We start from the raw sequence: 72,089 nt of genomic DNA on the forward strand, positions 1-72,089 counted from the left end.
GTATGAGCACATAGGATGTCTTATGACCAAAACCCATCATATATACCCTTAAGGGTATATTCATTATTGTTAAGTGTATTGTAAATGAATCTTGAAGATGGTTTTCATTTGCAATTGAAATGTACAATGTTATTAATTGATATGTGAAGGGTAGTACACTAAACATATTAATTCATTACCAAAAAGTGCATACACACCATTACATTCAAAATTATAAATTTCTTAACACAACCATGATGCAAAGTTTTCAAAAGACCTACAACACTAGCATTACATGCAAAGTTTTCAAGTTCTTAACACATCTTTAAACAAGTACACATAACTTAAGTTTCTAAATACCTACAACACCAACATCCTAATAACCACTAAAAATAATTTTCAGCCCCCTCCAACTTCACCACTACCTCCCTGCCCTTTACATGTTCTGGAATTCTGCCCTTTGTTATGACACTTTGAACAAGTGACTGCTAAATATTTCTTGCTCAATCTACCAGCTTGGCTGTTTGGCTCATCAACACCCCTCCTTCTCTTCTTCTTAGGCCTCCCAACCTATACATATTGATATACTATAGTTAAAATTGAATTAATTCCATGTTTACATGTATACTATATATTTGGTGTACTTTAAATACAAACATGTGTCTTATGTTTTGGTGAAAGTAAAGTGAATGGGCAGTCACTTTTAGGCCACATTGTACGTCCATTCAATGGATCAATTTTGTTGAAATACATGGCTTTCCATGTTGATAACCTATAGCAAGGATGGACCATTCATCAACATGTGGGGCATTTTCACCATTTTCAATTTTGTCCCATATAGCACAAACAACATGTCTACATGGGAAAATTGTAATCTCCCAAAACCTACAACTGCAACTTTGATCATTCAAGTTTACCACATATTGGTCTTGCCATGTGCTTGCCACTTGGTACTTTCCTGCCCCATTGTATTAAGCCACATACTTTGATGCATCAGTCTTAATCTTTTCAAACAGTGTAGTTGCAGTAGGGGTTAGAAGTCCTTTACACTTATCTATTTCTTTTTGCACCACACATAACCTCTTCATGAGATACTCTCTAATATACTCTAAGCAAGTGATAATAGGTTTATCCCTACCTTCATCTAGCTTAGAATTGAATACCTCACAAAGGTTATTCAACAAACAATCAGTATGTGCCCTTCTTGAATAATAGATATTAAGATAAGACAATTACAGATATAGTAAACACACAACAGGGAAGATTAACATTTCTCAATAAAATTCTAGAAACTTACCACTAAAGTGAGATTTAGCCCAAGTGTTTGCTGGGATCTTAGACGCCCAAGCATGAGCCTCTGCATTGATCTTCTTCAACTCATCCATTGCTCTGTTAAAATGATTGACTGTTGTTTCTCTACCACATTCCCAAAGCTGGTCACTTAAGTTTTTTCCTTTCCACTATTTCTTCATGTTTTCCTGGATATGCCTCAAACAGAACTTGTGTTCTGCACTAGGGAATACCTTCTCCATTACTAGTATTATTCCCTAAACAAAAGTCAATGTATGCAACATCAGTTAACCAAATGTATTTAGAAAAGGTAATAAAAAAAAAAGTTAGGTGATACACACCTTTTGTCTATCTGAAAATGAAGGTAAAGTTTGAATTTGGTCCCAGATCCAGATCTTCTCCTAACAGTTCCAAAAACCGGGTCCAACTACTTGTTGATTCTGTCTCTACCACTGCATATGCTACAGGGTATATGCCATTGTTTGAGTCCAACCCTACAACAGTTAACACTTGCCCAGGGTAAGGGCCCTTCATGAAAGTACCATCCAGACCTAGAAAATCTCTTAAACCAGATTTGAATCCTAACTTCAATGCACCTAAACAGACGTATATTCTTCTAAAAGTTCTTGTGGTAATAGACAGGGAGGATTCTAGATACACATCAATCCGAACTGTTGTACCAGGATTAGTGTTGAGTAGCTCCAACACATAATCCCTCAAAAATCCATACTGTACTTGGTAGTCCCCACTAATGATACGCTCAGCCATTGACTTTGCCCTAGCAACCTTTTGCAATAACATTCCTACCTCCAGTTTCTTGCACAACTCTTCGTGTAAAGCTTTCATTGGAATTTTAGGGTTACTCTGTATTTGTTGAACAATTAATTTTGCTACCTATCTGGAAGTGCAAGCTTTAACCACCCTTGTTTGCAAACATTTATGCTTATCCTGTACTGTTTTCACCAACCAATCCTGATTTTCATTAGCCCTAGATATTTGGACTGCCCATGGACATGTACCTTTATTGTCAATTACATCTTTACCCTTGCACTTTGCCCTACTTCTAGTTGAGGGCCCACCACCATCAACTCCTGTAGAAGGCTTACTTACAACACCTTTACATTTCACCCTAATCCGGATTTTGTCATTTTTGGCTAGGTATAAAGACCTCGTTGTTGCTACAACATGTAAGTTCATGTAGTTTGATAGCTTATTTTATTTCCTTATTTTTATTAGTTTATTTTAGATTTTTAGATCTTTTTATCATTAATGCATTGTATTTTATTTATTTTTCTTTAGTATGGATCGTACCGGGTGCTTGTTATGTTGCATAAGATATTTTGTAGGTTTTTCGGTACTTGTTGCGGTTGCGGGTTGATTGGAGACGAGATTAGTAGGCTCCCGAGGCATTATTGGGCTTGGCGGAATCAAAGAGGAAGAATTGGGCTTTGAAAGTTATTGACTTGGATTATTTGGGCTTGTGAAGATGGATCATAAAATTCAAATTTTGGGCTTGGAGCATCCATTTGGTGGCTAAATGATGATTGGTGCATTTCAAATTACATGGACAAGGAGGGGGGGGGGGACCAAAGGAATCTTTGGTAGTGGAAGGGTGGAGTGGCTTGGTGGACCAATAGCATTACAGCAACATTTGCGCGGGTGGAATTTCCGTCGCGCGGGTACCCACGCAACTGCCCAGTTTGGGCATTTTGGTCATTTGGCTTGCCATAACCCTTGGGGATCAGATCTAGAGGCTGATTCACGATTTTCCACCATTGGAGACCTGCAAGAGGCGATTTTGGGAGCTAGAAACCATTTCCTTTCATCTTTCCAAATCTTAGGTAGTTTCTTTATGCAATTAGATTATTGTTCTTGTTACTTTGTTGCCATGAGTGGCTAATACTCTTATCTTGTTGACTTTGGCTGAAAACCAATGAATCTTTATGGGTTTTGAAGGATTTATGTTGATTATCAATTTATTCCATGTTTATGATTCTAGTTTGCAATTCTTATGCTTATTTGATACTTTGATCATGAGCTTAGTATTTGATTGAGCAATAGTTGATTTATTTCATTGATTTTGCATTGGATCATTGAATTTATCTAGAACAAAGGCTTTATGATGGTAAAAACCATCTCTAGCTTATGAATCATATCTCCTTTATGGATGTGTAAGCATTTGACATCCTCTAGGAATTGGGGATTCCTTCATTCTTAAGGCTAACTGATTTCTTGGGATTAATTGCTTCAATTGACCCTTGATCTTAATTAAGAAGGTGTGTTGTGGGCTTCCCCAACCTCCATACTACCTATGAGGAATCTTGGCATATCATGCTTCATGATTGCTATAACCAATTTGGGATGAAGGATAAGCTTTGTATTAGATCCTAATGATAAACACACAAATGTTCATTGTGTTGAATTGCCTTAGTTAACCAATTATTCACAATCTTTGAGCATCTCATCAACTTGCTTAATTGCAAGGTGTTTAGTTATTCAAGTATTTTAGTTTTCAAGTAATCAAACACCCCCGTTTTATTTTAATTGTAGTTAGTTAGTTTAATTTCACTAGTTCTATTGAATTGCATTGGTGATTGAATACAACAATTTCCCCGAGGATCGATACCCCTTTTTACCATTATATTACGTTTATTTAGCAATCAAAGGGTGTAATTTTCTTGGTGGGTTTGACATCCCGATCAAGTTTTGGCGTCGTTGCTGGGGAAATTGGTTTTTTGTTATTTGATTGTTTATGCCTAGGTCTACAAGAACCGGTGAACTACTCTACAATCCGGAAATTGAAAGAGAAGCAAAAAGGTTGAAAAAGTTAACCAAACAAGCAAAGCAGCAACAACTAGTTCAAGCTTCTTCCTCTTCTCCACTAATCAACATAGAAGATCAAGTTCATACTTCAAGTGATACCGACACCGAACCGAGTTCTCCAATTGTTGGTCATTCCTTTGAAGACATTCCGTTTGAAAACCACATAGCCATGAATCACACTCCACCTCATAATCCTAACCCAAACCCAATCAATCAAGATGCCAATACCCCACCCCATCAACCAAGACAACAACCACAAGAACCTCTCATTGATATGCCACCTTGGAATCAAGCCCCTCCTCAAAACCAACCCAATTATCAACCACCACCACAAATACAAAACCAAGACTTCCACCAAAACATCCAACCTCAAAACAATGCTTTTCAAGTTCAACAAGTACATTACCTAAATCAACCTAATTACCAACCCCCTCCAATGTACCAAAACCTAATGTACCCACAACAACAACCTCCTTACAACCAATACCCTAACTACCAACCTTATCCACCACCAATCTACAATCCCCAACAATACCCATATCCACCTTACCAACAACCACCCAATTACTTGCAACAATATCCCAATAACCCCAATCCACCCAATCCTCCTCAAGAGTTGACACTTAGACAAATGATGGAAACGGATGTTACTCATACACCTCTTGCTATCGTTTATCCCGCAAACCGCCGAGGGATTGAATTGAAGTCAAGTTTCATCCATCAACTTACCAAGTTCCATGGGTTGGATAGAGAAGATCCTCAAAAGCATTTGAAGTCCTTTCATATGATATGTGTTAGCATGTTGCCCGAAAATGTGACATTGGATGATTTCAAGTTAACCGCATTCCCGCTCACCTTGGAAGACAAAGCTAGAGAGTGGTTATTCAACTTACCACCGGTATCTATTCACACATGGGAAGAGTTACTCAAGGCCTTCAATAGCAAATTCTATCCCACCTCCCGGATATCAAGCCAACGAAGTGACATTTTGGGGATTCGTCAAGGGGAAAATGAAACATTTCATGATTTTTGGGAGCACTTCAATAATTTGTGTACAAGTTGTCCTCAACACAATATACCCGAACAACTACTTCTTTAACAATTTTATGAGGGTATGAATGAAAAAGATCGGAGGATGATTGATGCTTCAAGTGGTGGTGACATCTTCAACAAAACCCCTCACGAGATCCGATTACTTTTTGGTACCATTTCTCAAAATCAAAGGAATTTTGGGACTCGAAATGACATGAAGAGAAATTCTACACAAGTGGTTGGTGAAGTTAGCAACACTCAACATTTGGAATCAAAGCTCTTGGATTTGACTAATGTGTTAAGTCAAATGGTGGTGGGAAGTGGTCAACAATTGATGGTATGTGGTATTTGTGCAATGACGGGTCATTATACGGATAAGTGTCCCACACTTGGAAGTGAACCGGAAGATGTGAATGCAATGGGCGGATATCAAAGTCAACCAAGACCCATGGGATTTCAAAATAACTTCAACCCAAATTGGAGGAATACCCAAAACAACCCTTATCCACCAAAGCAAAATCCACCAAATCTTTTGATAAAACCCCAACATCCACAATACCAATCCCAAAAACCTCCATATCCACAAAATTCTTATAACCCTCCAAATTACCAACACCCTCCACAACAAGGTCAATCAAGTGGTAACCCTCAAATGAGCCTTCAAGAACTTGTTACTTCTCTTGCTCAAAGTCAAACCCAATTTCAACAAGAAACCAAGAATACTTTCTCCAACATTCAAGCACAAATTGGAGACTTGGCAACCGCTCTCAACAAGATAGAACAAAGGGGAAAACTTCCATCTCAAACCGAGAAGAACCCCAATGTGAATGCCATCACCTTGCGAAGTGGGAAAACACTTGGAGAAAGTTAACCTAAAAGAATTTCAAGAGAAGAAGAAGATGAAGTGATCATAGTGGAACCTCCAAAAGTTGTGATTCCTCCAAAATAACCGGTTGTGCCAAATGTTGATCAACCCGATCCTTCCAACAAATCCATCAAACCATTGGTCATACCACCACCATTTCCATCCCGTTTGGCTTCCTCAAAGAAACAAGAAGAAGAGCAAGCGTTTCTTGAGACTTTCCGCAAAGTTCAACTCAACATTTCACTATTGGATGCCATTAAGCAAATCCCACGTTACGCCAAATTTCTTAAGGATTTGTGCACCAACAAGAGAAAATTCAAGACAAATGAGAAGATTCAAGTAAATACAAATGTATCCGTGGTCATCCAAAAGAAGCTTCCACCCAAATGCAAAGACCCGGGAATGTTTGCTATACCTTGTACCATTGGTGATTTACATGTTGAAAGTGCCATGCTAGATCTTGGAGCCTCAATCAACGTCATGCCATACTCGGTTTTTCAATCTCTCAATGTTGGACCTTTGGAAGAAACCGGAGTCATTATTCAATTAGCGGACAAGTCAAGTGTATTTCCAAGAGGCATGTTGGAGGATGTACTCGTTCAAGTTAATCAACTAGTATTTCCCGCGGATTTCTATGTCATTGATCTTGAAGAAAAGACTCCTTCCAAGTCATCTATGATTCTCCTTGGAAGACCCTTCATGAATACCGCTCACACGATTATTGATGTCCACAATGGGAAAATCACCATGGAGTTTGATGGCGAGACCATTCACTTCAACATCTTCGAAGCAATGAGATATCCTAGCAATATATCTCCATTGTATCGAGTTGATGTGATTGAGCCAATCACCCAACAATTATTCGAGTTATCAAATGAAGATCTTTTGAAGATGGTGCTTAACATGAGTCTTGAAGGTGAAAGTTTGAAGAATACATTGGATATGTATACATTGGATTCCGAAGTCGAAAATATTGTGAAGGTTTTAGAAATTACTAATTCCACAAAGAAGGATGTTTCTCAAGTTGCATTATATCATTCTCCAATCAAGATGCCACCTTCCATAATCCAACCACCCACACTTGAGTTGAAAGCTTTACCTATCCATTTGAAATATGCTTATCTAGGTCAAGATGGGACTTTACCGGTGATTATCTCTTCTCAATTGAAAGACTTTGAAGAAAACCAATTGATTGAAGTCTTGAAAGAGCATAAAGAAGCCATGGGGTGGACCATAGCGGATATCAAAGGGATAAGTCCTAATGTATGCACTCACAAGATACTCATGGAAGATGATTGCAAACCTAGGAGGGAAGCCCAACGGCGATTAAACCCTCCCATGATGGAAGTTGTCAAGAAGGAGATAATCAAGCTACTTGATGCAGATATGATTTATCCAATTTCCGACTCCAAATGGGTTAGTCCGGTGCAAGTGGTTCCCAAGAAAACGGGAATCACGGTTGTAGAGAATAACAAAGGTGTAATGGTACCCACTCGAGTTCAAAATGGATGGAGGGTGTGCGTTGATTATAGAAAGTTGAATTCAAGCACGCGGAAAGATCACTTCCCTCTTCCTTTCATTGATCAAATGCTCGAGCGATTGGCGGGGAAATCGCATTATTGTTGCCTTGATGGATACTCGGGTTTTCACCAAATACCCGTTGCCCCCGATGATCAAGATAAAACAACTTTTACATGCCCCTTTGGCACATTTGCTTACAAGCGGATGCCATTTGGATTATGCAATGCTCCCGCCACATTCCAAAGATGCATGGTGAGTATCTTCTCCGAGTATGTTGAAAGTATAATCGAAGTGTTTATGGATGATTTCACCGTGTATGGAAATTCGTTTGATGAATGTTTGGGTAACCTTAAGAAGATTTTGAAAAGGTGCATAGAGAAAAAGTTGGTGTTAAACTTTGAGAAATGTCACTTCATGGTTAATCAAGGAATCATTTTGGGACACATCGTCTCCAAAAAGGGCATTGAAGTTGATAAAGCCAAAATTGATGTCATCCAAACCCTACCTTACCCAACATGTGTTAGAGAAGTGAGATCTTTCTTGGGTCATGCGGGATTCTATAGAAGATTCATCAAATATTTCTCCAAGATTACGCGACCAATGTGCCTTCTTCTTCAAAAAGATATCGACTTTGACTTCAATGTTGCATGCCAAGAAGCCTTTGACAAACTTAAAGACTTGCTCACTTCCGCACCAATAATCCAACCTCCAAATTGGGAGCTTCCATTTGAAATAATGTGTGACGCAAGCAATTTTGCTATTGGAGCGGTCTTAGGTCAAAAAGAGGGCAAAGCATCACATGTCATCTACTATGCTTCTAAAACATTGGATAATGCTCAAGCCAACTATTCCACCACTGAGAAGGAACTTCTAGCCATTGTATTCGCCTGGGAAAAATTCCGGCAATACCTTCTTGGGACAAAAGTAATTGTATATTCCGACCATGCCGCATTAAAGTATCTCATGACCAAGAAAGATGCCAAACCACGGTTGATTCGTTGGATTCTTCTTTTACAAGAATTCGATCTTGAGATAAAGGATAAAAGTGGTGCCGAAAACCTAGTTGCGGATCACTTAAGTCGGTTGAATGTTGGCGATTCTTCTTCTCCTATCCTTGATGAATTCCCGGATGAGCACCTCTTCCATATCTCAAATTCCATTCCATGGTATGCGGATATTGTCAATTACTTGGTTACTAAAGAAATTCCTCACGCCTTTACCAAGCACCAAAATGCCAAGTTGAAGAGTGATTCTAAATACTATGTATGGGACGACCCTTATCTTTGGAAACATTGTCCGGATCAACTAATACGGAGGTGTGTTCATCAAAATGAGGTCGAGTCAATTTTGAAATTTTGCCATGAATATGCATGCGGGGGACATTTTGGTCAAAACAAAACCATGCGAAAGGTGCTCGAATGCGGACTCTATTGGCCAACAATGTCAAGAGATACCTATCTATTTTGCAAGAGTTGTGATAGATGTCAAAGAACGGGTACCGTATCCATGAGGCATGAGATGATTCAAAGTCCTATCCTTATTTGTGAAATCTTTGATGTTTGGGGAATAGACTTCATGGGTCCCTTCCCTGTTTCGTTTGGTTATACTTATATACTCTTGGCAGTTGATTACGTTTCAAAGTGGGTTGAAGCAAAGGCTACACGACATGATGATTCAAAAACTGTTATTGACTTCTTGAAGTCAAACATTTTCGCAAGATATGGTATACCGAGAGCCTTGGTGAGTGATAGAGGCACTCATTTTTGCAATAAAATGATGGAAGCAATGAATAAGATATATGGTGTCACACACCGGATATCAACCGCTTATCATCCACAAACAAATGGCCAAGCCGAAGTGTCAAACAGAGAAGTCAAACAAATTCTTGAAAAGACCGCAACACTACCCGAAAAGATTGGAGCTTAAAGTTAGAAAATGCTTTATGGGCGTATCGGACCGCCTACAAAACTCCAATTGGTATGTCTCCATTCCGCCTTGTCTATGGAAAATCTTGTCATTTACCGGTGGAATTGGAACACAAGGCATATTGGGCGGTTAAAAAGTGCAATTTCAATCTTGAAGAAAGTGGAAAGCACCGAAAAATGCAACTTCAAGAAATCGAGGAGTTGAGAAACGAGTCTTACGAAAACGCATGCATCTACAAAGATAAGATGAAAGCGTTTCATGACAAGCACATCACTCGAAAACACTTTATTCCGGGTCAAAAAGTTCTTCTTTATCATTCACGCTTAAAACTATTCCCGGGAAAGTTGCGATCTCGATGGCACGGACCTTTTATTGTCATAAAAGTGTTTGATCAAGGTGCGGTTGAAATTAAGAGTTTGGAAACAAATCAAATATTCAAAGTGAATGGGCACCGCTTGAAACCATTTTATGAAGGCTTTGATACGGGAGAATTCGACAACATAACATTGGAAATACCAAATTACGGAAGTTGATGGAAGCGGGACTATGTCTTGGCAAAGACGTTAAATAAATGCAATGTAAATAAATAATGTCCGCTTGAAGTTTTGGGTGTTTCTAAACTTGAAGTTGGCCTAAAAATAAGCATAAAGAAGTCTTCCAGTGATTTTGGTGAAGTTTGAAAAATTCCAAAAATTTGACTTTCGCGCGGGTGCCCGCGCAGACTTTGCGCGACCGACCCCAGCCGCGCAGGTTCCGAGTTCCAAATTACCCCAACATGGGATGTATTCTGACATGTGCGCGCGGCTGCCCCCCCCACCCGCGTAAAGTTTGCAAGGGTACCCGCGCAAATATGTCATTTCATAAGAAAATTTCGAGCCATTTCATATGCGTCCTTTGCGCGACCAAGCTTTCATCCATGTGTATTTAGGCGGCCAAGAACTCCATCCAAGCATCATTATGCGACCCATGTGTTGTTTCCATACCCTCCTTGCGGGCCTCCTCCATCTTGATCCCGGTATGATCCTTCCTTACTCTCATCCTAAGCATTGAGGACAATGCTTAATTTTAAGCTTGGGGTGAGGTATTCTTATATTTTATTTTTATTGCGTTTAGGTTGCATATAGTTGCATTTAGAGTTACTCATTTAGGGCATTCATAAAAATTGCATAAAAAATTCAAAAATATTGCATATTTTCTTTCTTTCTTTTCTAATTTTCATACTTTTTAGATGCATTCTAGTTTAAGTTCATGCATTTTTGTTTTCTCTTGTCTTCTCATCCCTACAGGTACCATAGCGCCGAGTCATAAGTATTGAATCATAGATTGGTCCTGGGTCTTGATATTGAATTCCTTGTATTTGATGAATGGGGCACGTTTTGAGCCTCACAGACCACTTTAAGACCGCTTGTATGGGGGTCAGATGCAGGTAGCTTGATTGGGTCTAGGTGCGGAGGGATGTGGTTGGTCATGCCAATGTGTGCGAGCAAAGACTAGCCCAGTAAGGTATTTTGAAGACATTGAAGACATTGAAGACTCGCATCTTGGTTTTAGAGGGAGTACCCCTTAGTACTCCCGAGTCTCGTCCGAGCCTTGTTTAGTTAGATTCTCACCGCCTTTTTAGGATAGGTTATCATTTTCTTAGGGGTCTAAAATAGATAGTTAGATAGATTTTGTTTATCACACCTTGCATTGAGGTGCTTGATGAACTTTGAAGTGGGTCCCCTAATTCACATCTTTTGGGACCAAGTCTTTTCGGTAACACCCATTTTTGAGTCATTCCCCACCCTTTTTAGTTGATCTTGGCACATTGTCGATGATCATTAGTTGTTCATATTAGCCTCCATCTATCACTCAATTTTCACTATTGGAGTCCTATGTTACTTGATGAAATTCCTTAGACCTTCCAAGAAGCAACACAAAGAATGAAGAAATTTGAAAAAGTGAAGAAAATAAGAGCCTATTAAAGATGATTCAAGAAAAGCAACAGAAACAAAGAAAAAAAAATGAAGAAAAAGAGCAACAAAAAAGAAGAACAAGATTTCAAGTTCAAGACTTATGTTATATATCTAGTTTGAAAAAAAAATGGATGTCAAGCAGCGAATGTGATTGAAGACCCAATAACAGAAGTTCAAGATTGAAGATTTAGGTTGTTAGGTTTAGATTTAGGTTAAGTATAATTTTTATTATTATTTTATTTTATTTTTGATTTTTGGTGAGAAAAGGCCCCGACGATGAGATGGTAGACTGTAAAGGACAGTACAAGGGAGAAGCCTCTGAAACCGGATGTTTGCCCGGAGGCCGTACTACAAAACCCTATTTCGTTATTATACACTTTAGCCTGACAAATGTAGGAATCATAGTGTGTGAAGAGGCGCCTTTCCTTCGTGCACTATGGTCTACATTGGTGATTTAAAGTGCCCCCACTGGGCGCATCTCTGTTTCCTTTGTCTTGCACACTGCGACCGCATCCAGCCGTGATCTATTCGCCCATCAAGTGGTTGAGAATGTAGTTTATGGCTCTAAAGCGGAGAACATTTTGAAGATGCGTAGGGTCCATGAAGGACTAATTCTGACCATGTTGACTGATGTTGACCAAGTTCTATGGTATCTTTCTTTTTCCTTTTTAGATAGTTCATCCCGAGCTCATTTTTAGTCTTGTTCTAACTTGAGGACAAGTTAGGTTTAAGCTTGGGGTGATTTGATAGCTTATTTTATTTCCTTATTTTTATTAGTTTATTTTAGATTTTTAGATCTTTTTATCATTAATGCATTGTATTTTATTTATTTTTCTTTAGTATGGATCGTACCGGGTGCTTGTTATGTTGCATAAGATATTTTGTAGGTTTTTCGGTACTTGTTGCGGTTGCGGGTTGATTGGAGACGGGCTTAGTGGGCTCCCGAGGCATTATTGGGCTTGGCGGAATCAAAGAGGAAGAATTGGGCTTTGAAAGTTATTGACTTGGATTATTTGGGCTTGTGAAGATGGATCATAAAATTCAAATTTTGGGCTTGGAGCATCCATTTGGTGGCTAAATGATGATTGGTGCATTTCAAATTACATGGACAAGGAGGGGGGACCAAAGGAATCTTTGGTAGTGGAAGGGTGGAGTGGCTTGGTGGACCAATAGCATTACAGCAACATTTGCGCGGGTGGAATTTCCATCGCGCGGGTACCCGCGCAACTGCCCAGTTTGGGCATTTTGGTCATTTGGCTTGCCATTGGAGACCTGCAAGAGGCGATTTTGGGAGCTAGAAACTATTTCCTTTCATCTTTCCAAATCTTAGGTAGTTTCTTTATGCAATTAGATTATTGTTCTTGTTACTTTGTTGCCATGAGTGGCTAATACTCTTATTTGGTTGACTTTGGCTGAAAACCAATGAATGTTTGTGGGTTTTGAAGGATTTATGTTGATTATCAATTTATTCCATGTTTATGATTCTAGTTTGCAATTCTTATGCTTATTTGATACTTTGATCACGAGCTTAGTATTTGATTGAGCAATAGTTGATTTATTTCATTGATTTTGCATTGGATCATTGAATTTATGTAGAACAAAGGCTTTATGATGGTAAAAACCATCTCTAGCTTATGAATCATATCTCCTTTATGGATGTGTAAGCATTTGACATCCTCTAGGAATTGGGGATTCCTTCATTCTTAAGGCTAACTGATTTCTTGGGATTAATTGCTTCAATTGACCCTTGATCTTAATTAAGAAGGTGTGTTGTGGGCTTCCCCAACCTCCATACTACCTATGAGGAATCTTGGCATATCATGCTTCATGATTGCTATAACCAATTTGGGATGAAGGATAAGCTTTGTATTAGATCCTAATGATAAACACACAAATGTTCATTGTGTTGAATTGCCTTAGTTAACCAATTATTCACAATCTTTGAGCATCTCATCAACTTGCTTAATTGCAAGGTTTTTAGTTATTCAAGTATTTTAGTTTTCAAGTAATCAAACACCCCCCCTTTTATTTTAATTATAGTTAGTTAGTTTAATTTCACTAGTTCTATTGAATTGCATTGGTGATTGAATACAACAATTTCCCCGAGGATCGATACCCCTTTTTACCATTATATTACGTTTATTTAGCAATCAAAGGGTGTAATTTGTTTGGTGGGTTTGACATCCCGGTCATAGTTTTTAACATCAATCTTGGTTTTGAAGACCTGGCCAATCTGAAATGGTTTAACATGAACCTCTCCATGTGAGCATGTACTTGACTTACTTAACTCTTTTAGCAGTCTCTTCCTATCATCTTCATGAAATCCTGCAAATTGATAATCATCAGTGGCAATAACTTCCAACTCATCATCAACCATGTCAATCCCTTCATCTTTTTAATAATTGTTCAAGATTCCATGTTCATCTACATCAACAGCATTATGGAATGCACTCATGTATACATCTACATCAAATTGTATGTTAGACTCATCCACATTGTATTCACTGTCATCAGAATCATCTCCACTATCCTTAGAACCATGGCCACCCCCATAGTAGAACGCTTCTCCACTATCATCACTCACCATACCCTCTAGATAATCCACTTCTGGTTGTTTTTCAAATGAAGTTTCAACATTAAACTCAACATCATAATCAACATAAAGTGAGTAATCCTCTATAAATGGTTCATAATCATCAACTGTTGTAGTATTAGCTCCATCATCAGCTTGGCAGCTTGGTTCCTGTACATGGTAAGTTCCTAATGGTTCTTCAGTTTCAACTGCACTAGTGATCACTTCTTCTTGAGTTTTAATTTCATGATTCACCACATCCTTTTGAATGACATGACTTTGTTTGCCATGTGACCTTATAAATGGTACAATACTCTTTGAGTAATCATGGCCTTCATCAACATCTAACACTTGTGACTGCTCATGATCAGGTTTTAGACTTTTTTAGATCAAGCTTTATACTACATGATCCTGCTTCTCTCCTACAAGGTTTCTTTCTATTCATTTCAGGTGATACACTATCAGTCTCCAACTCTTCAATAACAACTTTAGAAGGAGACTTGTAATAAGTAGCTACCTTTGTCTGACCAGTTTCAATATACACCCTAATAAGTCTGTGTCTAGGGACATATGATACCATTTTAAGTACATCTTGATCATTACCTAAAGGCATTAAGCCATAGTCCAAAGGGTATTCAGGGATATAGAAATGGTAGTAAAGGGTTTGCTCAGTTTTGTACCCTAGTTCTCGAACCATGTCGTCAAACTCATGAACTGAAAATAAATCAGTGTCAACATCATCTACATATGCTACAACACCATCAACGTATTTCCTTCCAGGTGCTTTGGTGAAGACACCACTGTAGTGTATCTTCAACGTGAAATAGTTGTCATAACCTTCTATAAACACAAAAAAAAAGAGTAAAATCAATGATTTCCTTACGTTAACACAATAGCCCAAGAAAAAACAAGTTTGTTGTAGTATTATACTGTATCTTTTTCCTAAGTCCTTTACAGTTACAAATTTTTCTCGAAAACACCATATTGATAGCACAATTGCAATTTCTGCTGCTTAAAACCCTAAATCCCAATTTCTGTTCTTGCTTCTACGATGGGAATGAACTCGATGACTAAACCTGTAACTGATTATCTTCTTGGGAGAGGGACGGGTAGTGATGTGCAAGCAACAGGTAATCATTTCATATTAAAGAGAGAAAGTTACAACTGAAATGATGAAATTACCCCTGTAATATTTTATTAAAAAATGAGTTAATAGTGAAATACTAACGGAGTGAGCTGGAAGGACCATATGTTAAAAGTTTTGAAACCACAGGGACTATCTGTGAGGTTTTTTGAACTTAGGGACTAAACTTGATATTTTTGGAAACCATAGGAACCATTTTTGAAGTTTTGTCTAAAAAAAAATCCAATTTTTTTTTTTGAAAAATACGTGAAATATTCTAATAGAATATTACACTGTACATATTCTAAAAAATAATTTTAAAATGCAAAATAAATGAAAAAATCTAAAAATTCTTTTTTAAAATATTATTTTCGGAAGTTGAATTAACTAAAAAAAATAAAAAAAATCCGTTTTTTTTTTAAAATACGTGAAATATTCTAATAGAATATTACACTATACATATTCTAAAAAATAATTTTAAAATGCAAAATAAATGGAAAAATCCAAAAATTCTTTTTTTTTTAAATATTATTTTCGGAACTTGAATTAATTAAAAATAATAAAAATAATAAAAAAATACGTCTCACGGTCTCACAAAATATATGTGGTCTCAAATGAACCTATATATATATATATATATATATATATATATATATATATATATATATATATATATATATATATATATATATATATATATATATATTAATTTGACTATATCGCCTCACCTAAGTCATGTGTTAAATATTCTTTTTATTCGATAACTTGGACTTTGTAAGTTTGTATATTTAACAATAAAGCAAACACAACTTTTGGACTATCTAAGAAGTTTTATTTAGAGTTAAATATTTATTTATCGGATAATGATTAATTTTTTTTCCTAATCCATCAAATAAAATGGTTTTTAAACGAAACATCCCACATTTTGTTATAGAACAAATAAGAATCAATTACAATTTATTCAGTCATGTTTTAACCTGTTAAACACCGAGATAAATTTTAGTTATTTAACTAAAACTGGTTGCATTATTCATCTTAAAAACCATTTTCTCATAAATTAAAGAAAATATAAAATATTACCGAATAAACAAACCTTTAATCTTTATATGTATATTTATATTATTTGATTCGTCAAACCGTCGGCCAAATATTTCGCCGGAACCATTAACCAAGAGCGCACGTGTGTATCCCTGCCAATTAAATTAATTTAAGTTACTTCCATTATATCTTTATCTATTTAGTATATTTAGTAATCAGGTCTTCTGTATTATATAAAAGTTCCGATTTGAAGCTTTAGAGATATTGTTTGTTTGTCTTTAGTAAAAACTTAAAAGCCTATATCATTTTACTGTTAATTTATTTATATCATTTGGTTTTTTAGATGTATTTGAACTTTAACATAGTTGACTTATTAGGACAGTTTCATATGTTTTTTATTGGGTTTGAAAAGATGTTGAACGTAAATTTGTCAGATTTAGATTGTTTGATATGTTTTTTACCTGGTCTAATAAAAAGTTAGGTATACTCGATTAGATTTAGAAAATTTGATATCATACTCAGAAACCTCTTACTCGGTTATAATTTCTCTGAAATGCTCCTTAGTTGGTTTGATTCAGAATTCAGTGAGACTCGGATTTGACTCAATTAACAACTGTGAAAACAAGTATAATCTTCCTTATTAGTTAAGTGCCGAATATTTACTCACTGACTTTAGAAACAATATTTATATGATAAATATCGATTCTTTAATACCATCTTTATGTCAAATTTGTTGTCGTATTTTAAATAAAAGAATAAGTTCATAGTTTAATATGAAATAAACTTATATCATCATGACAACTACTTGGCACCACATAAAAGTGGAGTTGTACTTGACACACAATTAATTCATCATTTTTATATGAACATCGGTCAATAAGTTTACCAAAATGAATTCACCTCGTAATAATGGGACAACTAAATAAAATAAAATATATATTTGAAATAAGAAAAACAAAAAAACAAAAAATCCATGTTAGCATCAAAACAACACCATGTATAAATACATTGGGCATCGCCGAATAAAACTTGTAACATGTTACAAGAAGAAACATATGCTCGACATAGGACCATGACAAGACACCAATGGGAGGGAACGACATGACACACATGTTTTAAACAATATTTCTTCATTTGCTAGCTATTTAAAAGCGTGAAAGATGATAGTGTCGGTGCACTTTATTTCAACTGCATATGTACTTGAATATAATTATGTTGGTTAGTTTACATCAAGTCATAAGCATCGTCATATGAGCTACTTCAATCTAATTAATGGCATTGCTTAATTGTTAGAGCTTCAAGTTATATGCGCAAATGATAGTCCGTCGGATTCTCAATGAACTGTTATTAATAACAAGAACAAAATCCATGATTTTCAAAATTAACTTTGATAACACTTACGATTCTTTAGGTTGGGATTATTTGAACATGTTATAAAGCTCTTCAGAATTTGGACCAAAATAGCGTGCATGGGTTAAAAATGGTTTCTTCTTCTGTGTCAGTTATGGTTATTGGAAAACCAACTTCCAAGTTTCAATTGGAAAGAAGGTTAGGACGAGGATATTCTCTTTCATATTTTCTAATTGTATTGAGATGGAAGCTATTAACATTGATATTTGAGTTGCAGTGGCAAATGTGTTATTCAGAGGTGCTGATGTTAGTTTTGATCGATTTTAGATTTCTCATTTTTCCATGTTGACGATGTTCTTTTTATTAGGAAGTGATCTCAAGAGAATGTTACAAAAATGATGTGTGTTGAATTGCTTTAATTTGACGTCTTCTCTACGAACGCCATAAATCTCCTGAATATTTTTTAAACAACAAGAAATATTTATATAGACGTAGCGGGTAAACGAGCAACAAGATGAACGGTGAATCTTATAATTGATAGATACAATAAGAATTTGTCTAGCCGGAAGGATAAAATTCATTCAATCGATGGTTGTACTACTATATTAAAAATAATGTTAGATAGTTTGGGTTTTTATAAGTTTTTTTAAAGTGTCGGATAAAGTTATAATATTGTTGGAAAGTTTGAGAGACATGTTTTTTAGGGATGAGAATTAAAGGTTGTTTGATTTTTGAATTACTCTATGATCGAGGGCTTTCAAGAAGAGTGATTCTACATTGAGGGTTGTTAGAAGAAATCAATAACAAAGATTATCATGGACATACGTCAAATAATTCTATTTATTATGATTAAACCATATAAATATTTTAGTTCCGTACGATTAATCTTGTTTGATAGATTCTTAGATTTGTAATCGTGTGAATCTATCCGATTTTAAAGTTCCATATTTGATCTCATTTTGGATGAGTTAACCGAATTAAAGTTACCAAATAATGGTTAGGATGATTGGCATTATTTTAAGAAATTGGTTTTAGCTAATAGATTAAGGGCACTTTGTTTTTTTTTTAAACCACTTCTGATCACTACTGGTTGCGTCATGTAGAACACACGTAACACTTGAACATATATAGTTTTTGTTTTTTTAAAATACTTATAACTTAAAAACTATTGCACATATGTTGCGTGACGCAACACTGAACCTTCATATTTAAGTCATTTCTCATCTTACTTTAAGTTATATTATTCAACATATATATATATATATATATATATATATATATATATATATATATATATATATATATATATATATATATATATATATATATATATCAACAAAATGTTTATTATTTTAATAATAATGTAAATGGTACTATAAACAATTCAAATATATTCTACATAATTTCAAAACTATTTTGTAAATTTCATATAAATACATTTTTGTGTTACATTGTCTATAATCAAATATTAATAAATTATAAAGTTAATCACAAAAATTATCAAAATTATTGAATATAACCAAAGAAATAACAATTGTCTTGGAAAATTTAACAAAATAACATGTTGTTCATTAAATTAATAATTTTATTTATTGTTATTTAGCAATTAATATGTTTAATTATTTTATATAAACGTCTTTAAAAATCATATCATCACGATAATATTTATATATGATTTGCATATGATTAAAACTAACTAAAATTTTGATTTAGAATTATTTTTAACTATTGTATAGTTAGTTTTAGTTGATTTCAACAACATGCAGACGTTGAAAAACAAACATATTTTTTTATTATGGTTTGTAGACGTTTGATCAATCTTTTTTACTTTAGAGGGTTGTAAATATAGTTCACAAGATTAAAAAAAACAAACAAAACCTTAGTAACTTATGCCAGTTAATTTACTGTAGTTAAACAAATATGATTTAGTGATATAAATATAAACATATTATGATAAACCTTTTTTATCCGATATATACTAAAAATATGTGAAAATACAACAACCATTTTATTTATCTGGACCATTAGAAACCCAAAGGGGTTATGTTGAAAAGAATGAAGGAGCACAATGCATAACTAGATTAAAATTAAACTTTGGTGGTCATATCGAGAACCTTGGAAAACTTTTGTGGCCAAAACTGATATCTTTCCTTTATGTATACACATACAGCCATCTAGATTTATATATACATATAGAGAGAGAGAAAGAGATGTATAGATATATTCTGCTTATATATAGATACGGATATAGAGAGAGAAAAACGCAGATTTCTATATAAACCCATGGATGCCAAATCCAATGTTTCTCAAATTTGAGAAAATAGGGTGAGGTTTTTGTTGCAAGATAGAGGGAGAGAAAGAGAAAATGGCGGATTCAAGCGATTCTATCTCCATTGACATGGAAACGAGCTCTCTCGGCGGAAAGGTTTGCAGATTGAAGCACCATTAATACCTATATATATATATAATGAGATTGAATGTTTATGTTAAACTTGAGGAATGTACGTTTGTCTGTGTATTTTATCTTCGTCCGAGTTTCTTCTTCTTCTTCTAATTTTTCTGCAATAATCATCGAGTAATCGTCAGATGATAGCAAGATTTCCATTGATCGATCGATTGATTGAATATGAGATACATACATTACAATTAAATTAATATCTGATTTTCCGTTTTCCTTTCTGTTCCTTGTCAATTAATTGAAGCAAGAATACGTATAAAGAAATCACACCTTAATTGTTAATCATAAAATTTCGCTTTACCTTTATTTATTACTTTTTGTTCATAAATGCATTTTGTTTATTCGTTTTGATTGCATTTCATCATGATTGACCACCAACTGTAAAGAAACAAATGATTTCTTCATCTGTGGTGCTTAATTTCATTAAGACGTTGAAGTGTAATCTACTTGTCAATTGTCATTATCAGAAGTTTGTATTTCACTTCGAGGATCTGCTTTCTTTTTGTTTAAGTTAACTTTTCAGTGGTTCAGTAAAATCTAAGTAAATATTAGGTAATCTGTGATTCCATGAATCCATCCTTTTCTTTGAAAGGGGGATTCTTGTTATTCCTTGTATACTAATTTGAATTGAATCTCTATCTTAAATTCATGTTCTCATTGTTACACAAATTACTAATTTCATTTTCAGGAACACCTTGTAAAAACTTCGAGTGGATTTGTTTCTGTTGCCATATATGGAGACCAAGAGAAGCCAGCTCTTATTACATATCCTGATTTAGCTTTAAATCGTAAGTGATTCTGTTTATTCATTCTTTAATCAACAAAATTTGGTGAAAATAAATGAAATCTTGCTTATTTGTTTCCCTGTTTGAACAGATATGTCTTGTTTCCAAGGTCTTTTCTTATGCCCTGAAGCATTTTCTTTACTGATTCATAACTTCTGCATTTACCATATTAGCCCCCCCGGCCATGAGGTCAGCAATCATAACTTCATTTTTATTTTTTTATTATTCTTTTTTTTAATACATAAACAATTCAATAGTAAAACAATTTTGTATTCCTATCTTATTTTATACATCTTTAAGAGGTTTTGCAGTTGGGAGCTGCAGCGATGTCATATAGTGATCCATTGTTATCTGTTGATGACTTAGCTGATCAGGTTGCTGAGGTTCTCGACTATTTTGGGTAATTTTAAATTTTTATAAAAAAGTCTTATTTATTTATTTATTATTATTTTGTTTCATTTTCTGATGAATTAATTTTGCAGACGTGGTGCGGTTATGTGCATGGGAGTAACAGCTGGTGCATATGTACTCACCTTGTTTGCTGTAAGGCGAATACTTTTTGTTTTGTATATATTTCCAAAATTTTATTTAAATTCTGAATTTTCAAGGTTTAATTTGTCTTTTTACATATTTTGTATAACAGATAAAATATACACGTCGTGTGCTTGGACTCATCCTTGTTTCTCCTGTATGCAAAACACCTTCATGGACTGAATGGTTGTGTAACAAGGTTAATTCTCAATACTAATAATAATAATATTAATTATAATATGATTTTTTATTTTCTAACTTGATTAGTTTTTTTTTTTTTTTTTTGCAGCTTATGGGAAACGTACTTTATTACTATGGGATGTGTGGTTTAATAAAGGAGTTGCTTCTAATCCGATACTTCAGCAAGGTGTATATCTTTGATAATTATATGATTTTGATTATATTTTTAAATCTTGATGTGTAATTCGATTTTATTTTGATAATGAAATGACAGGAAGTTCGTGGAGGAGCTATAATTCCAGAGACAGAAATTGTTCACTCGTGTAGAAAAGTAAGTACTGAGTAAATAAATGTTTTTTTTTTTAAATAAAATATTCTCACCATAAACTCGGCTTTTTTCAGTTGCTTAGTGAGAGGCAGGGTCCAAATGTGTTCAACTATCTTGAAGCTATTAACGGGTAAGATTTTTGAATATTTTCTTTTTTCTTTTCATTAAAAAATCATTGGGGATGATTGATAAATACATACTCCGTTTTTGGTGGGACAAAAGATTGCAATTTTTATTACAGACTGTTCTCTGAATGTTAGATACGGTACAACCTATGTCCTGTCATATTTAGTCCTATCCTAATCCAATGTCTGTTAGATACAAACACAGTACAACCTGTTGTGTTTTATCATCTGACACAGTACAACCTGTTCTGTCTTTTTTTTGTTTGGGTGTTCAGGAGACCTGATATAACGGAAGGATTAAAGAGACTGCAATGTCGTTCCCTGATCTTTGTGGGAGAAAATTCTCCATTCAATTCGGACTCTCTCCACATGACCTCAAAACTCGATAGAAGATTCAGTGCATTGGTAGAGGTATTATTATTATTTTTTCAACATATGGATTGAACTGAGACTGATGTCAGATGATTATTATATAAGTATAATGTTGGTTATATGTATGTATAGGTTCAGGGATGTGGATCGATGGTAACGGAGGAGCAACCGGATGCGATGTTGATACCCTTGGAATATTTTCTGATGGGGTTTGGATTTTATAGGCCCTCGCAGATGGATGTTAGCCCAAGAAGCCCGTTAAGCCCAAGTTCTATTTCACCCGAGCTTTATACACCAGAAAGTATGGGGTTAAAACTGAAGCCCATTAAAACCCGACATTCACAGATGTAATAATGTGATTGGTTTGGTTTGGTTGGTATGTTTGCAAGATTTTTGTAATTCTATGTATCTCAGTCACATGTGAGGATCCGATTAGTAGTGTTTGGAGTTTGGACTTGCATATTATATAGGGGGAGAAGAATGTTTGGAAGGGGGGGAGGTATATAGACATATAGGACAGAAAATGATAGAGAGAGAGAGACCAAAAGATTGAAAATTGTTTTGAAAAGATTTAAGTAGAAAAGGGATAGTATCGTGTATATCTTCGAATAAAATGTTGTTATATACTCTATTATTATGGTGAAAAACAAATTAATAAATTTGAAGGTGAGAGGGGAATGACTATGAGTGTCTTTTTCTCATCTGTCTTTATGTTATTTGATTAAGTTTGTTATAAGTTAGGTCCAATTTAATCAGTTATTGACTTGATTAGACTTAATCATAATCATCAACTATCAAAGTGTTAATTTATGAAAATTAAAGAAAACAAATCATGTATTTATAAATGGTATATTATGTTTATAATTGATAAATATATATCATTTGAAATAATTGTAGAAATTAATTAATTTATGAAATATATTTTAAAAGATAATAGCAAACATGACAAAAAAAAATGGGAACATCCAGTTCGACATTTATAGCAAAAAGATCAGAATCTTGCCGAGAAAAACATGTTCGCTAATTTACCTACGAAGTCACTTCTACCAATATCTTATTTTACTTACTAATTTCAGTTTTTTTTGTGAATATTTCTCGAAATATTTTTTTCTTCATTACTTTTTTCAAATAAAATATTCATGGTTCTTGGTAAATAATATGCTACTCCTAAAAAAAAGTTATACTTAAAGTAATAAAATCGATTTATTGGCAAATAGATTTTTTTTCCCAAAACATTGATAAATAGATTTTTAAGTTTTTGTCGTGTTTAAAAGAAAGAAATAAGATAGTGAATGGTGACATAGTGTTGAGATTGATGCGAGTACAATGTACATATCGTAGGTTGGTTGACCACTTTCTTTGTATCCATTGAGAAAAAAACAAGTTTTATTAAAGGGTTATGAATCCGTTGAGAAAAAGGCATATAAAGATCAAACATATAAGGCACTTTAAGCCAAGCTCGACCGTAACTCACCGCTTATCTTTTACTGTTTATGTATACATACAAAACTATCTTTTTCATATAATTTCAGACTCTTGTCATATTGTTTTTGGATAAACAACAAAAAAAAAAAATCAGTATAGTTTGTTCAAGATAACATTAATATGTCCATTTTTTCCCCCAATTTACAGCACCCACCCAATTTAACATATTTTTATGATTCGACCACTATAACATTTTTGTAAAAAAAAAAAAATTGTTAAAGACGATATTTTGTGGTTAGAAAAACTTGTTAAATGCATAGGTTTTTTTTTTTTTTTTATTTTTAAGAATGGTTCATTTGTTTTCATAGTAAACCTTTTGTAATTTAAATGCAAACTCAGGGTGAGGAAAATTCAGTAAAATTGAAAAACTGAACTGAACCAATAATCAAACCGGAAAAAGCTAAAAACACAAGAAACAAAACATAAGAAAACTGAAATCGAATGGTTTTTCAACAAAAACAACCAAATTTTGTTTTATCTAAAAACCGACTCATGCTAACCCCTATAGGCTATAGCTTTGACCTACAATATGTCATAAGATTTATTTAGCTTATGAAGTTTTACAAAAATTAATATAAGATGCGATTTGGAATCGATATGTTTTTTATTTTCTTTTTAGAAAAAAATAAAAATAAAAAATTGGTCAGTGAGAAGACCGACTAAAGAACGAACTGAGACAAACTCACGACCAGTTTTTTAATGATCGACTTAAGACCAATCTGAGACCAACTCAAATTTGTTTAAAGGTTTAAAATTGCTAACAAAGTAACAAACGGATACAAACCCGTCTGAATATTCACTTCTACCTTTCAATCCCCTATTAGTACTAAGATATCTACTAACCCCAAGTTGCTTCTTTTGGGTCATAATGGGTTTATTGAATTTGCATTCCTTCCAAACATCTTTTGAAAAAGACAAAACCTCCTTACATGCATTTGGTTTGTTGGCAGAGCTTTAACGATATGAGCTTTTATTAAAGCAAATTAGGCCTTTGATTGTGCTTACAACTTTAGAAATTAAACCAAAAGGAATGTGGCTAGTGGTGTAGAAGTTGTTAGAAAGGTTCCTTTTATCTATTGAGGTTCAACTGTTCAACTCCCGTTTGGATTTGTTTTGTAGTTGAAACTTTTATAGATCTTTTCAGATACCTTCTAGTTACACAATAGTTATACCGATTTGATTGAATACCCCTCATATTGCTTCTTCTTCCAATATGTACTTGTGTTTTGTGTTTTTGTTCCCGTTTCTTGAGGAGTTTTTTGGTTGGTAATGAGAATTGTTGTTGTTCAAAAAAAAGGAAAAATTATACCGATTTGATCACATTCCATTCCATTTCGTTTGATACTTTTTCAGCTCAAACTCTTTACACCAAATTAACCCTCTTTTAGATAAAACTATATACACACCTTTAAGCTCAACACGACAGAACTTTATGACATAAATCATGAACAGTTTCAATGATGCATTATATATATCATGTTAAGAAAAAGAAATGGCTACAATGAGTACAAGTGCAAAGGTTGAGGATAACTCTCTGTTCACATGTTTCCCAACTATTCACAAGTTTCCTAACTTCAACATTATTTTTTTTACTTCCTTTTTGACATGCATGGGATTCACATACTAAAGTATAAAGTATCATTTTCTATAACCAGAATATATACAATCTATACTTTGTACATGTTGGTGTATTTTGAACCTTTACATACATATGCATAATGCATTGTCCAAAAGTTTACTAAGATTGTTACTTTTAACTAATGTAGATGGTTTTGCAAAAAATGAATGGCAATCTATAAGAAACTTAAACCTTTTGGCTAATCGACATATGGTGTTTAATTAAAGTTGATATATAGAACAAGTGGGCTTCAACGAATGATTGCTAGTTAGCCAACATTTATTTATTTATTTATATATATATTTGTTAAATTAGATAAGTGCACCTCTTGATAACAACACTTTAACTCTATTTGGAATCTTTAATTAATTACAACTACCAATAAAATTATACAATTGGATTTGCGAAAGTCGATATCATTGCAACTGTTGACAATGAAATCAAAGAACTATTTGGTGAATAATCGAATACTAAAACTAACCCCCAAATTTATTTGATTCAACAAAGGAAAGAAAGAAATCAAGAAAAAAAAAAAAAAAGATTTACTAATTAAAGCTTCAACACCACCCTATCAGAATCTTTGACTTTTGGTGGTAGAAGTAGAAGTCATCATACCTGGTCCACCACCAGCAGCACCACCAGTTGTGCCGCCCATCGCCGGCGTAATGATTGTCATTAACTCATTCGCTACCATGCAGAGAAGACATGGCCACCACACTCAACTTCTGAAGATTCAATTTTACGACTGTATCTGTAAACATCTTTGTATCCTCCACCGTGTTCCCTTCTGGTATATCAACAATGTAAGATTCCAAAACAATGGTGTAAAGCTTTCCTTCTTTGTTGAACTCATTGACAGAAGTAACAGAAAGATAGTTATTCAATCGGTGTTCTCCACCCACAACACGAAAGCTCAAGATGTGTTTCTCATCGTCCAAAAGCTCGAGCCTTTCCGTGCTGGTGGACGCCGGAAGACCTGAGATGACGGTGACTTCTCGGATACTCCCAACACCGCCATCACCAATCATGTTGCAGCTCTTGATGAAATGCTTATAGCTTTGTGGGTTGTCAAAGCGGCGTATCAAGGGCCACACCACGTGGGCGGGGGCGTCGATGCGCTGCGTGATCAGTGAGGTGCATGTGTTTGGCATTTTGTCGAACATGTGGTACGCATTAATTATGGGTTTTAGCTCTGAATATTCATCTGGAGTCAGGCCTTGTGGGATTGAATTATTTCTGTCCATTTCAAGAACCAGAATAATTAGCAATCAATCAACTGAGTAGGGTTAGTTATAAGTTTGAATGAATCATCAAGGAAGAGAGATGAGATGGGGATACTGCTCTGCTAAATTCAGAACAAGATCACATGGAAATGGGTTTGATTGTTTGAAGGTGATGGGAGAAGAGAGGAGAGGAGAGGAGAGAGGTTGGTGTACAGGACAATGGCACATGAACCATGGAGGTGGAAGGGTTTTCTTATGAATTTTTAGAACTTTAGGGGTCAGTCCTTCAAACTTTCCAGTTACTTGCCCTTTAGGTTACAAGAAAGCTTACATTTGCCCCTCCTACTTTTCTTGTGTTTCTATTCAGTCATTTTTAAACCAATTGTTCCATTTGGGTTAGCTTTACTTTTTACTTTATATCAAGTAATGATAAAATCCTTTAGCTATGAAATTTATGGAAATCATTTCTATTGATTTTTCAACCAAACACAATGTTGATGAATTTTTCCATTCCAATTCATTTGGACTTCTTCTTTGTAAAACTGATTAATACATCTTTTGACAAACTAGACTTTAATTTTTCAACTTCTCAAAGCTAAAGTAATATATAAAATTTTGTAAAAAGATAAATGTAAATTAGCTTTAAGAAAATGATTTATTTGGTTTCTATATGTGAATATGGAATAATTATTTTAAGAGTACATGTCCCAACATCTCTAACACGTTATTTTCTTGACTTGTATATGACAAGCAAATCCAATTAAGTAGTATGTAAATCAAGACGTTTATTGAGGTATATATGATGTATGGTTTTGGATAAGAAGTACGTATGCTCTGACTACAAGGACCGGAATTGAAAATATATGAAACCAAGGGGATCAAAGTAAGAATTTGGATATTGCTTAATAATTTATAACCAAGTTGCGCAGGATTGAGGTTTCTTCCCAATTAAGGGATGGTGGATTTGATAAATAATTTGTTGAGAGTCAACTTAACTCTTCAAGTTTGTGCAACATGACCCCAGGCCATCATATATATTTATAATTTTTTATACAATTATGCGCCACCCAAAATCTTCCTTAGAAGCTATATTTATTGCTATTTTTAGTTAGATTATGACTTCTCCTTCCTATAATTAGAAACTTAACATCATTACTTTCTTGTAAAAATAATTAGAATCAAGTTTAATATATAAAAGTCTAAATGTTTTTCAAATTTAATTTCGTATAAGGCTTAAAAGATTAAATCTACATGACATGAGTTACATCATTATCAAACACATGCAACATCCTGGATATTTATATTTACTACAAAGATAAAGTTTTCTTTATAATAAATGGACATCATAACTAATTTTACTTGAAATCGAGATGCAGTTATTATTATTATTATTATTATTATTATTATTATTATTATTATTATTATTATTATTATTATTATGATTTTGTGATTGTGGTATGGATCTTTGTTTAACCCGAAAGGGTTGGTGGAACCGTGGAAAAACCATTTTTTTGAACAAAATGTTTCATGAAAGCAATTGCTTATATGTTGTAAACATTTACTACACAGAGTTTAAATGACTAACTTTAAATAATGCAAGTAAAGATCCCTACATATAAATAATAACATTTCATACAATGGTAAAGGCTCATTTTAAGACCTTTAACCCCTTCATTTTGATTATATATTACAATAGATTAGTTTATAACCCGTGGGAACCACGATTATAAAATTAATTAAACTTTTATAGTAAAAACTCAAAATTATTAATCAATTATTTTAAATAAATTATTAATTAAGAGATGTTTTTATTAGTTATATGAAATTATAATCGTTGATTCAAATAAATATGTAAAATTAATTTTTAATATATATTAGACATTTTTTATTTATGAATTAATGAAAACAATAATATAAATTTAAATTTTAAATTTAAAATAAAGAATAAATATATTGACAAATAGCATCACATTAATGATGATGTCTAATAAACTTAAAATAGAGAATTAATAGATTGACAAGTGTTAACACATTAATTAAGAGGTCTAATATGATGACATATGGCAAAACAACTACTCTTTTATTAGTATAAAGATTAATTAGGTAAATTAATGTAAAACATATATATTACATGAGTTAATTAAAAAAATTAAATATAAATGTCTAAACATTTAAGAATTTAGATTTATAAGAAAATAAGAAAAATAATGAATTATTAAAATTGATTTTTTTATCTTTTAAATTTAAATAAATAAACAAAATAAACTATTGAGCTTTAATTTAGTTATTTTGAAATAAGAAGGTAAGTCCATTAATGAAATTGATATTCATTTCTTACTACATTTATTGTAATTATTATATTAAAATATTATGTTGAATTTATTAAAATAGAAAAACCCATAAAATGATATGTAGAAAAGAAATTAATTCAAAATAACCACAAAATGATATTAATTTGACAAACTAAATGAGAGTGTCACGTGTAGCAAAAAAAAACATTTATTTATTAGAGTAAAAAATAGTTACATATCATATACTAGATGTAAGACCAATGTATTACATGGGTTCATTTAAAAAAAACTAAATATGAAAATTCTAAATATTTGAAAAAGTTTGAATTTATAAGATAAAATATTGAATTATTAAAATTAAAGTTTTTTTTCTCTTTTAAATTTAAATAAATAATTTAGATAAATAAACAAAGGAAACTAATGAAGTTTCAATTATTGAAATTGATATGCATTTATTATTATATTTATTACAGTTATTACATTTAAATATTCTGTGGAATTTAATAAAATGGAAAAAACCATAAAATGTCATATGAAAATTTTTTTAATTGAAAGTAACTACAAAATGACATGTGACCAAATCAATAAGAGTGTGACATTTAACAAAAAAAATTATTTATTAGAATAGACATTTAACAAAATTAATCAAACATTTATAGTAAAAACTTAAAATCATTAATCAATTATTTTAAATAAATTATTAATTAAGAGATTTTTATAGTTATATAAATTTAATCATTGGCTTAAGTAAATATGTGAAATCATATCACTTTATAATTTGTATTAATTTTATTTTAATTTTATTCTAATGTTATTAATTTAATGTAATTAGAGTAGACAATTTAAAATTTAAAATTTTAAGTATAAAATTAATAGGTTGACAAGTAACATGCATTAATCAGGATGCATAATGAGGTGATACATGACAAAAAAATAATAAAATATATATTAATTAGGAGGTTTAATACGATGATATATATCAAAAAAAGAATAAAATTATTTTTTATTATAATAGGATTCATGTCCTCCTACTCAATTTGGTGGTATGATTTTTCTCCGATGTTCTTTTATATATCGCTCTCTCATTGTCCTCCTACTCAATTTGGTGGTATGATTTTTCTCCGATGTTCTTTTATATATCGCTCTCTCATTCGTCTGATAATTTAGTTTGCGTTTTTGTGGCTAAATATATAAGCGTAATTATTTTTGATTGGATTTTCTGTAACATAGACATATCATGAAAATATGAGTTACGAAAATAAACTTACACGATACATAAATGATCCGGTTTTCCCCGAATCTCCTTTCAAATAAATTACTTCTTTGCTTTTGTTTTTATGTGATAATGGTCAAAGATTATTCAATTGACAGTCTTATCTAGACGAAGTTCCAGAAAGAAAAAGCATATAACGTCAGCTTGGTGGTGGTTTGAATCGAATAAGGAAAAGAGGAGGAGTAAAATGTGAAAAGAAAACAAAAAGAAATGAGTTAAAGTGGAGGGATCATTATTGGGACAATGATGAAGTAGAAGGGCCTGTTTTGAAATTACACATGTGAAAACTGAAAAAGGAGTTTGACAAAGTGCCAAGCGATCCAAACTCCCTATTTTGGAGGGTTCCGCCACAGAGCAGCCTTAAACCATGCACCTCCTCGCATCTTTCCATTTCAATTGTTAGGTGTACTTTTTGTAGCCCTTTAACTTTCTTCATATGTATCATACAAAATACACTATTTATTTCCAACCATGATACCTTCATGTCCATATATTAAGTATAAAACGATAGAACATCATGATATTAAATTGCATTCGACTAAAATTGTGCCCATATCTTATGGTAATTTTAATGTCCTCAAATCATTCTATGTAACCCGAATTTATGTAAGTGCCAAAAATGTAGAACTAGTTTGAACCTGTAGACACCCTGTTGTGGAGTCAAGTCTATGATTGTATATGTTTGCATATATTATGTCTTTTGTTACTTAATGACAATTACTAATTTAGTATCGATCGGATAATATGGTACATAGAGCTAATGTTGCTCTCTCTCTCTCTCTCTCTCTCTCTCTCTCTCTCTCTCTCTCTCTCTCTCTCTCTCTCTCTCTCTCTCTCTCTCTCTCTCTCTCTCTCTCTCTCTCTCTCTCTCTCTCTCTCTCTCTCTCTCTGTGTATGTGTGTGTGTGTTACGAGAATAATTATAAATGAAGACTAATATGAATGTTGATAATTCACATAGATGTATACGCAGCCAAATTCAATGTATTCATCATGAAAAACATTGCATTGACTCAATCTCAAGATGTCATTTCACGGATTGAAATTATTAGGTGAAAATTGGCAATAAATTGAATCTTTATATCCTTAAAATTGTGATATATGTTGGCTAGTAAGTGGAACATTATGTTTTGATGTAGTTAAACAATTTTCTAAGGCTACAAACAAAATGTAAGTGGCACAAAGTTTTTGATGACACTTCTTTTTATATCACAATATTATATTTTTTAGAGGCACATGCTCATTTGTACCACTCTACATATCTCTATTTTCATTTTGCCGCCACCAAACCAATAAAAAAGGTTTGTTCATTTTTAACTTTTATTTCCTTCTAGTGTCCAAAATTTTTACCTAAGTTCCCCTCACCCCAAAAATCCTTACAATCCTTACAATTGTTTCCTCCTAAACCCCAAACATATGAATACTAGAAATATCTGATCTTCTTCCCAATTCTTGTTTAAATTTTGATATTTATCATGGTGTGACTATGAGTGAAGAGCAACTAGCCGAAGTTTTCGGAAATGGTCATGATGATGTTATCAGGGTTACCTCTGTTGCTCTTGAACGTAAATCCAATATTGTTAGGGTTAGTGGCCATAACAGAGTTCAAGCAAAATTAAAAGTGTCCGACCTCCTTTCTTCCTCGTCTTCTTCTATTCCAAAACCCTTAATACATCGTGTTGATGGATATGAGTGTGACATCGTAAGAACTTTGGCCTCTATTTCCATTTAAGGTTCTTCCACTTATGTCAATCAATAATGGATTAGGTTGTCCAAGGAAGAAGTTAACCCGGAGAATGTTAGGACAAGATTGGAAGAGGCTGCAACACTTTCAGCATCTTGTTCGTTATAAGTATTGAATTGGTGAATCTCTATAGCAAATTATGTAATTATGTAATTATAACTTCAAATGAGGATAATTTAAGTATTATGCTCTACTCCATAACCTCTACTTCGAATTTGGTCCATGTTTATTAATGATTATGTTATAAGTATTGGTGAGTCTCTATAGCAAATTATGTAATTATTAACTGTTAACCTTGTATTTTTTAAGGTTGGATTGTTGGATATGAGTAGATCACTACAAATGGATCTCAATTAGATTGTTGAGGCAATTAATACATCTATTACTAAGAGCTTGAGATATGTATTACAAGGTAATGGATGATGTTTAGACTTTAGATGATATATATATATATATATATATATATATATATATATATATATATATATATATATATATATATATATATGAACCATTTATTAGTCATTATCTATCATCGAATCAGGCAAAAAGAGTTATTAATTTTGAGTCTTTACTAGTCATGATTTTATGATTGATGTTTAAACTAGTTTCATTTTGGGTGTAGAGACAACACTAACTCTACTTCGACATACTTATTGTTGCATCTATGGTAATTCCTATTTATGCACTACACTATCTCATTTGTATCAATCTGTGAAAGATTTCGCGAGTAAGTGTTTTTTTCTTTTTAATTCTTTGTTTCTTTATTAGTAATGGACTAATGGCGTTTTCATTTAAACCCTATTCCACTTAGACACGAGTACACATAGTAGTTAGTAACTAGACTTGGTAAAGAAAAGAAATGACTTAATAGCTTAAGGTTGGTGTTCCCTAGTTTTATTTTCTTGTATATCTCTTTTCCTTAAGTTATCAATCTTTAATGTTACTCTTTGTAGGTCGAAGGTCATTTTCTTTCTTTGATATGGCCTATCATGGGTTTGTAAGTGGTGATCCAGAAAAGAGTGTGAAATCCATTAGGATTTTCCTTGAAGATGATCATTTGATTGAATGCTCTCAATCATATGCTAAAATTATAGGCCAGTATGGCCATAGAATTGCACACCTCAGGTGATTCTCTATAACTTATTTAAATGCATTTTAAGGGGATTGGACGATATTTTATTTTAATCCTTCTATTTGATGCAAAATATTTGTTTTATTTTGGTATGTGAAGATGAAAAGCAAGCTATGGATCACAACTTGAAACAACTTTTCAGTCCATGTTGTAAGCTATGAAACGTCAATTGCAAAATGCTCATGGTGCACTTATGGTTTCAATTGTTCTTGGTGATCGATATTTAAACCACCCGTGGCTCAAGGAAGTCAAGTTAATCATAATATTTTTAATCTTTTATTTGATTGTAAATCAAGGCCCTCATAATGTGAAAATTACTTATTGGAGTATTAGAATGGCCAAATGGTCATTTACTGTCACTAGTATATGATGTGATCATTATAACACCCTGTTTCGAATCGTTTCCTAATTCGGGGCCGTGACCTAAATATCAGTTATCATAAGGCTTGGGGCCTTGGGGAAAGAGATATTTAGACCCATTTGGATGTAGACAATGTAGATTAGGAGATCAGAGAGTTTGATTTGTGTTTTGGAGCCCAGCGGTATAATTATAAAGTGATATTTCGGGCCTTTTATGAATTTTGGATATAAGTTCAGAAAGTTTAAGTCAAAGGAGAGTTGATAGAATTATAGAGCTTCTCATTACCTTTATGTGGATATGATGATCGTCGAAATCGGACCTAGATCGAAGAAGTTATGGCCTTTGGAAGTTAGCAGGTTTTTGGGCTAAGGCTAGTATGCTGGGCATACACGGTGTACGTCAGGTGTACTAGCTCGAATGGATCGCACATAGCCTTAGAGTAAGCAGGGCGTACTACATTTAGGTGCAAACCCTAATTTAGGGTCTGGGACCCTATTTAAAGGCATTAACTTATGTTCAAACCTTATTATCTTCAGTCTCCATCAACATTAACCCTAAATTCGAAATCCTAGCCTTCATTTATGCATTATTGAGGCTTTTGAGTGATTTGGTGTGCCTTAGAGAAGAAGGAGATCTTGTTTGAAGCATTGCTTGGCTTAGAGCTTGTGGATCCAAGCTCTAATCATCTTCATCAACTTAACGGAGGTATAAAGTTTCTTACTTGATGACTCTATGTGTTATATCTAGTTTAGGGCATGTTTGGGTTTATTTTGGTCCCTAGAGTCATTCTTATGAATATGAGCTACTCCAGAAGCTTAGAATCTTCAATTTAGCATTTTCTGAGGTTGTGGGTGCATAAAAATGTCATCTTTATGGGTTTGGTTGAATCATGCATAAGTTGGTGTTCATATTATGGATATAGATGGATAAAAACGGGTTTTGGGTCCCATTAAGCATGCAAAGGAGTAAATTTGGAAACTTTATGGATTAAGACCTTATTTAGAGGTTAGATCTGAGTTTGGACGTTTTGGTATTAAGCATTAAGTGCTTAATGAAGGATTTAGTCACCCGGTGAGTATGTTGGGCGTATGTACGCGTACACTCAGTGTAGAGTCTGGTGTCCCCATTCTTAGGATTGGCGACTAGTACATTGTGCAGCGAAAAGCAGTATGCAGGGCATATGAGTTCAATATGTAGGGCGTACTCCTGAGATGCTCATTCTGGGCCTTTTGGGCCTTAGGTTTTTTGAAGTTTGGGCCATAGTTTGTTGGGTTAATTATGAGAGGGGTAAAATGGCATTTTATCCATTGGAAGGATTATATATGGCTTGGACCTTGAATTTTGGGAAAATACCTTAATTATTGATTAGGGATAATTTGTTTATGTTCGGTGTGAGGATTCTGATAGCAGCAGCTCATGTGTTCGGTTATCTTGGATTGATGTGAGTCTCCTCACTGTACTCATGGGTCGAAGGCACCAGTGTCGGCCTACTAGGATTTGTTATGTTAGTTGTCTTTGTGATGCTTGCATGGTATGTTGGGCTAGGCCCACTGTATGATGAGCTAGGCCCATTTGGATTGAGGTGAGTCTCTCATTATTCTTATGATGCGTGAGAGAGATAGAAATCAGACGATGCAATAATTTGTAAGTGGTGGACCGAATCATCTTCCATCGAGCAGTGGATGGTATGTACACTCCCCCAGTAATCTCGCCCCAAAATGTATTTTCATTGTAGTCAACAGGTCGTCCCGTAACACAATCAACAAGAAATACTAGAAAGTGGACATTCCACGTCTCATCCACGGTATAAACTCTCACTCTAATGGCAAGCTCATTCGTATTGCACTCCCTACTTACCCCACCGATTCGAAAGGAAAAGGTTGTCCTGTCATCAGGGGTCTTCCTAGGATCATAGGAAACTGTAGAATAGAACTCCAACAAAAATTCCTGATAAACAGGTTCTAGTGTCCTGAACAATCTCTCCCAACCGCATCATACAAACAATGACACACCAATCGTGTACAAGTAGGTGTATTGGAAAAAAAAAAAAAAAAAAAAAAAAAATCGGATAAGTGCATCAAGTCCAGTTTGGGATGCCAATCCCCAGTCGAATGAAGGTGCGATGTTAATTTCTTTGGTGAGCAGTAAAATAAGGTTGTTCGAATATTTACCGTGAGTTCCTTCATTCAAGCTTTGTGAGAATTGCAAAAATCAATGATCGGTTATTTCCTCGGGTTGGTTTCTTCTTTGGTTTTCTCTAGCCATAATCTGTGAAAACTTAACACAAAACAAAACCACGACAAAACAACACTAAGTAGAATTAGAACAATAAAAGATTGGAATTAGCCATAATCTACATTTAGGGTTTTCATACTCTTGTTTGTATTTAGAAAATCATTCAAATAATTAGGTGTAGGTTTCTATATGAGAATGAGTGTTATTGTAGTGAGGTTCTGATTGTATGTTAATGAAAACCAACTGGTTTGGTGAAATAAATGAACTGTTGATATTGTCTATTGTGTTTTTTAGAGTTTTTAACAATATTGTAGGTATGAACCACTAAATCCAATACCAATTAGACGCGATATGTGAAAATCAACTTTCAACCCGAAACAAATATGGAAGCATTTTAAAATTCTTACCAAATTTTTGATGTTGCTGGTGTTCCATTTGCCCATAAAAATCGCATCATCAACGTGCGATAAGATAGGACCATTATGTGGTAATGAGAGACCATCAATGTGGGATTTCTTTAGATCATTTAATTTGATGATCAAAAGCAAATTAAATAGAGTAAATGAGTAATAATTTGTTATTTTTTTTTGTTGATCAAAAGCAAAATAAATATATATAAATAAGTTTATGTATTTATTAAATACAATAGTTTATTTAAATAGCCGGTTTATTAATTAAGGAGTAAGGGGCTGTTTGGCAGGATCTGAATTTTTAAGATCTGAATTTTTAAGAGGTCTGAATTTCTAAGAGGGTCTGAAATTTTAAGAGTTGAATGTTTAACATGCTGTTTGGTTGGGACCTCTGAATTGTTCTGCTGAATTATTAAAATGACCATTTTACCCTTCTGTTTTATTTTTTATTAAATTCAACTGTTTATTTAGAAAATAACCTAATAAAAATTCTTAATTATGTATTAAAAATATATATAAACACCATATAAAATCCAAATTTAGCATAAATCAAAATTAAACACAAATCCAAATCAAACATAAATATTTTTAAATCCACAATATCATACTAAAATCCAAATAAAATCCTACAAATTTAATTTCACCCCAACTGATTCGCAATCTGGTCACGTAAATTATCCATGTATTCATTTCCTTGTGAACCCCATTCCATATCGTGTACGTTTTCGCCATCATTTTGTCCCCCTTGTGGTTGAGCATTGTCTCCTCGAACGTCATAAATAACTCATCATGAATATCGCATTTCCTTATGAAATTGTGGACTGCAAAACAAGCAACGACTATATCTCTTTGCACTGAAAAAGGAAAAGGAGCCATTCGCTTTAGGATTGGGAATCTCGCCTTCAAAACACCGTAAGCACGTTCAATAACATTTCTTAGTTGCGCATGTGCATGATTGAATTTTTCTTCCTTAGTTAACGGACGTCGTCGTCGATAGTCGGCTAACCAATACCTCGTGTTGCGATAAGGAGTCATAAATCCATGAGTGTTGGTGTATGCAGCATCGCAAAGGTAATATTTATCTGTACACATGAGTAAAGGAAGTATTATATATAGAAATTTAATATCGTATTTTAGAATAATCTTAAAAAGAATTAAAAACCTGGAGGAGGGAACGGAAAGCCTGAAGTCGGGTTACATGCAACTTCTTTCAAAACTCGCGAATCATGTGTTATACCCTCCCAACCGGCCCATACGAATGTGAACATCATATCAAAATCACAAATTCCTAAAACATTTTGAAAGCATTCACCTTTTCCTCTTCCCCTATAGCGAGTTTGTTGATCAGCAGGCACGACTGCATGTACAAGAGTTCCATCTAGCGCACCTATTGCTCCAGGAAAGATTTCTTTTAGCTTACGATGCCTCTCTGAGGAATTCACAGTTGCATTAGAATTCGTTGGCACTATAACTTCTTTTGCAAAAATCATCATTGCATTTAGCACCTCATGAAAGCATCTATGAACTATTTCTGTGGAGTGTTGAAACCTTCGTTTGATAATCCTGAACCGTTTATTATGTGCTATAGTTGTCAAGAACATAGCCATCTTTTCTTCAACGCTAATATGCCTACTACTTTGCAACCAATTGTTTCGTCTGAAATGATTGCATAAAAGTACATATGCTTCACGTGAAAGACGCATCAAGTCATGACATTGTGTAGAAGTTCCATGTAACAATTCTTGTGTATGTTGATGACCACTCATTTCCGAATCATTATCAATTGCCCTTCCAATTCTGTTGGATGCTAGATTCAACCAATAGCAACATATTTTAGCAACTGCGGCAATATCTTCACCGATTTCAAGCAATCTTGAGTTGGATGCATCTTTACCCTTATCTTTACCCTTGTCTTTACTTTTATTTTGACTCTTTGCCGTATCTGTAGTCTTTTGTTTTTTTGATTGAGCGGATGACTCGTCACTGAAACCTACAGTTTCTTGTTGAGTGCAATCGATGTCATCAAAGTCATGCAAACTATAGTGGCTTGATTCTTGAGTAGGACGGGGAAGGGTAGAAGTTGGTCCCCAACTATTTATGCCTGTCGCAGTTGCGCCTTCAAACAACTGTGTGCAAAGGTCGGGGTAGGGTAATGGCGTACGTCTCAAAGAATCCACATGTTTGTTTGACTGTTTGAAAAAAATATTTTATTACTTAAACATGATAATATGTTTTTTTATAACTAAACAAAATACCTTTGATTCTAATTCCCATTCTTCTTTGGAAAGGTTGAAGGTATTGGTTGTTGAATTGTACACGTTGCCGGTTTTGTTTTTTAACTTCAAAAAAGCACCAAACTTTGACTTTAGGTAGTCATAGCGGTTCTTTATTTGTTTTTGGTCCGCAATAAAGTTGTGTTCAATTTTTAATGTTTCAGCTACATTCCTCCAAGATAATGCTTTCAAACTACTCCCTTCCCGCCCATTCACCGTAACTTCACGTAAACAAGCTTCTAGAAACGTTTTTTCTACACCTTCAACCTTCCAACTAATCCTATCCTTCTTTTCTCCCATTTCTTTGATCAATTCAACAAAAAAATGCATGTTTTAATAACAACAACTATTTCAACAAAACAAGTGTATAATGTCATGATATAAGCAAGAATATATATGATTTCACTATAACATCAAACACAAATATGGATATTTCTTTATAACAGCAACAAAACTAATGCACATTTCAAACAAATATTTCAACAAAACAAGTGTACAATTCAATAAACAACTATAACATCAAACATAAATATAAATATTTCATGATAACAACAAAACAAGTGCATTAGACATGAAGTGGGACCAATGTCATATTGTCAATTAAATTGATACTTATATTGCAATTTTTTGTACATCTAAAAGAAAGAAAAAGTGTGTCCGAGTTTGGTTATACAAAAATTGAAATGAACTGAAAATCTGAAACAACGCAATTTTATATATAAGTTTAAGACCAAATTTCATAAAAACCATAGCAATTTGGAGTTGTTATGGTTTAATCATTGGTTTTTTTTTCTAAGTTTAACCGTTGAAACTTTATACTTAAAAAAAAACACCACACGGTTTTTTCCGGCAGCGAGTTAAATAACATATGGAAGAATATTTTTTTAAGTGAAATGTGACTTTTTTTTTTAAGAAAAATAAAAATAAATCAAACCTTTGATGATTAAATTGAAATGATATTCTCCTCAAACTTTTAAGTTGGTAAACCAAACTATTTTCAAACTCTCATCGTTTCTATAGAATTCAAAGTCTCAACTATAAAAACAGTTTAGAAATTGGTATATAAAACCGGTTGTTGTTGAATCACTCAAACTACCACTAATGAGAATACCTTCTTATATGTGAATTTGGATTGTTTTATTCCATAATTAGGATTTATTTAAACACATTCAACCCACCAAGAAGTGCTTCAACACTTCTCTATATCATATAAAAAAATTTATTTAGATATGATTCATCATGTTTATATATATATATATATATATATATATATATATATATATATATATATATATTCAGTTCCAGAACTTAATTCAAAGGCACACCATTTTCAGAACCAAGAATTCCTTGAATCAAAAACATTAACAGATCATTCATTCCAAAAAACAAAATCAAATTCAAAGCTACCGATCATAGACAAGAGGAAGAACACCCATTCCAAAAACCATAATCGATTTCTCAACCAACACAATTGAACATGTAACAGGAAGAAGAGGAGGCAAACACCCATTCCAAAAACCCTAATCGATTTCTCAGCAATCAAAATTGAGCATATAACAGGAAGAAGAGGAGGCAAACACCCATACCTGTTGCGGTCGATGAGTCAACGGAGAGGGAAGAGAGAACCACCGCCGGGAGCAGCGCGCTGGGCCGTCGTCGACGATTGCGCCGGAGTGATAGCTATGTCAACGAATCTTCGAAACAGATGGGAAGAATGGAGGGAGGCGCATATGCGAAGTGAAGAAAGAAGAAGAGACTGTCGACGATGTGTTTAGGGTAAATTAGGACGCGTCTTTTTAGTTTTTTATTTTTCAGACTTCATTTAATATCTGAAAAAATAAGAAGCATCTTTTAGATTAAGAGGTAAAAAATAATACTCAAACAAACACTCTGAATCTGAAATTTTAAGACATTACCTCTTAATTTTGCAATTAAGAGGTAAACAAACGGGACCTAACTAATTAATGGATTTGGGTTGCTTAACCGGTTGACTTGAAAATGTTTTATTAAGTTCACCAAACAATTGAAATATAAGAGAAGACGTCTTGCTCGTCTGTTTTTCGAACAACTAAATATTAATAAGAAGACTAGTGACTAGATAGAGGTTAGTAAAAAATTTACAAAGAAGAGATGATGCCACTAACGTAATTGAAAAAGATAATGTAAGGATAAACTTAAAGAAGTTGACTTCTACCAAAAACGTAACTTCATGTATAAGGGTGTAAAGGCATAAAAACATGGCAATAAAGTAGTGTATTATATACTAGCTTTTTTCACTTGTTTTATACCGCCTTACTCTTGTTTCCTCTTTGTTTCGACTTATTTTGCTAGTATATGCTTCTGACTTTATTGTTACCATCTAATTTCACGTTTTGTGTGTATGGTTTTGTAGTATATGTACAATATTTACATGCTTATCATTTATTGGTTTTACTTTTAACTTTATTGTTTGTATCTTATTTTTATATTTATGTAGAAGCTACCTACATCTTACATCTCCTTTTATCACATTCTTATTATCTTATAGGACTTGTGTTTTGTTGTTGTATTGATTAAGAAAATGATATTTAAATTTATAAATTATAAAATATATCTTTGACATGTAATTTACTACTGCTGTTACAAATCAAAGCATTTCTTGGTTTTTTTAATAAAGCCTTTTATACGCATTTGTTCTAACAATAAATAAAACATATTTGATAAATTTTAATTCTAATACTACTTTTTTTTTCTAATGACTCTTTCTTAAATTTCGTTTTATGCGAAAAATAATCGTAATATTATAAGATTTGATATTTAGTTATTAAAATGAATATGAATATGGTACTTGTGTTGGTTTTGGTTTATTGGGAGTGATGGATGGCATAACATAAAAAAGTCAAAAATTGAGTCATGAAGGTGGTTATTTGCATCATCATGATCATCATCATCATCATGTATGGAATACTTAAATATACAACCCAAAGTCAATTGCTAGTTGCTACATTTAATATGAGGCGGATAAGAGAAACACCTTCAAAATTTAATTTATTTAATACAAATATCTGATTGTTTTTTAAATATTAGGAATGGTATATGACATTAAAAAAATACTAGAAACTTATATAATTTAAGGTCATTCATTTTATATAATAATTAGCAACGAACAAAACAGTGGACGCCATAAGCACTAAGTTAGTTAATTGCCTAGTGTCATATTTTTAAATAGAGAAGTTACTACCATTATATTTTTAAAAATATATTAGCAATATTATTGTCGTCCAAGTTTGATCAAAATAATAATAATTAAAAACTTGAATATGACGAATTAGGGACAAGAAGACAAAGGAAACAAAGAAAATGTAAATATCTTAACCATTTAGATGATATGATATGATTCATGATTGATAAGCATTTTTTGTTTAAATGAAATTGAGAATATTCTTAGATAGACCACAACTTATTTCTTTCAATATACGAATACATGATAACTCTAAATATACAAGTTTGGAAGATACGAACTTCAACTATAAGTTTGGAAGATACGAACTACTCTATAAAAGTAAAATTTTGGACGTTGTTAAATTGACATATCTTAGACATCTTGTAAACATTTTTATCAAAAATCTACCTATAATTAACTACTTAAAACTAACTTTTTCGTAAAACAATATAACTTTAACTAATAAAAATATGTAAATAATTAAGTAGGGTGTCTATATGATAAATGTGTATTTTTTAACCAACCCAAAATTTTTGTATGTGTCAGAAGAAACATAAAAAAGAGGGAACTCTACAAAAAAGTCCCAGACTTTTTGGAAAAGTTTCAATAAAAAAATTTAACAAAAAAGTCCCGATTATTTATCATTTTGCCCAAATTAACGAAATTTTTTTTTTTTTTATATTTGAACAGGAAATGACCGATTATATGATTTTCTCAAAATAATGAAACTTTTCTATTTAAAAAAAAAAACTTTTAGGACTTTATTGAAAATTTTCCCAAATTTTTTGAATTTTTCTTAGATTTCCCTAAAAAAAAAAAAGAAAAAGATGTCGAATAGTATGGCTATGGTACCCAGAAATATAGGAAAGGATGATGAGGGTTTGAATAGGATAGAAGAAAGTCGTGATTCCTATACATTTCGCATGTCTTTGTGAATCATAACTGCTTGCATTTTTTATCTTATGCATGGAGTGTAGCCTCGACATTGTTGAGGTGATCTTAGGAAACACGTTCACATAATGCCGAGTTTGGCATCTCCCACCAACATCAGCTTAACGAGGAGAGAGAAAGAGACTTTAATTTTTTTATATATTTAACCATTTCCAATAACAAAAATGTAAAAATTCTATATACTTTTAACTAATATAAATACTAACATCAATCTCCACTTTTTACCATATTATAACCGTGTAACCTTAACAATTCTATATTTCTCTCAAACCCTACACGCTCAAGTTTCAAAATGTTTTATCTAAGCAACCAAAAAACTCTAAAAAGAAATAAGAAAAAAAAAAAAAAAAAAACTGCAAACACTTGTTCTCCAAATCCTACATCACCATTTGGTAACAACTTCAAATGGATCATCCAGCCTATTCCCCAACAATGTTTCATTTTATAATCCATATGCACCAAACCATTTCCAATTCCGATGCTAATCCCAATCACAAATCACACCCATACCCAATCCGATTTTGAACCATTTTAGACAGTTTAAAAAACTCAATTCCAATCGACCCAAACCCAAAATTGATTCTTCAACCAACCCTAATGGTGTACCCAATCCTCAACCCGACCCAAACAAAAAAGGGAAGGCCTCGAATATATGGTGGACCCCGAAAGAAGAGATGACGTTAGCAAAATCATGGCTCGATCTTTCAAAAAGACCCGACAGTTGGCAAAGATCAAAGAGGGCTGACTTTTTATAATGAAATATGGAAGTGTTTCCTTGTCCAAATGAAGAAAAGCAACTACCAAACAAAACATCAAATCTACTCGAATTGGAGCAACACCAACAAAAGTGTAATGTGAAGTTCAATGAACGTGAAGCGACAACAGCCAAGCAGTGCAAATGATATAATCATCATAACAAAAACTCAAGAAGTTTACGAGAAAGAAAAGAAGAGTGTTTTTAAATATGTTGAGGTTCGGAATATTGTGAAAGATTCAGAAAATAGCTTTGAGTAAATACTTATATGGGTGGTTCCAAAACCTCCAAAACCATCCATAACCAATCATCTGATGGTCGTGTATGGTTACAGCTCAACTTAGACGAACCCATTCAGTACAACATTTACTGTCTGTTAGGTTTTTAGCTTTGTGTCTTCCACAATTTAATTTGGAGAAAGACGGGTTTTTATGCAAAAACTGCTGGCTACCTACAAACAGAAACAATAATATTTAAAAGAATCGATCGGCTGGGCTTCCTTTCAAAAATTACATGGAAAATTTGTTTTGTTTTGTTTTCCACTAGATACAAAGTACACCACCTATTTTTACATTACAAACCAACAAACAACTAACCAAACAAACACACAAAAATTAGCACTTTTTTTTTTCTCACACCTCACCTCACCTCACCTGTTAGTTAGTTTAGTTGTTGTGTATTGGTTAGATTGATTACCTCCCTCTCTCTCTCTCTCTCTCTCTCTCTCTCCTCATTCTCTTTCTTCCTCCAAACAAAAACACAACTTTGTATTACAGCAAGCATTGTAGTCTGTTCTGGTCTGGATAAGCCGCATGCATTCTGCATTTATCCAATCCAAACTTTGACCAGGTTTGGTTTGGTCAACCTTCATGAATCAAAAGATCCTTAGCAATCAAGGCGATTCGTTGCTTTGCACTATCAGATCGCAGACCTTCTAATTTTATTCCCATCTGTTTGTGTTTGTTATTATTGGAGTTAGTTATATGCTATATTTTTAGAAATAAATAATAAAAGATATTATATTTATATGTTTTGAAGAAGATAATGAATGTTTGACCTCACTCTGACTATCCGGGGTGAACCACCGTAACAAAACTCCAAGATGCACTACCCCTGGAATTATCTTGAACAGCAATGGAGTTGTCACCTAAAAATTAAATTCAAAACCATATCACATTTTTTGTTGCTTGCTTATATATCCATCCATTACACACCATCTATCTTATTAGTATGTCATTTTTTGAACTAAATAGAATACCATACCAGACTAAGAGCAGTTGTTCCAAGCAACAGCATGTACAGCTTCCCCTGAAATCATGTATGTATGTCATTTTCTGAATTATGTAAATAATGTAAATGTCTTTTGTCCATGAAACAAACCTCAACAAGATGAAGATTGGAAGCACGACTCAGAAGGACAAAAGCAAACTCTCCTATTTGTGCTAAAGACATTCCAACCTGCATTTTTTTACTTCTTAAACACTACTTACTTACCACATAACAATAGCAATGAGCTATGACAAAAGCAAAGAGTGTTTTTTTTTTTTTTTAATTTTAATTTTAAAAAAAAAAATGATTTTGAGAAAGTAGGTTGCTATATATAAAAGCTTACGAGAACTGAAGTTTTGTTGTTGTAGCCAAAACCTTTGACAACTATGGAGATGACAATTGTCTTGGCAATGACAACTAATAGAACAGATGCCAGTAAAATATCAATGTGGTTCCATAGGAAATGGACATGAATCAGCATCCCAATGCTTGCAAGAAACAAAGCAGCAAAGAAATTGCGTATAGGTTCTACCTGCATCATTGAAACAAACTTCAATACAATTTTTTTTTTTTTTGATGATATAACCATCACAATATATAGATTTAAGAGTAAATTACATTTTTTGGTCCGATTGATTTTTACAATTTTGGTCCCAGTAAGTTTTATCTTTGCAATTTTGGTCCTTATTAAAGGTTTTTGCTCTATATTCCAAGTAAAATGACAACTTTTGGTCCCTGAGAAATTTGGGTCCCATAAATATAGTCATATGGATCAAAAACCTCAATTTTGCAAGAGAAAACTTATTGGGACAAAAATCGACTATACTCAGGGACTAAAAATGTAACTTACTATAAAATTAGTGACTGAAGTTCATTTTTTATTTGAATGAATCTTACTTGTTCAAGTGTATGTTGAGCAAGATCAGTTGTTGATATCATAACTCCAGCAGCAAACGAACCCAACTCTAAACTTAATCCAAGCTTATCGCTACTCTGCAATTTACACAAATAATTTATCAGAAAAATACCTTTTTTTTACCCAGAAAAGAATTGTGATTATATAAAAAATAAAAAATCAAGTATATCATGAAGAAAGACAAACCCAGGCTACCAGCAGGCAAAATGCAACGGATGCCAACTGATACAGTTCATTAGTCTGCACAAAAGATTAGGAAAACAAAAGACAATTAAAAATATGTATATAATATTAAAATTAATAAATAAATAAATAAAGTTGATGATCTGTCACCTGTGAGGAGAGGCTAATCATGAGTTTAAGGAACCAAGGCAAACAAGTCCGTGACAAAACCGATAAAACTGCCAAAAATGCAACCAACGCCACCAGCCTGACTAACTAACAATCAGTATGCTGAAATCAACAGAAATCTCTAAACAAACAATATAACATTTCAACATTTTTTATATAATTAACTAAATTATTACCCAAATTGCTCAGAATACCAACATACTTTACCTTTTTAACCAATATAAGCAATCTACTTTATTTATTACTCATAATACCAACATACTAAAAATAAAGTGTAATTATTATTGGTATATAAAAAATGAAGTACATTGCTTATATTGTTGCTATTTCTCTATAAATAGTATACAAATAAACAAGGCTGATAACTTACGATTTGGTCATGGATATGACTCCTTGTAGAACACCTGAAGTTCCACCAAGAACAGGAAGAAGAGCAAACAATAAACCCACTGCACAATCTTGCAAGATTAGGGTTCCAATTGTAACTTGTCCATGAAGAGCATTAACACTATTCTTTTCCATTAAAAACTTCAAAACCTGGATAATTAAATTAATGTTTAATCAGCTTCATGTAATTGAGGTAGGCTTAAGCAAAAGAGTTGCATTTACTTACCACTGCTGTTGATGACATTGAAAGAAGCACCCCAACAAACACCCCCTCAGAAGGCTTACCACCGCATAACTGTTGATATTTGATACTTTATTACTAAATGAAACCAAAAAAAAAAGTTAAAAAGTCAACAGAATCAGAAGGCTTAGTCAAACTTACAGAGGCTGTAATTCCACATATGCACATAAATAGGAAGCTTTGAAGAAGTCCTCCAAGAACAGCAACAGCTCTAACAACTTTAAGCTAAAATTATCAAATAATTACTTTGAGTTAGTCTCTCATGTGTATTAATTATCCAAGGCAGCATTAATTACGAAACTAACCTTCGCCATGGAGAACTCCAACCCCAAAGCAAAAAGAAGAAAAATTACACCAAATTGTGCTACTGTCTCTACTTGGACCAATTCACTAACTACATCCAGCCCACCAGGCCCAACAACAGATCCTGCCAGCAAATATCCAGTAATCACCTGTAAAAGCCACATGTGATTCAGGAAAAAATGCACAAACAAAAGAAAAAACATTATATGATCATAAAAATACATGCAAGTTGCAAGAAATAGCTACTTTACTCTTCTTACTAATATAAGCAATGTGCTTTATTTTTTTTTACCCATAATAGCAACATACTTACATTTTCTTTATACAAAATAGCAACATACTTATGGGTAAAAATAATGCAATGCCTATATTGGTAAAAAAAAGGTAAAGTACATTGCTATTTTCAGCAATTTAAGATAAGCAGAAACAAAGATTGAAACAGTGTTCATACAGGCTGTCCTGCACAAGCAAAGGCAATGCCACCACAAGTGGCAGATACAATGACAACTACAAGATCGGATATTAACCTGTAAATTCAACATTTATATTATATTAAATATTAATGTTGCTTTTGTAACATGTATTGATCGGAAGATTGTCATTAAGTAAAAAAAAGTTACCTCAAATCTAACTGTAGCACTGGATATTTTGATTTGAAATTGGATATGATAAAGACATTATCCTGAAAAAAGAGAATAAGAATACATTAACTACATGAAGCCAATACAATACAATATACAACAGTTTAAATATCAAAATTTACCTTTCTGTCAATTAGTGTTGGTGTCTCTTCTGCTCCGTTGTCATTATCCATAGTGAAAACATGATGAAGTTGAAATGACCTAAAAAAAATTGTCTTAATATATATAAGTAGTATATTATGAATTGGATATTAATTCATATAATTATCATAGAATTAAGCAAGACAAGGATAAAAGATCATACTTGTCATCCTTTGTGTCATTTTTCTTGGACTTAACCCTAGCTACGGTTTCCAATACAGCCTGGTGAAAACACATGTAAATTAAAGATAATCAGCAAGGAAAGAAAATAAGAAACATGCTTACTTTATTACAACATTTGGAAGAAATGAAAATTGAAAGACCAACCTGTTGCCCAGCAACACTGTTATTGAAGCTGCCTGCATCCTCTTCTGCAAATTCAATTAGGATTTAGGAAGATTAGTTATTGGTTCTTTTGTATTATATCAATTCTACCTTTAAGACGATTATGTCAGATATTCAACTATAATTTCTCTTCAGATTGTATTGGGCCATTGATAAAATATTTATATAAAAGTACAACCATTCCAAGAAAAGTTTATGCTTGATGAGTGTTGGAAACTTGGGTCCCAATACTTTTAAGTATAGATTCCAAGATAAGAGTACGACCATTCCAAGATAAGCTAGGAGACATTACAAAGAATATGTTTGGTTAGCAATATTTGTACTTAAGAAGGGCATTATCTCTTTAAATTATATTATTGCTTTTGGCGTTAAATCTGCAATTATGCATTTAGAAAGACGAGATTTTGCATCAAAAATGAAAGCGTAAGGTCCTTTTTTGAAAAGAGGAAGGACCTCAATATCAGATAAGTGGATGACAAGTCGCTAGAACTTGGGGATCAAAGTGTGACCATTGTGATGCTTTGGATTCAAACAAGATCCTCACATCACAAAAGCTCAAGTTATATAACCATGCTTATTAAGAGATCCATATAAGTTTTGAATATTGTTGAATCTTTCTAATCACAAGTCAACCTTGAGATTCCAGATGAAGGATCTCTAAAGTTAGGTAACAATATAGCTACAAAAGAATCATATAAAATGGAAGCCCTAACATTTTCAATTAAAAAGAAAAGATTCAATTCCTGAAGTAACCAATGATAATGGCTGATCTGTTGAATTCCCCTTTTTTCATGGAAGGAAGAAATAAAATTAAAAAAAGCAATTAAATGCAGTAATTAGAATCCTAGCAAGCAAATGAAAGCATGCATTGTAAAACCCTAAATAAAGCATCAGATCTAATAAGCCAACCTTCGGTCTGATCATTCTCAGTGAACTCTTTCTCCAGAGCACGATCGATCATACCAGCAAAGCTCCTGTCTCTATCCGTAGTAGAAGAAGCATTGTTGGAAGTGAGAGTGGCGTTATTAACAAAGGTGTCGCTATTGTCTTCGAGCTGCTCCTGATCTGTGTCGGCAAGGACAGGGAGGGGGAGAGAAAGAGAGAAGGAAAGGATTAATGAGATAAGAGATAGGAAGTAGAGACGGCGGAGGTGGGAGGAGGAGGTGGGTATCCCCCTTTTCATGGCAGGGACGGCGACGGAGGGATCCACACGGGTGAGTTTATGTGTGTGTGAATTTGTGTCGGTTTTGGTTTTGTTTCAGTGACGAATTAATTGATAGTGGAAGAGGAGCGACGAGTGGGGTCCGCATTGGAGTAACCTACACAGCCAGTGAGCCAGGAGCTGGAGGATGACACTCCATATTTTTATATTGCCTAGAAACTCAAGTGTTTACATAAATTACACCACATTAATTATTTAAAGAAGTTTACATTAAATATTCATCTAACTATCACATATATCTTCATATAATATTTTAAAGAAAAATTAATTATATTAATTCAATTTTCAATATTGACAATTCATTTAACAAATAGTAAGAGTGTAGATCGAACTAGACTGTAAATGGAAAAAAACAGTTGTGTCGTTAATTTTTTTTGGGTGACAAAACTATTTTTAACGACATCTACTGATTTTAGGGTCATAACGTTATTATGCATGACGCGTGAGACTCTAATGAAAAGTCACACGACCTTTGGTGTAAGGAAACCAAATATATCAAACGTGTGAATGATATAAACACATGTTGATTTTTCATACAAGTTTTCTTATATGTTGTCACTTCACATAAGGCAACTTTTAAAATTGTTTGCCCCACCATGAAACTTCTACTCCTCAGGGTCGTAAGAGAAACCTTTGTTATATACACACAAACGTGCTCCCCTCTCATCCATCCAAAAACCAAAATGTTCATCACCATATCATGTCGATACTTAAAACTTATTACATATTCCGTAGAAGAGTTTAAGCATGCCTTCTGACAAATTTGGAATATCTCATCAACTAGAATTAAGGGAACATGAAGCGATACTTAAGAATAATACGATACTCCAAAGGCACCATGTGTTGGTCAAGACCCTCTAATATGGATAGCTAAAAGATAATTATGAGCATGTAGTGCCCGTAGACACCAAAAAACGACTTTCTGTCGAACAGTTACGGACATACAAAAGTAGTGAACCGCAACCTGAAAACTTATTTATGTTGTTTTTCTTCCACTAAAGAAGGCTTAATGGGTTGAAGGTTGGAGTTCGAATCTTAAGAGGAGGCAGAGAGAAAGTTATATTTTATTATTCTAGTATTTATCTTGCTTCCTTGTTTAACCACTAGTTTCCATGTTTTAGGTACAAAGGTTAATAAATAGCTTGGGGGGGGGGGGGGGGGGGGGGGGGGGGCATCAAATTGTAGTATTTAACATTGTAAGAGATTTCCACAAGTCTCGAATATCAAGGCACCTCTTGTTCTTGGTTTTTGCAAGCATTCGAAATGAGATACACGACTTGTTCAGCCCAAAAAGCGTATTGAAATGAAACCATGATGTATCTAAAATGAAGAAATTGTACAAACTACAAAGGAGAAATCCGGCGGGAACCCCAACTTCCAAAATAGCCGATCTATAACTATTTAATTTGGTTGAAAAATAAATAATTAGGTAACATTTCATCTGTCACACTTTCGTTTACTTTGGAGTTGTTTAATCTTTAAATTGGTTGATGGAGTAGTTAGAAATTACTTTTTCCACATAAAAATTGAATGCACATATATTGAGAATGATGTTTTACCTCGATAAAGTCGTTTCCTTCTTTCCCAAATCCATCACGTATCTTTAAATATCTTATCTTAATTAATTAATTCAACAACATTCAACAATCTTGGGAGTTAGTAACTTAATTGATTAAATCAAAGTGTCCCATATGTACAAAGGGGTACGTACGTACTACTATACATCAAATGTGTTCTTGCTTGTATTTACAAATGCTGCTTCATCTAATCAGCCATGGGTGAACCACAAAATGCTTCTGGTTCAAAAGATCTTGCAGACTCATCACTGTAAACACCTGCAACTGCTCTGCCACCTGGTTCAACACCACCTGCTGTAATGGAGGCCACCTTCTGGCTCTGGCTGCTGCTTTCAGTGTTGATAAGAAGAACGATGAACATGAATAAAGATAATGCAAGAGCCACTAATGTGTTCTTTAATCTGTTCAGCACTGGCTTCACCTGCACCACAAAAACAAGTAATTTTTATATTTGGAATTTCAAATAATTGGAATCCCTGTTTGGAAACAATAATAATAAAGAATTAATCTCTTACAGTAAATGATCCTAAAAGTCGATCCCTTGCCAACACTTCAGCAGTCTTCACCCAAATCTGTTAATCATAATCCAACCTTCTGTTACCATAACAAGATTTTTGCAAGTAGTATACAAAATCATAATCCAATGCCAAAAAAAAAAAAAAGGAATAAAGTTATGATTTATAAAGATATTACCTGTCCATCATACCATCCAGTCTCTTCATCTGTACATACACATTACACAATAAGATAATATAGTATTTACACTTTATAAATTTTGTAAGTTTAACAATGTGCTAAAAAGCTTCATTAGCAGAAAACAAGGTTAGGGATAGATAGGGCAATATGGCCTTGGGGTGAACTTGAAACAACAACTTACGCCTTCTGAGTTGCAAGAAATGGGAATTGATTATAGATTGAAACCTTCTAAACCAATCAAATCTATTCACCTTTCATCGTTAAATCAGTATTATGAAATCTAAAAGGCTAAATGCTTCATTGAATCACAGATGCCTAGAAGCATACTTCATTATCTGATTACATATATCATGTATATATGATTCAGTTTCATAATCATATCGAATCAAAAGTTGAGATTGTTGTGTTTGTAATGGTGGAAAGGGAAGTATACATACATTCGACAGTGGCACTGAGCAGTCGATTGCCGACATAAGCCCAACCTAAATACATCCTGACAACAGCAAGAGTAACCACCAATATTCCGCTGCATACAGCTCCCAGGATCCGCTGAGTAGGTTCCCACCCGACACCGACCGATCCGTACCACGAAACAGGAAGCCCGACGAACATAGCAAACCCAACGCCTGTGGCAAGTAACCTGGAGCAGTACTCCACGAAGTCACCGGAGGCCCAGGAGAAAGGGGAGGAAGTGCACAGGGATTGGTACTCGTTGATAGGTTGTTGCTCTGGTGGAACGGGGCAGCCTGTTTCCGGTGGCGGTGGATCTCGGCTGCTGTAGGAGAAGCGGGTTTGCCGTAGGCGATTGGACTTGCAGGGTTTGATTGTGTGCGGAAATAGAGAGGAGGAGGTGAGCGGAGAAAGGAGGAGAAGCGGTGGCGATTGTGACTGTACCGGTGATGGTGATGGCGATGGCGGTTTTAGAGATAGGAGAAGAGCCATTTGGACGTCTAAATATTTTCTATTAAAAAAATTTGTATAATATTCGACAAGATATATGATTTTAAAACTTTGTAATATCGATTAATAACAATAAACATTTCTAATATTATTTAGAAAAGGTCAGTATGTGATTTTTGAGAAACAAATTATTTGTTACTTCCATTGATTTAACGATTACATCATTTTTATTTTTTTCTTCATTTAAACCTAAGGGTGAGCAAAACCTAAACCGAACCAAAACGACAAAACCAAAACCGAACCCAAAACCGTCGGGTTTGAGTTTAGATTTTTCAAAAACCTAAATTTTTGGGTTGGGTTGATTTATGGGTTTGATAAAAACTGAAAAAAAAACCTAACCGAATTCTGAGAAATATATATATTCTATGAATTTTATATATATATATATATATATATATATATATATATATATATATATATATATATATATATATATATATATATATATATATATATATATATATATATATATATGAATTCGATGGATTAAAAACACAAAAAGATCCCTTGAGTAGTGGTTAAGGCGCTAATGTTGCTTTCTTGAGATCTCGAGAGTAGCTCAACTAGTTTAGTATGTTCTCCTTAAATATTGAGATCTCGAGTTCGAATTCTATCCCTTCCGTTTTCTTGTTCCAAACATCAAATTATATTATACTCTAAAAATGTTATCCAACATCAGTGGTAGCCTCAAACTTAAGCCTATTCCAGCTCTTATTTAACACAATATCATCCTCCTTTTCATTCTAAGCTTTGAGGCTTCCTACATCAACATCGAGAGTGGGATAAAACTCAAGCCTACACTCCTCCTTTTCATTATAAGCTTTGTTATACTCTTGCTACTTGGCTTAGTCCAAGGTAGTGTTGCAGAAATCGACATTAGCGGTCAATTAATCTGCGATTAATCGTTTGACGGCCTCGAACCCATTATGATAGAGGTGCTTGGCGGAATTTGATCAAAATCGGTCAAACTCGGGTTTGGCGGTCATAGGCGAGAAATATTTAAAAAATTCAAAAAAAAATAACTTTCGAATATTATACCAAATTTTTAAATTTTTTAATTTTTAAGCTTTCTAATTTTAAAATATTATACTAAAATTTTTAAATTTTCAAAATTTTAAAATTTAAAATTTCCAAATACTTAATTTTTTGGGAAATATTTAAATTTTAAATAATTTTATTAATAATTTAGGGTCTCCAATAAATCACCGCCGAGTCTGATTAATCGCTTATCGTAATCGACTGCCGAACGATTTTTACAACCTTGTCCAAACCATTGGTAAATGGTGACTAATTGATTAAGTTTGAAATTTTTAGGTTTAAAATCGATGAACCCGAAACCGAACCTGGAAAAACCGATCAACCGAGAAACCGAACCTATCGGGTTTGGATTTGGTTATGTTCTAATTTTCTAAAAACTGATAATTCAGTTTTAGGTCAAAACCGATCCAATCCGACCCATGTTTACCCCTATTTAAACCTCTACCCAATCATAACAAAATATTGATAAGGGTTAATAACCAAAAAATGTAACAAACTTTGGTCTTTGTTCATTTTTTATTTAGGTAACCATGTTTTTTCGTTCACATTTGACTATTGAATTTGTTTGACATGTTCAAATTAAGATAATACGGCTGGTAATTACGGTAATATCATCCTATTATGAACAGGTCAAACAAGTTTATTGGTCAAATGTGTACAAAAAAAACATAATTACCTAAATATGGACAAAAACCAAAGTTTCTTACCTATTTTGGTAATATTTGACAAGAACCGTCTCAAGGACTATGCCATAGGATCAGACTCTGACAGTTAATGAAGAATTAGGTTAGGCTTAGTCCAACTCAGTTTAGTCCTGACTAATCATGGGCTAGGTTGTGTTGTTAGGTTTTTAAAGCACATATAATCTAACCCCTTAAGCGTATACAGTTTAACTCTCAACTAGTTGGGCCTGAACTGGGTTGGCCCAAGACCTTACCATGTCCTCATATATAAAGACCGGACAACCCAATTTCACATCACATCAATGGGTCTTATGACTGCTTGCATTTAACATAAATAACCCAATATTACCAAAACGGGTAAGGAATTTTGGTTTTGTCCATATTTAGGTAACCATGTTTTTTTCGTACACATTTGACGAGTAAAATTGTTTAATATGTCATAAGACGGGTGGGAGTAGGCAACGGAAAGTCCCGTTAATCCAAAGTGGCACTTAAAAAACGCTAATATAATGTCGGCTACACAGGCATTAGTGTGGTAACAACTTCATTTGGATTGAATTTCTCAAACAGTAATAAATTGAACCGTTTAAAAACGATAAAAATGTAAAAAAGAAAAACAAAAAAAAAATTATTTTTTCAACTATTGCATGTTTTCGGTTAATGTTTTTTTCCCTTTGTAATGTCATTTTTATTTTTAAAATGGTATGTCTAATTAAATATTTAATTTAATTATGTTTTATTATTTTATATGTTTCTTAAAAAATATTATTACATAAATTAAAAAATAAAACAAATTAAAAAAATAAAAATTAAAAACATAAAAAATAATAATAAATAAATAGAAAATAATAGGATTATGATATGTTATTTCGTGTTATGCATTTCCACATGATGTGTTATAATACCAAAATTATAATTATTTTTAAAAAATTGATATTTTAGATGTGATAACATATAATAACAAGTTATTCGCACATAATGATCCTGCTAATTATGATCATATTACTTTATTTTGAAGAAGCCAAGTAAAACAAATTCAATGATTAAAAAAAAAAAAAAATTAACTTAATGTGAACAAATGTCAAAATTCGTTACCTTTATAGATTATTAACCGCATTTGATAATCATATATTCATAATTCATAGATACTAAAACATTTCCACAGCTTATGAAAACAGAATATGTTTGAGGACGCTACATTCGACGTTTAATTAACTCATAATAATAAGACAAAATATTACTTCTGAAGTACCCAAAAACAAAACGTACACCCAACAGTAACACATAACAACACAAAATCCACTAATTCTTCTAAATTCAAAATCCAAAATCCAAAATCCAAAATAAAACAAACTGCTACACCTCCATAAATTCATCCAACATCCATAATCAAATGATTTTTTTTTACCTCCTGAACTTAGGACGCTTAGGAGCACTGCTACTGCTACTGGGCCCCGCACGTGACTTCCCAAAAGCCTTCATCTTTCTTCGTTTCCTCTCTTCCTCACTGTCTGACTCAACCCCATTCTCCCTATCCGCATTGCTTGCTTCCCTCTCCAACTCCTCCCATGTCTTCCCTTCTTCCTCCTCAGAACCTTCCTCCTCCGACCCTTCCTCCTCATCATCATCCGACTCCACCAACGACTCGCTATCCGACCCTTCATCTTCCGATTCCGATTCCGGCTCCACATCCGACGGCTCATACCCCTGATCCGATTCCTGCGAACCATCGGAATCGGAATCACTCGCTTCAAGGTTCAAAAACTCCCACCCGCCTTCATCGATGAAATTCTTCGGATCATCCGTAATCGTCTTCAATATCGCACGCCAGTTCATATTCAAACGACTCTCGTAATACTTAATATCGGTCGTGTCAAGCCATTCCTTGATTCCATCAAGCGAAGTCGACGGAATGGAATCAATCCTCAACACATCCTTTTTAAAATCCTTGAACACAATCGCCATGTCAAAATTCTTTTGACCCAATCCAACTCTTTCAAGATTCACAATCTCAATCTCGTTCAAAGTCACAACAAGAAACGGAGATTCAATCAACTCCACCAAACAGCTCGAAGTCGGGACGATAAAAGCCGAAGCTTTATACGGTACACCATGGAATCCTAATTCGCGTAACGGTTGGTCAAACTCAAGGTCAAGCCCTTTGAATTTGGGTTGACCCCAAAGATCGTTAACCCGATTCACAAAGCTTTGAAAATCCATATTGATTTTGTTTTTCCGGTCTCGTTCTCGTTGTTCTTCTTCAATCTCATCCGGATCATAAGCGGATCTTTTCGCACCTCCTAAAGTTTGAACAACATCCATCACCTCAACATAGAACTGAACATCTTTTGTTTTCTTGTTTCCAACCATGATGTGGTTGTGAAGATGAAAATGCAACAAAGTTATCATTTCCTTTTCAGCTGCTTGAAAAAACGCATGCTTTATATTCCCGAATAAAATATCCACACGTTCATCTGACCTCGAAGTCGAGTACCGAAACCCGTTATCATGAGCTTCCAAAGTGCCCGGAAGCTTCCGCCCCCGACCGCCAAACACCGGGCGGATCCAAAGATCTGTTAACCGAATCGGTTTGAACTTATTCCCAGCAGTTACAAGCTTCTCTTGTGTCACTAAAGACGCGCGTTCAGCTCTTTCAGACTCACGTGACACCACATTTTTTCTTAATGTCTTAATCTGCTGAACCACTTCAGAGATATGTCTCGGGTCCTTTGACCTAAACGAGACCTCTTTTAGAAAGATGTCGGTGTTGTTTTTCAATGAATTTGTTTCATGAGAGGAGAAAGGTGTCCCGGGGACATTAAATATGATCCGAATGTAACAGTTTCTAGAAGTATCCGCCTGGCTGGAAACCGTCTTAACTGTCGCCACATGGAATGGCACCATGGCGCCATACAACGGAATCAAAATCGCTTCGTTTCTTTGATCCACTACAATCATGATATCTTTATTAGGTGGGATGTCGTTTACATTCTTGTAAGCAACCAAATCGTTTGATGTTCTAGAAGACGCTCTCCCATCCCCGCTGGCGTTCTTCCCGCCAGCCAAGCGCTGAGCTGTCTCTTCGTTTTTGGCACGCGCGAGTTCCGCTTGATGCTGTCTTCGAAGCTCTTCTTTAGACATTTCGTTGTTGTCTGAACGGAGTGTGGCTTTCGAGTGTTTTGGCACGGTTTTTGTCTGTTGTACCCTTTCAACTTCTTCTTCTTCTTCCCCATCATTGAAAGAGTATGCAACGTCTTTGAAAGCTTTGGAGCTCAAAGAAGTTAAATTTTCAGGTCCTTTAACGGATACAGTAACAGTATCGGCTAACAGAAGGGCGTAATTCTGGCTCTTTGTTTTGCTGCTTTTTGTTTGTAGGTTTTGAAAACCTAAACTCACATTCAAAACCATTCCCACTTTCAAGATTTTTTCATTCTTATCATTTAAAGACATCCCGGATTCACGAAACTCGAGACCGATCCCGGTTCCCGCAGATTTTGTTAAATTAGGAAGCAATTCAGGTGCATCTTTTTCAACCACAGCAACAGCAGCTTTATAAACAGCATTTGCTTTGTTACCAGGCTTTAAAGCAGAAAGAGCAGCTTCATGGGCTCTTAATAGAACCTGATAAGCTTTACTTTGTGTAGCATTTGAATCGATCAAGAAAGTTCTTGCAACATTTGCACAGTAGCTGTTGTAGCGGGACCCAAGTGCACAGATTATCACACTTGCAGAATCATAGTACAAATGGTCGTCATTACTTGAAGCACTAGGTTTCAGATCAAAATTTCCACCACTTTGAAAAATAGGAGGATAGCAGATATCAACATTATCAGCTTTCAACTTCACCTTGATTCTAGCAGGTTCAAGAATCGCCTTTTCAGTGTCGTCCATTAAAGAAGAATGTGTCACCTTCTTTTCTTCATCGATTACCTTCTCAAGTTTTGGAACAACAAACTGTTTCATAGCAGAAGCAGTAAGATACGCAGCTTTTTTAACATTTGTAAGCTCACCAGCTTCTTTCACAGCAAAAAGATATGCTAATCCATTTGTGATATCGGAAAGCTGTAATCTTGAAGACTTCATCTTTTCAGTCCATTTCTCTAAAAGCTTCCCTTCAGGTGCTTCTTTTGCTATGTAGCCAAGAACAGTGTCATCACCATCACTGATGGCGTGTAATATGGCATCCATTTCTTTCGCCCCATCATCACTTTTTGAAGCTTTGATATGCATCACAACTTCTACACCAACTGCTTCTTTTGCAGACTTTTTCACAACACTTAACAAATCTGCCTTCTTCTGGCTGCATAAGAAGTGAATCTGTTTCTCTGAGAAAACCATTATTGTTTCTGGGAATTCGTAACCAAGAAGCCAAATGTTGAGAGATGAAGATTTTAGATAACGAAGATCATCAGAAGGAGGTGGGGTGGCTACTGCAAAGGCATTACAAGAACCCCATAACTCATCTTTGTGTTCCCTCCAGTTAGAATACATTAACTTTAACCTTCTGCTCATGGTTTCTGCATCAATTGAGTATGCACTTCCAGCTCCAGCTCCAGCTCCACCTGCACCTTTACTGGCTGGTGGATGATTCCCACCATTGCGATGATCGGCCATCTTCAGATGTTACCAGTACAGTGAACCTGATTATAACCAAAAAAAACTGATTAGTTCCCAATACAAGTATATAAGTGTAAAATATGACAAGAATCCTCCCACCTTACAAAGACTAAACACCACTTTCTTAACAGAATATTATGTAAACTAGCTTCTTAATAAGCAAGGAAACCTCTAACAACTTTAGAGGACACTGCTAATCTATCAATGGGAAATCAATGCAATACATAAATGAACTCTTGATATGTTGATTGCAAAAAGTTTAAAGGTTAACAAAGCTTTTTACTAACTTTGGTTTGTTAAGTCTGTCTCCAGGAAAATGAAAATTTATTGGGCTTTTATGAGCTAGGAGAACTAACTGGCTTCTATGAGCTTAAAATCAGTGATTATAAATCAAAACTCAAAAGTATAGATGTATGTACATATATCCATGAATTTATCCTTGTGCATGTATAGAAAAAGATTTTCAGCTTTGTAACATTGGTGTTTTGTGATACAGCGAAAAAATGTTTCTGGATCCGCCTACTAGGTATATAACATAAAACTTTAGATTCAAAACGCTTTTTCGTTCTAAATCACTGTCAAAATCGTAATACGCAGATTATAGCTGAAAAAATCAGAAATGAACAATCGAAATTCAAAGTTGTTGGCTAAAAATCAAAAATCAAAATATGGGCGAAAGTTGGAACCTACACGACGACGTTAGTGAAAAATCAAAATAATCAGCACTCGTAACAATCGATACAGCAGGACGACTAATTTCTCGAATTGGAGCCTAAAATTCATCTCCGTTTTTCTCACTTCAAAATTAAGAAGAAAAAAAATTTTGTTCCCCTATCCTGTATTTCATTTCATACCAATTTCTACATAAAAAAAAAAATCGTAGATCTGGAACCCTAAATTCACAAATTCGCGATAAAAACAGAAATTACCTGTTTGATCGAGATATTTAGATAAAAATCAGGGACGCTATGCCGGAGAGGATGCGACGGTGGAACAGAAAGTGATGACGGCGGAGGGCGGTAGCGAACGGAAGACGAGCGTCGCGGAATAGGGCAAGGGCATTACGTGTTTTGGGTGATTGTGTGAGTGTTGTGTTTTGACTTCCCAGACTATCGAAATGAAGTAACCCTCATTTTTTCATCATCGCCTTTTTATAGTGTCATTTTGGAGGTTCTTTCACCCGCCTATTCCCCAAAATATCACTTGAATTTTTGAAGCTTTGTATATATTCATTGTTATTATTACGTTTTATTTATTCAACACGTACTCGTGAATGTGGTGAATCTTGAATACTTTGTTGTAATTTTTTTTTTAATATATTTTATCCATTTCTTCTGTGAAATACGAAATATATATATATATATATATATATATATATATATATATAGAGAAAGAGAGAGAGTAAGGATTATTTGAAAATCTATATACTGTTGAGAACCTAAAAACTAAACAATGATCGTTAGATCAAAATAATAGAAGGTCAAGATGTTTTGTGGTATAATTGTAATTACTTAAAATTACTTAAACGAGGGGGTATCTTTTCGAAATAAAAAAATGGACAATTTAGGTATAACAGATCCTATTATCAGATTGGATTGAATTCATGTTTCACATCAAACCCAAACCTCTCTCTCTCATCCCACTTCCAGCCATTGATGCTCTTTGATCTCTAAATCGTCGACGAAGACCCGATCCATGGATCCTTGCCCCCCTCACCTACCTATGCCCCCTCACCTACCTTGCCCCCCTCACCAACGTTAGATGTGTTACCGAAATTGTCCTGAGCTAGGGTAATGTTGTTGACGCCTGTGTCGACGGTGAACATGTATAATAGTAATCAAAAGATTTGCATATAATATCTTGGGGGCTTCATCTTCGAATCGCTCTTGGAATTGCTGGAGCTTTGAAGTAAACATCTCACAAATTCTGATTTTACTTTTCCTTTGTTCTAGGGTTGATTCGGTAATTTTGAATGTCAATTTCGTTGATGTTTAATTCAGCTACTTGCATACAACATGTGTGCCTCCTTTAGCTCACATAAATTTGAAGGCTGCTAATGTTTTATTTGATGAAGATATAACGCCTCGGATCTCCGACTGTTATCTCGCTGTTTTGAAGCCCCTAACAATCAGCAGTGCTAAATCTCAGGTACATGTTTCTGGCTCCCACAACAATTCTTCTCCCTTTTTATTCTTCTGATTGTTTTACTTAATGGTGATGATGATTTAATTAGGCTTTAGAAACGGATAGTGGTGGCATTTCTTATGAACACATAAAACCTGGAATTGGTAACCAAAAGGACGATGTTTATGCGTTTGGAGTGCTGCTCTTGGAGATTTTGACTGTAAGAAAGCCTTTCGATGGGTACGTTATTCATCTTCATCTTTTTTCATTGAGATCTGTTGTGATTTTTTTGAAGGAAAAAACAGAGATCCGTTGAGAGACGAGACTTCGTTATTTTGTTGCCGAATTTTGCTCTGATTTAGGGTTGTTTGGCATCCTGTTTATGTTATCTTTGGTGCTATCTACTAGTAATTTGGGCCATTACTTGTTTTGAATGTCAGTGTTATTTTCGTTCATCAACTGTAATTTTTTTAATGAAGAATCTATGAATTACATGTAATTCACATATGAATCACATGTGATTCACACGTAAATCACAATTACACGTGATTCACATGTAAATCCCATATAAATCATATTTGATTCACATGTAAATCGCATATAAATCACATGTGATTCACATGTAAATCATAATTACACGTGATTCACATATAAATCAAATGTAATTCACATATGAATAACTTGTAATTCACATTTAAATCACAAGTTGGTCACATATGATTCAGGTAAATCACATTTACACGTGATTCACATGTAAATCACATTCAATTCACATGTGATTCACACGTAAGTCGCATATGATTCACATGTAAATCACATGCAATTCACATATTAACATTTTAAGTTTATAAACTAATTCCCGTGTGTGTGTCCCGATCCATCCCAAATTTAGAGTTTCCTACTAATACTAGCCCGTTAATCAATTGGTTGGGCTTTTAGGTTACTTTGGGCCTTATTGGGCCCATTAGGGCTTCATTGGGCCCACTTTGTCCAAGCATCCCCCAAACAAGTCAAACACAACAAGGCAAGCACACCGCCACCCAACACGGCGGTCGGTGACGGTAGGAGGTGGTAGCCACCACCTTAAGGTGGTGGTTATAGGTTTTTCTATTATTTTTTTCGGTTACAACATATAATAATACACACAATGACCCAAAATAAACTCCTTATAACTACATCCGCAACCACCTTGCAACGGCAGACGGTGGTAGGGAGTGGCAGTCACCGCCTCACGGTGGTGGTGGTGGCCCCTAGTGACTCCGGCCATAATAATTACACACATATGACACACACTCCAGTCGTGAGATAAGCCCAAGTACCCAACTGGTGGCGCATGATGATGGCGGTAGCGACCCTGGTGGCCACAACCCTGAAAACGACTGCGACAGAAAATGGCTATCGGTGGCGGTTATGCGTCGGCAACAACGACATTGAGACCCAAACAACAATAGGTTCGACCTGCCCTTCCCACCACCACAACACCAGTTTAACCTCTCATCTTACGTTCTATGACGTCCCACGGGGAACTCTTTGATAACCACAACATCCAACAGTGGAGGCAGAGGACTGGAAAAGGAGGGTGTGCGCAACCCAATCACGAACCACCACAGCTTCTACGGTTGTTGGCTTCCGATCTCCACGGCTGAACGACGATGGTTGCAGTTTGTTCGACGACAGCCTCAGCTTCACCAGCGGTTGTTTGTTAGGTCGAAGTTAGGTTGTAAAATGTCGAAGTTGTAATGTTATTTTACAAAGGCATTGTATGTTGAATCTTAATGTCTAGTCCTTTTTAATTTGTTGTGTGATTTATTGTTCTCCTATAAATAGGAGTATTACTTAGAGTTAGATAACAACATGGAGTCTATCTTGTCTATTTTACTCTTTGTAATATTTGAAGCATAATATGAGCTGAAACCAAATCTTATTTCCATTCGGTTTTCTTAATTCTCGATTACTCTGATTTACATTTCATTCCCCGATTCAATACTTCATCAATTGGTATCGTAGCAGGAATCATATCCCTGCGATCTGATTTTCATTCTGAATCAAAAGGTTTTTGAATCACTTTTTGATCAAAAGTTTTTGAACCTTTTGTTGTGAAAATTGTTCTTGATCTACAGTTGTGATTTGATTATGCAACTGATTTGTTGAATCGAGTATTCTAGTTGAAATCTCCAATCGTTACAGCAATTTGCATTCATAATCTCTTAAGCTTTTTCTGAAAAATTCAACCGTACATTCATGGCTAATTTCAACTTGAACTCAATGACATCATATTCTCATCTGCTAGGATCTTCAACTAAGATTTTTATGCTCATCCTGAATACTATGATCAGAGGGCTGATCGCATGCAAGACTATTTGAACAAGATTGATGAGGAGCTTTGTTCATGTATAACTGGAAATGGAATCCCTTGATCAAATGTTCAACTAATTGGATCTTCTTCTGCTACTCCAAGTGTTGAAACTCAATCCGATCGGTTGAAAAAGCATGAGATAAGATTGATGAGAGAATTATGTGGTGCTTTGCCTCATGTGGTCTATAACCATGTCAGAGGCTGTAAAACTGCAAAAGAAATTTGAAACACTCTCAAAGAAAAGTTCCAATGAAGTGAGAAGACTAATATCAATTTTGTGAAACACTGTTTGATTGAATTAAAAGAATTCAATCAAAAGGATGGTGAATCCATTGAAGGTTAATATGATCGATGTAACGACCCAAAATTTAAGACCAAAAATTTCTTTTAATAAATCATTACTTAAAGTAAAGTCATCATTCCAAAACATATTATGAGTATAAGTTTTCAAAACACATGTTCATTATCAGAGTAAACATTCCCAAGCTGTCTAATCTATGGTGTGTGCCATGCGATCACCCCGAGCTCTTCCCTCCGCTACCGGAAGTACCTGAAACCAAAACTGAAAACCGTAAGCATGAAGCTTAGTGAGTTCCCCACCCTACCACATACCATGCATAACCACATACTGCACATACTGGGACACACCCACTATCGTGGGCCTCACCCCCTTACCTCGGGCCTCGCCCGCTACAACGGCCCCGCCTGGCTTCGAGCCTCGCTCGGATACAGATATGTTTTACTTAGGCCCCGCCTGTCACAAGGCCTCGCCCGACAACAAATAATAACACATAAACATTTCACAACACATAACTAACACATACAACTGGTTCTGTCCTAAGGCCTCGCCTATCCTGGGCCTCACCCATGTCCTGCTACTGTTGCGTCATGGGACCCCATCCACGCTCCTAATGGTAGTGAGGTACGGGCCTAGCCCACTCTCAATCTTGTTCTAGTTCGGGCCTCGCCCCTATTCTGCTACTAATGAGATATGGAACCCCATCCACACTCTGCTATTGGTGAGATACGGGACCTCGCCCACACTCACCTCCCTACCAGGCACATACATGTATCACACAGACAACAAGTATAACTATCCTATAAACAATTCCCTAGGCACCCACCCGCTATTACTGGACCTCGTCCTGAAAATAATACTAGCATACTGTGCCTAGGGCTAACCCCCGGGTCTTATACTCATAACTACATGGGCCGGCATTATGGCCTTAGACCCATTCACACAAAGGGAAACTCACCTGCACTGGCTGAACTTGCTGATGATCTCACTAGTTGCTGCCTGACAACTCACGGAACTCCTGCTCCCCTTGCTCCCCGAACTACCAATATCAATGCAACACTGAGTCTAACTGACCCCCGAAAGACAACCAACTCCACCCTGGTCCAAGGTCAAAGTCCTGGTCAAAGTCAACCTTCCAGGTCAACCCTACTCGCCGAGTCACCCTACTGACTCGTCGAGTTCAAAATGATCAGATTCCTTCCATTCGCGACTCGACTCGCCGAGTCTACCGATTTCTGAGTCCAGATCTGTCCAACTCACTGAGTCTACACCGACTCACTGATTCGAGTCACAACCCGAAAGGTTTGGGGTTTCGCGACCTGACTCGCCGAGTCTAAGAACAGACTCGCCGAGTACAAGGCAATCTGCATACGACTCGACGAGTTGTTCATCCCACTCGTCGAGTTTCTCCACAACTTCATGCTACTCGCCGAGTCCACTCAAAGGACTCGCCGAGTCCCTTCAGTTCTCCTTACATGCAGAGGATTTTAGAGTCATGCATGGACTCCAAACTGTAGATCTACCCTTCCCAAGCCTATTCCTTACGTAAAGTTGCAATCTTTACGTGTAGAGAAGGAGATCTAAGCAAAACATGCCAAAGACTAGGGCTTAAGGCCAAGGGGCTTCAAAATCGACTTAATGGCTGATACTTTGTGACATCCCCAAAATCACGGCCAGAAAAGACCGGTTTTGTTTATACTTTATTTCAAAATCAGAGTTATCTTTTAATAAAAGGGTTGCGGAATTTGTCCCAAAACAATAATATGATAAAGATTTATCACAAGCATTTCCATAGAAATGTATTTCATTAAAAGACTCGGGATGTCATGTTCGTACAGATCAAAAGTATAAACAGTACAATATAAGCCTTACTACATTATTTCATATCTACAGGCCTATATCCGTAATCCCTCGTCCAAAACATCACACCTATGCTCATGCGCCACTACCTGTAATGCATAAAACTGAGTGGGTCAGGCTTGGGAGCCTGGTGAGCACATAGGGTTTTCAACCCACAATAAATAAGTTTATTAATTTCATCAATCAACAATAACCCGATTACCCATTCCCGTTATCCTCACTTTACGTCCCTAAACACCTATCATAAGGGACCTAGCCTAAGGATCATCATCGGGACGAACACTACTGCTAAGGGGATTCCTCAGCAATAAATGTCCTAATAGGCAACCATGTGGGGGATGGAGTACACCGGTGAACACATCGTTCACAACACCTACAGGTTGCGAACCTGCTAGTGTTCTACTGGACTGTCTAGAAGAGTCTGTGGTCGTCATCTATACTCCGCTAGATGACTGGATCAACAACAACAACATCGAGGCCTCTCATCATTTTATCACACATCACCTATTACATCTACCCATGTTTTACCCCAACATTTTCGTAGATATAAAATACATATACAGTTTAAATCATTGAAAACATGTATAACAACGTTCATCTAACGTAGATAGCAAGTATTCAGATAATATGCACACATAGCACGTAATTTATATAAAATACTTCATATCTATGTGTAAGCTGAAAGTAACTATGCACTCACCGGAAAAGGTGGTGATTCCGAACTTAGACAGCGCTTCGTTTCTTAAAAAGAATTTTTTTTCTTCGACGAAACCTAGTATTATTACCACTAGAGTTTAGTTTATTATTCGTTGAGACTAATTAATAGTCTAGCTATTATTATTATTATTATATAAGTGTCAAAAAAATACTTATATAACCCATAATAATAGCCCAAGTATTTATTATAAGTTCTTAATAACGTTACTATAATTAAATAAAAGTTATATTAAAAATAGCGTAGGCGTAGCTCACTTACAGCGGGTTTTATAGAAAACCGGGCTTTGCTTGGAGCAGCGTTCCCGAGCCGAAAAGCTCTTCTTCTCAGAGCCTTCGAGCACTCCGGGGCTTCCGCCTCGTGCTAGGGAGGTTCCCTAGGCTTTTCGGGGGATTTCGGGGCTAGAGAGAGGTTCTAAAGAGAGAGAGAGTAAAGAGAAGAAAGAATGGGAAAGGTGTGAAGAAAATGAGGGTGGGAGAGGTGGTATTTATAGGGTGAAATGTGGCTGAACTTGGTGCCACATGTCACCATCTGGTGGCAAGCCTTGGGGAGAAAGCAATGGCCAAGATTGTGCCACATCACCCATTTTCGCACAGCACACTTTCGACTTCTAAAATCCGTAACTTTCACATACGACCTCCGTTTTTGACGTTCTTTATATCCACGCGTAGGTAATAATAAGATCTACAACTTTCATTTGGACACCGTCAGCTAATTCTCGACCGATCTTAAATTTAACAGTACAAGGAGATTATACTGTTAAACGTCTGCGTAAAATTAATAACTTCTACATACGGACTCTGTTTTTGTCTGTCTTTTTACCGTTGATTTCCTATTAATGAGATCTTCAACTCTCATTTACGTTGCGTAAGCCAAAAACTGCTCGAACTAAAATTCGAGTTTCAGGCCGTGCACTGCTAAGCCGAATCTTAGAAAAATCATAACTTCTTCATACGAAGTCAGATTTGGGCGTTCTTTTTATCGATGTTCTTAGTTTAACATATTCTACGACTTTTGTTTAGATTGCTAAGGCTAAAAAGTCTTCTATCGTAAATTCACTATTTACGTCTCCCGGTGTCGTGCCGGTTTTGCCGTAAAACTTCGGCGGGCCATAACTTCTTCGTTATAGCTCGGATTTCGGGATTCTTTATATGTACGGAAACCTTGAGACATATTCTACAACTTTATGTAGAGATATCGGGATTATCTCACACTTTAATTTTGACGCTCATTTTTATTCTTTATTAATTATACATTTATAATTAAATAATAAACACATAAACACACATAATTCACATAATACTCAAATATTTCATATTTATTACTTCAAAAAGAGTTACAATAGTTGACCTAGACTATTACATTGACAAAAATGCTTAGCCCTGAAAACCCGGGCGTTACAATTCTCACCCCCTTAGGATGATTCCGTCCCGGAATCATGCATCAGCAAACAGATGTGGATAGCGACTCATCATGTCATCCTCTGTTTCCCAAGTGAGATTCGGCCCATTCGAATGTTTCCATCGGACTAGCACCAAGTCGACCATCTCGCGTCGTAACTTCTTAGTCTTACGGTCAATAATTGCCTCAGGCTCTTCGATTAGCCTTTTATTCTCATCCATCCTTAATTCCGAGATTGGAATTATGTCGGGAACATCTCCCATGAATTTCCTCAAATAACACACATGGAAGGTGTTATGAATACCATTGAGTTCTTCGGGCAATTCCAGCTTGTAAGCTTGGTTCCCAATCCTCTGAAGAACTTTGAATGGTCCAATAAACCTTGGACTCAACTTTCCTCGTTTCCCAAATCGTATAAGTCCCTTCCACGGTGAGACTTTAAGTAAAATGGAATCCCCAACTTTGAAGGTTATCGGTCGTCTTTTCTTGTCGGCATAGCTCTTCTGACGATCCTGAGCTGCTAACATTCTTTCCCTAATCACCTTCAATTTCTCAGCAGTCTCATGGACTATCTCGGGGCCCATAAACTGCTTCTCTCCGGCTTCAAGCCAACAAGACGGCGTACGACACTTCTGCCCATACAAGGCTTGATAAGGAGCCATCTTGATGCTCGAGTGAAAACTATTGTTGTAGGAAAATTCTACCAGAGGTAAGTGCTCGTCCCAATTCCCTTGGAATTCGAGGGTACATGCTCTCAGCATATCTTCCAACGTCTGAATCGTTCTTTCACTCTGACCATCAGTTTGCGGATGGTAAGCAGTACTCAAACACAACTTTGTACCCAACTCCTCTTGTAGACTCCTCCAAAACCTCGATGTGAAACGACTATCACGATCTGACACAATAGTAAGAAGGACACCGTGAAGTCTTACAACTTCCTTCACGTAAGAATTTGCGAGCTTATCCATAGACCACTTCTCGTTGGCTGCTATGAAGTGTGCACTCTTGGTGAAACGATCCACGACTACCCAAATCATGTCGTGACCATTCTTCATTCTGGGCAGTTTAGTCACAAAATCCATGGTGCTGTCTTCCCATTTTCCCATGGGTACAGGTAAGGGTTCTAAACTCCCATACGGTTTTTGATGTTGTGCCTTAACCATCGCACATGTTACGCACTCAGCCACATACTTCGCAACATCGAGCTTCATCGTCGGCCACCAGTAGTAGGGTTTTAGGTCCCTATACATTTTAGTGCTACCGGGATGAATCGAGTACATGGTCTTGTGTGCTTCTTCCATTAGAAGATCTCTTATTCCTCCCGTCTTAGGTACCCAAATTCGATCTTGGAATACCTTCAGTCCTCGACTGTTCGTACCGAACACTAACGTTTTTCCCAAACGTTCTTCCTTTCGGTCATTCTTTTCTAAGGCTTCTTCTTGAGCTTTCCTGATACTTTCCACAATCATCGAGACGACTTCAATTCTTAACGCTCTTGGCCTTTTTCTTTCAAGATTGACTTTCCGACTGAGAGCATCAGCAACAATATTTGCTTTACCTGGGTGGTAAAGTATCTCACAGTCGTAGTCCTTGAGAAGTTCTAGCCAGCGTCGTTGCCTCATGTTCAACTCCTTCTGATTAAAGAGATATTGGAGGCTCTTATGATCAGTGAAGAGCTTGCACTTCGTGCCGTAGAGGTAATGCCTCCATATCTTTAAGGCAAATACTACCGCTGCCAACTCCAGATCATGAGTGGGGTAGTTCTTTTCATGCTCTTTCAATTGTCGAGATGCGTATGCTATCACCTTTTCTCTTTGGGTCAGAACACAACCCAACCCGACTCCAGATGCATCACTATAAACTGCGAAATCTTCGACTCCATCGGGTAGAGAAAGTATCGGTGCTTCACATAACTTCTTTTTCAGCTTCTCGAACGCCTCATCGTGTTTCTCACTCCATGTATACGTAGCTCCTTTATGGGTCAAAGCTGTTAATGGAGCAGTTATCGAAGAAAAGCCTTGGATAAATCGTCGGTAATATCCGGCTAATCCTAGAAAGCTTCGAATCTCCGTGGGACTCTTCGGACGTTCCCACTTCATTACAGCCTCGATCTTGGCGGGGTCAACCATTATTCCATCCTGGTTAACAACATGACCCAAGAATTGGACTTCCCGTATCCAAAAGTCGCATTTGGAGAACTTTGCAAAAAGCTTCTCCTTCTTTAACACCTCCAACACTTCTCGTAGATGCTTGCCATGCTCCTCCTGACTTTTCGAGTAAATGAGAATGTCGTCGATGAACACTATCACAGATTTATCGAGGAATGGTTTACAAACCCTATTCATCAAATCCATGAATGTTGCGGGAGCATTGGTTAGTCTGAATGACATAACCAAGAACTCGTAGTGTCCATATCTTGTTCTGAATGCAGTCTTCTCAATATCCTGCTCTCTCACCTTCAACTGATGATATCCTGACCTAAGATCGATCTTTGAGAAGTAGCTCGAACCTTGCAGCTGATCGAATAGATCATCAATCCTCGGTAATGGATACTTGTTCTTCACCGTTGCCTTATTCAACTCTCGGTAGTCTATGCACATCCTCATGCTTCCGTCCTTCTTCTTCACGAATAACACCGGAGCTCCTTAGGGTGATGAACTAGGTCGAATGAAACCGCTGTCCAACAGCTCCTGAAGTTGCGTCATGAGCTCCTTCATCTCCGTCGGTGCTAATCGGTAAGGTGCCTTTGATATCGGTGTTGTTCCTGGTAATAAGTCTATACGAAATTCTACTTGCCTATCAGGTGGTAATGCGGGAAGATCTTCGGGAAAGACTTCCGGATAATCGCACATAACCGGTATATTCTGCACCTCTTTCTTTTCTTTCTTAGCATCGATTACGAATGACAAGTACGATGCACATCCCTTGGACAAACATTTCTTGGCTTTCATCACGGAGATGATTCCAGAACTCACTCTGCGTTTGTCCCCGTACACCATAAATGATTCCTTTCCGGGTGGGTTTATCCTAACTATCTTCTTTCGGCATAATATCTCGGCATCGTTGGCGCTAAGCCAATCCATACCCAAAACGATGTCGAAACCGTTTAACTCTATGGGCAATAGTTCCTCCTGGAATTCGTTTCCGTTTAGGTCAATGACGATGTTCCTAATACGATTACTAACAGGTACGAATTTGCCACTGGCAACTTCTACAATTAGGGCGTTATCAAGTTTTTCTACAGGTAATGCTAATTTCGCACTAAATTTATGCGACACAAAGGAGTAGTTGGCTCCGGAATCAAACAGTATATTTGCAGGCAAACCATTTACAAGAAAGGTACCTGAAGCGACGTCTGCTGCCCCCTTTGCAGCCTCGAGCGTCATCTGGAAGGCTCTCGCCTCCGGCTTTGGTGGTATGTTGGGTCTTCCTGCCTCCTTCTTCTTCGGGCAGTCCTTCAAAATGTGCCCTTCTTCATTACATCCATAACAGGCCTTCTAATTAAGGGTGCATTCATTGGCATAGTGCCCAGGCTTTCCGCATTTGTAACAAGTGACCCCTCCATCACACTTCCCAAAGTGCTTCTTCTTGCACTTGTCACACCACTTTGCTTCTGATCCTCCTCCTCTCGAACCAGGTTTCGAGAATCTACTCTTCTTGTTGGACTTCGAGGATCCATCGAACTTCCGTTTCTCACCGACCTCAGCCCTTTCCAAACCTTTTTCCTTTTGTTGGGTCTCCACATTCTTAGCTGCCCGAACAGCTGATTTCAGAGTGGTTGCCATCTTGACTGTTGGGCCAAAGTCAGCTGGCAGTCCGTTTGCGAATTTCTCAATTTTAGAAAGTTCGGTTGGCACTAAGTATGGAAACAACTTCATCTTTTCCGTAAATGCAGCAACATAGTCATCGATGCTCATTCTCCCCTTCTTCAAATTTTGGAACTCATTGTTCAGATCAATCAGGTCTATCTCTGAACAGTACTGCGCCTTTAGTTGTTCCAAGAACTCATCCCATGACATTTTCAGGGCTTTTCCTCGTGGCATCGTATCTGCCAATAGCTTCCACCAACTAAAGACTCCAGTTTTCAATTGTCTCACAGCGAAGACAGTCTTCTGCTTTTCGTTGCAGTCGCAACTCTCAAACACCATCTCCATCTCGGAGATCCAGTCCATAATCTCAACAGGCTTTGGGCTTCCTGAGAGACTTGGTGGTTTTGCACCCAAGAAATTTTTGTACATCCGCCCATCCTTGTTGTTTCTTCCTTCTGGGCCATCCCTTTGTTCACGTTGAGTCCCTATTTGACTCACTTGACGGCTATAGTTCCCTTCCTCAGATGGCTCGGGAACTGGCTCCGTCGGTTCAACATGTATGGTAGGTTCGTCTCTATTCTCGCGGAGCAGCCGTCTCATTTCTTCCCTTTGTTCAGCTAGCATAGCCTGAATCATGGCTAGAACTCCAGCCATGGTAACTGGCTCAGGTGCAACTTCTTCAACAATAGGTATTTGCTGAACTACTGGGGGTTGGTTCCTACCTCCATTTGCGTTCACGTTTCCGCTACGGGTCCTTGCCATCATGATCTATACACCGAATAAGGTGAATTCAGATCTTTATTTAGGAGAGACGTTTTAAATCATCCTTATCACTCCGAAACGTTTACATGCTAGTTCTAATATCGTAGTCGTACATTTAGAATCCTAAACACATAAGGTTTCCAGATCCAGTCGGCAACAGACCATAGATC

The 72,089-nt window shown here is 35.2% G+C and overlaps 7 protein-coding genes across 8 annotated transcripts; 2 read left to right on the forward strand and 5 right to left on the reverse strand.

The window, feature by feature from the left end:
• Positions 1-378: 378 nt before the first annotated feature.
• Positions 379-2,115, reverse strand: LOC145002320 (uncharacterized). Its single transcript, XM_078961617.1, has 4 exons — positions 1,676-2,115; positions 964-1,182; positions 637-751; positions 379-549 (listed from the first exon to the last, which is right to left on the reverse strand). Exons 1-4 carry the CDS (start codon positions 2,113-2,115, stop codon positions 379-381), a joined length of 945 nt encoding a protein of 314 aa, XP_078817743.1.
• Positions 2,116-9,489: 7,374 nt separating this feature from the next.
• LOC145002321 (uncharacterized) lies at positions 9,490-9,969 on the forward strand. Its single transcript, XM_078961618.1, has one exon. It carries the CDS (start codon positions 9,490-9,492, stop codon positions 9,967-9,969), a length of 480 nt encoding a protein of 159 aa, XP_078817744.1.
• Positions 9,970-19,682: 9,713 nt separating this feature from the next.
• LOC145000630 (protein NDL2-like) lies at positions 19,683-22,969 on the forward strand. The gene is made up of 11 exons (XM_078959889.1): positions 19,683-19,899; positions 20,621-20,720; positions 20,809-20,906; positions 21,029-21,117; positions 21,200-21,260; positions 21,361-21,447; positions 21,538-21,615; positions 21,703-21,759; positions 21,831-21,886; positions 22,157-22,292; positions 22,386-22,969. Exons 1-11 carry the CDS (start codon positions 19,840-19,842, stop codon positions 22,602-22,604), a joined length of 1,041 nt encoding a protein of 346 aa, XP_078816015.1. The 5' UTR covers positions 19,683-19,839; the 3' UTR covers positions 22,605-22,969.
• Positions 22,970-25,699: 2,730 nt separating this feature from the next.
• On the reverse strand, positions 25,700-26,828 carry LOC145002229 (abscisic acid receptor PYL2-like). The gene has a single exon (XM_078961530.1). It carries the CDS (start codon positions 26,598-26,600, stop codon positions 26,037-26,039), a length of 564 nt encoding a protein of 187 aa, XP_078817656.1. The 5' UTR covers positions 26,601-26,828; the 3' UTR covers positions 25,700-26,036.
• Positions 26,829-43,679: 16,851 nt separating this feature from the next.
• LOC145000863 (K(+) efflux antiporter 4-like) lies at positions 43,680-49,139 on the reverse strand. Of its 2 annotated transcripts, none has more exons than XM_078960160.1 (18): positions 48,711-49,139; positions 47,784-47,827; positions 47,620-47,678; positions 47,438-47,516; positions 47,295-47,356; positions 47,126-47,201; positions 46,677-46,823; positions 46,513-46,596; positions 46,357-46,425; positions 46,114-46,280; positions 45,726-45,822; positions 45,579-45,632; positions 45,374-45,469; positions 44,820-45,008; positions 44,588-44,665; positions 44,471-44,515; positions 44,270-44,354; positions 43,680-44,157 (listed from the first exon to the last, which is right to left on the reverse strand). In XM_078960160.1, the coding sequence occupies exons 1-18, from the start codon at positions 48,982-48,984 to the stop codon at positions 44,126-44,128; spliced, it is 1,737 nt and encodes a 578-aa protein (XP_078816286.1). In that variant the 5' UTR covers positions 48,985-49,139; the 3' UTR covers positions 43,680-44,125. The 2 variants fall into 2 exon arrangements, with proteins under 2 accessions (XP_078816286.1, XP_078816285.1); XM_078960159.1 differs by having other exon boundaries at positions 44,265-44,354; positions 48,711-49,138.
• Positions 49,140-50,672: 1,533 nt separating this feature from the next.
• LOC145002286 (YCF36, putative (DUF1230)) lies at positions 50,673-52,278 on the reverse strand. The gene is made up of 4 exons (XM_078961584.1): positions 51,734-52,278; positions 51,294-51,322; positions 51,116-51,172; positions 50,673-51,021 (listed from the first exon to the last, which is right to left on the reverse strand). The coding sequence occupies exons 1-4, from the start codon at positions 52,236-52,238 to the stop codon at positions 50,788-50,790; spliced, it is 825 nt and encodes a 274-aa protein (XP_078817710.1). The 5' UTR covers positions 52,239-52,278; the 3' UTR covers positions 50,673-50,787.
• Positions 52,279-55,202: 2,924 nt separating this feature from the next.
• SPT16 (global transcription factor C) lies at positions 55,203-59,699 on the reverse strand. The gene is made up of 2 exons (XM_078962545.1): positions 59,524-59,699; positions 55,203-58,617 (listed from the first exon to the last, which is right to left on the reverse strand). The coding sequence occupies exon 2, from the start codon at positions 58,589-58,591 to the stop codon at positions 55,382-55,384; it is 3,210 nt and encodes a 1,069-aa protein (XP_078818671.1). The 5' UTR covers positions 58,592-58,617; positions 59,524-59,699; the 3' UTR covers positions 55,203-55,381.
• Between the last annotated feature and the right edge of the window lie 12,390 nt (positions 59,700-72,089).

The sequence above is a fragment of the Lactuca saligna genome, chromosome 6, assembly GCF_052625555.1.
Source record: "Lactuca saligna cultivar CGN05327 chromosome 6, ASM5262555v1, whole genome shotgun sequence".
NCBI classification, from domain to species: domain Eukaryota; kingdom Viridiplantae; phylum Streptophyta; class Magnoliopsida; order Asterales; family Asteraceae; genus Lactuca; species Lactuca saligna.

Bases quoted from the DNA above. Each gene is read 5' to 3' on its own strand.
- LOC145002320 (XM_078961617.1), bottom strand. From the start codon at position 2,115: ATGAAAGCTTTACACGAAGAGTTGTGCAAGAAACTGGAGGTAGGAATG. The intron at 1,183-1,675 runs GTTAGGAGAAGA...CTATTATTCAAG, and splicing joins TGGACCCGGTTTTTGGAACT to AAGGGCACATACTGATTGTT. The intron at 752-963 runs GTATGTGGCTTA...TCCTTGCTATAG, and splicing joins ATTAAGACTGATGCATCAAA to GTTATCAACATGGAAAGCCA.
- LOC145002321 (XM_078961618.1), top strand. From the start codon at position 9,490: ATGTCTCCATTCCGCCTTGTCTATGGAAAATCTTGTCATTTACCGGTG.
- LOC145000630 (XM_078959889.1), top strand. From the start codon at position 19,840: ATGGCGGATTCAAGCGATTCTATCTCCATTGACATGGAAACGAGCTCT. The intron at 19,900-20,620 runs GTTTGCAGATTG...TTTCATTTTCAG, and splicing joins CGAGCTCTCTCGGCGGAAAG to GAACACCTTGTAAAAACTTC. The intron at 21,887-22,156 runs GTAAGATTTTTG...TTGGGTGTTCAG, and splicing joins TATCTTGAAGCTATTAACGG to GAGACCTGATATAACGGAAG.
- LOC145002229 (XM_078961530.1), bottom strand. From the start codon at position 26,600: ATGGACAGAAATAATTCAATCCCACAAGGCCTGACTCCAGATGAATAT.
- LOC145000863 (XM_078960159.1), bottom strand. From the start codon at position 48,984: ATGAAAAGGGGGATACCCACCTCCTCCTCCCACCTCCGCCGTCTCTAC. The intron at 47,357-47,437 runs GTAAATTTTGAT...CTCTTTTTTCAG, and splicing joins CAACACTAATTGACAGAAAG to GATAATGTCTTTATCATATC. The intron at 44,355-44,470 runs GTATGGTATTCT...TTTAATTTTTAG, and splicing joins GAACAACTGCTCTTAGTCTG to GTGACAACTCCATTGCTGTT.
- LOC145002286 (XM_078961584.1), bottom strand. From the start codon at position 52,238: ATGGCTCTTCTCCTATCTCTAAAACCGCCATCGCCATCACCATCACCG. The intron at 51,173-51,293 runs GTAATATCTTTA...TATGATTAACAG, and splicing joins CTGGATGGTATGATGGACAG to ATTTGGGTGAAGACTGCTGA. The intron at 51,022-51,115 runs GTAAGAGATTAA...TTTGTGGTGCAG, and splicing joins GACTTTTAGGATCATTTACT to GTGAAGCCAGTGCTGAACAG.
- SPT16 (XM_078962545.1), bottom strand. From the start codon at position 58,591: ATGGCCGATCATCGCAATGGTGGGAATCATCCACCAGCCAGTAAAGGT.